Raw genomic sequence first — 66,824 nt, 5'->3', positions numbered from 1 at the left:
AACTTACTGATAAAGCCCTTGAGTGGGCAAATCCTATTTGGGAAGCTAATGGACCTATGGTACATGATTTTCACAGTTTTCTTACAGCTTTTCGCAGAACTTTTGATACAGTGAAAAGGTCTAAGAATGCCGCAAGAGCATTAATGAGAGTTAAACAGGGTTCTAGGTCTGTGGCTGATTACGCTATTCAGTTTCGTACCCTTGCCTCACAGGTAGATTGGACCAACAATGGGTTAACTACGGCCTTCATGGAAGGTTTATCAGACTCTATATTGGATGAGGTAGCAGCTAAGGAACTTCCTATTGCCTTAGAGGACCTTATTGACTACCTCATCGATATAGATAATAGGATTCGTGACAGGCTCTATACTAAGAACAGGAATAGACGTTTTGTTACACCTATTCACCCCAGAGTTAATATACCGGAGAGTGTTAAAGTATCTGAGGAGGAACCTATGCAATTAGGGGTTGCCAAACTCTCAGATACTGAAAAATTACATAGGAGAAGGGAGGGACTCTGCCTATATTGTGGTAAGAGAGACCATATGGTAAAGGAATGTCCTTTGCTCCCAGAAAACTCTCGCACCTAAGACCTTATAGGGGACTGGCCTTGGGTGTGATTTCTAAGTCTCCTACATTGCCTCCTAACCAACTGCTTCTCCCTGTTTCTTTACATATGGGAGAGAGTTGTATAGTTGAAAACATATACGCTCTGGTTGACTCCGGGGCAGCTGAAAATTTTATAGACTCTGGTTTTGTAAAGAAAAACAACATTCCCATCAGAGAGAAGGAGATACCCTTGGCCGTTGAGGCCATAGATGGTAGACCATTAATTACTCCAGTTGTTACTCATGAGACTGCACCGTTACACATGTACACAGGGGTTTTACACTATGAAACCATTCGGTTCCAGGTCCTCACCTCTCCCTCTTCACAATTAGTGTTAGGGTATCCATGGTTACGTGCCCACAATCCCATTTTTGACTGGGAGACAGGGCAGATAAAATCATGGAGTGAAGCCTGCCACGAGTCTGGTACTATTGAAGTCACGCCTGTGAATACTATTAATGTTCCTACCATTCCTCCTTTGTCTACGGCTATACCCTCTCAGTATTTATCTCTAAAGACTGTCTTTGATAAAAGAGAGGCTGACAAATTACCGCCTCACAGACCCTACGATTGTGCTATTGACTTGTTGCCTGGCACTATACCTCCAAAGGGCAGGGTGTACCCTCTATCGGTTCAAGAAAACCGTGTCATGGAGGAATACATTAAAGAATCATTAGACAAGGGATTTATTAGGAGATCCTCTTCTCCAGCTGGAGCGGGGTTCTTCTTTGTATCAAAAAAGAAGGTGATTTAAGACCGTGTATCGATTATAGAGGTCTAAATAAAATCACCATCAAAAATGCATACCCTATACCGTTAATCACAGAATTATTTGACAGGCTCAAAAATGCCACGGTATTCACCAAACTGGATCTTGGAGGAGCATACAATTTAATACGTATAAAGAAGGACCACGAATGGAAGACAGCATTCAACACTAGATCAGGCCATTATGAGTATACTGTTATGCCATTTGGGCTTTGCAATGCCCCAGCAGTATTTCAAGAATGTATTAATGATGTCTTAAGAGACTTTATTCACACGTTTGTTATTGTATACTTGGATGACATTTTAATATATTCTACAGATTTACACACTCATCACAGACATGTTATGACAGTTCTGAAGACCCTTCTTGCTAATGGTCTTTATTGTAAACTAGAAAAATGTCTATTCGACCAATCCGAAGTCCAGTTTTTGGGGTATTTGATTTCCGCTAAGGGTTTTCGTATGGATCCCCGGAAGCTCGCTGCTGTCATAGAATGGCCTCTACCGCAAGGTCTGAAAGCCATCCAGCGTTTTCTTGGTTTCTCCAATTATTATAGACGTTTTATCAAAGGTTTTTCGTCTATTGTAGCACCTATTACCCGAATGACAAAAAAGGATGGCAATACTCGTGTCTGGTCTACCGAGGCACTTCAGGCTTTTGAATTTCTTAAGACTACGTTCGCCTCTGCACCTATTTTACAGCATCCTGTCCCCTCATTGCCCTATATACTTGAAGTTGATGCTTCCGATATCGGGGTAGGTGCTGTCTTATCTCAAAGAGAGTCGCCTGAAAAGCCATTGCATCCTTGTGGCTTCTTTTCTAAACAAATGTCCAAAGCAGAAAAAAATTATGATGTGGGTAATCGCGAACTCCTTGCTATCATTTTAGCACTCAAAGAATGGAGACATTTGTTAGAAGGCACTAAGGATCCCATCCTCATATTTACAGATCATAAGAACCTATCCTACCTTAGCGAAGCTAAAAGATTGTCTTCCAGGCAGGCTAGGTCGTCACTGTTCTTGTCTCATTTCAATTATATAATCACCTATAGGCCAGGTGATCGGAACACTAAAGCAGTTTGAAACTATTGACAAACAGGAGATTGATGTTACTCCTGTCATTCCCCCAGACAGGATAATAGCAACTACTATATTGTCTATTTCCTCGTCCCTCTTGCAGGCCATACAAGCGAAACAAAGTATGGCACCTAGCGAGAGGCCTAATGATAAATTGTTCATTGACGTTCCCGAGAGGCGGGATATTCTGTCACTATATCATGATACTAAGACTGCTGGACATCCTGGTATTTCCAAAACGGTGTCAGCTGTTTCTCGGTATTTTTGGTGGGATTCCTTACGAAAGGATGTCACTGACTATATAAGTGCTTGTACTACTTGTGCCTGTATGAAGTCCTCTCGTAGAGTTCCTTATGGGTTGTTGCATCCGTTCCCCGTTCCCGAGAGACCTTGGTCTAATCTATCAATGGATTTTATTGTTGAATTACCCCCTTCGAATGGTAACACAGTCATCCTGATGATAGTAGATCGGTTTTCCAAAATGGCTCACTTTGTGACTCTTCGCAAGTTGCCCACTTCCAAGGAACTGGCTCTTATCTTCGCTAGAGAAGTGTTTTGGTTACATGGTATTCCCTTATCTATTGTATCCGATAGGGGTAGCCAATTTATTTCCAGGTTCTGGAAAGCCTTTTGTTCGGAAATGGGTATTTCTCTCTCATTTTCTTCCGCTTACCATCCCCAGTCTAATGGAGCTGCTGAACGTGCCAACCAGTCTCTGGAGCAGTACCTCCGTTGTTTTGTGTCTCACCATCAGGACAATTCGCCTCCGGGTGCCTTCTATGAAATTGGCTCCTCGCTTCATTGGTCCTTATCGTATTATACATAAGGTTAATCCCGTTTCTTATGCCTTGGGTCTGCCTAAGAATCTGCGTATTCCTAATGTCTTTCACACCTCGTTGTTGAAGCCTTACGTACGCAACCGCTATACCCGGCATGCGCCTCCTCCCCCTCCTGTCTCTGTGGAGGAGTTTGAAGTGTCTGCTGTTCTTGACTCTTGTTTCCTTAGGGGTCGGCTTCAGTACTTGGTACATTGGAAGGGTTATGGGCCTGTGGAGCGCAGTTGGATTTCTGCTGATGCTGTTCATGCTCCACGCCTTGTACGTTCTTTCCATTCACGTTTTCCTGCCAGGCCTGGTCCTGCCCGCCCGGAGGGCGTGTCCTCGGGGGGGGGGGGGGGTACTGTAGCATTACTTACCTTATCCGGGGGCCGGCCGCGGTCCTCTCTTCAAGTTGCGCGCGGTCCTGCGGCTGCACGAAACGCGCACGGCTCATCCGACTCTCCTAACAGGAAGGCGGGCAGTGACCGCGAGATGCGGTCACGTGTCCCGCCTGAATCTAAGAGCGCGCCGCGAGTCTTCTGTTTAGCTGGATCCTGCGTGTAGGGGTATATTCTCGTTACACTAACAAGCACATCTGTCTGAACAGGCCTCGAACGCTTCACTCCGTGGGTATCCCGCAGTGGCTAACCCACTACATCTCCCACGACAGACTTTTGCCTGTGGAGACAGACACTATCCCTGACTCTCTCCCTTTTTTTATATGACATATCTCAAAATATAATTCTTACATACATCACAAATATACATTATCACAATTTTATGTCTGGCAAAAGGGATAAAACTTATTTTACTCTTCACTGATAATGTATTAAAACATACAAAATAGACAAATAACATTGTTTTCTGCGAGATAAATGAAAAAGATAATGGAGATTTTTGTTAAGCTTTATAAATAGCTATACATTAATTTACCTTTTTTGGTTTCCAGTTTCTGGCTGCTAATGTATTTGCTGCTAATAACACATGTGGAATCAATACATTATAATGCCCAAAGTCTCGACTTATATGTATATGCAATAATAAAATATCTGGGCTTACGTCAAAATTTATGTTAATCAGTTCAACAGTTCAAAGAGTCCGACCACTGGGTGCCTCACCACCCGGAATGGTTCCTTCCGCTGAAGATCCGTGAAGGCAGACTGACGGCGCTGCGCACTTCGTCATCACGCTGCGCACGTCGTCATCACGCTGCGCGATGCCGCGGTCCGCAACGCTCCTCCCCCTCCTCCTCATAGAAGAAGGAAGTCCCGCCGGGCCGCAAAGGTAAAATGCCTAGGTCTTATTTTCGGGGTAGGGCTTATATTGCAGCCCACCCCGAAAATTCAGCTAGGGCTTATTTTCGGGGTAGGTCTTATTTTCGGGGAAACACGGTAGTTAGATAATTAGAGAGTTAGAAATTCCCCAATCATAGACTTTACAGTGAATTAAAATAGTTTCAAGTCCATAATAGCTGAATGGAAAATTCTCCAGATCAACTGTGTTTCCGACACTTCCAACACTTTGCATTAGCCTTTAACCCCTTAAGGACCAAACTTCTGGAATAAAAGGGAATCGTGACATGTCACACATGTCATGTGTCCTTAAGGGGTTAAGGGGACATCCATCACTTGAAATTTTTTTTTTTTTTTAAACAAGCAAGCAAAATCTTTTAAACAAATAAAGCAATAATTTAATAAACTTCAGATTGCATTATTGGGAGGCCTGATGGCTCTGGGAATTTCCTTAGCCTCCTACCTCCCTTACCCAACCTTGTCAATTTCAAATCAGTGCACAAATGACCGGGTATTATTGGTCAGCAGCAGGAGAGAGAAACCCAACACTGGAGACCCAACACTGGTGACTGGAGACTGCTTTGCATGAATCACACTGATCAGACTCCTTCTCTTCTCCCCATCAGGATGTTGCAAGGTGAAGAGTTCTTCCAATTGCCCATTTATCAATCTGTCAGTTATGTCAATGCATGCCAGCATTCCTAGGGATAGGGCACTGATTGGTTAGATCAATGTCCCCACTGGAGAGACTGTGAAAAGCATAACAAAGAAGAAGCAGAGAAACATGAAAACAAATCATATTTACCTGATTTTGGAGACAGTTTTCTCGAAGTGATGCATGCCTTTTCAAGTGGATACAAAAGTAATTGCAAATATTCAGACAAGTTGCAGGTTTTTCCTAGCTCAGCATTGTGGTTATCATTTTTAACCCCTTAAGGACCAATGCTCTTTTGCAGGGGAGGGCTGGCACCCTCAGGCCTGGGGGGGCAAATCCAGTCAAGTGGCCCATTGCACCCCCGAATCAGCTCACCATCCAAGCCCACCTTTTCCTGGTTTTATACCGGATATTGATTTTATGCTAATCAGTAGCTCTTTGCCATACCCACTCCTTTGCGGCTCCGACTTTCAATGTTGTTAGAGCGCAGGCTGAGAATCTCTGAGCCTGTGCTCTGACTCACTAACTGAGCACCGGAACCACGAGGGAGAGGATATGATCTGACTGCACCTACTGCTGGTGCACACCAATGGACCACCAGGGAATCGTTTAAATTAAATATGCTGGTGTCCCAAACTTGTTAGCTGTGTTGGCCGCCGGGCGCCTCTGTTGTCATGGCGCCCTACGTGACCCCACAGCTTGCACACCTCAAAGGCTGGCCCTTCTGACAGACACACTGGCACTCACTCTCAATAACACACACACACACAAACCTTGACAGACAAACACACACTGACAGGCAGACACACACAATCACTGACAGACACATACTTGACAGACACAGGCGCTGACACACACACTTACTGACAGACACCAGTGCCATCTTAACAACATTATGGGTCCCCAGGCAAAGCAGTGCACTGGGGCCCTGCCTACACAACCTACAGGAATAAAAACGTAAATTATAGATACAACGAAGATTATATTTATAAGTACCTCCAACAAATGCAATGCATACATACAATACATACACACAGACTGCTAAATACAGATACCGGCTGCTGAATACATACACACGACAAATGCTGAATACACGCATACAGACTGATGAATAGACACACACACAGACTGCTGACTACACACACTGACAGACTGCTGAGTACACACACTGACAGACTGCTGAGTACAGACAGACTGCTAAGTACACATAGAGAGTGCTGAAAACATACACACAGTCCGCTGAATACAAAAACACACACACACACACAGACTGCAGAACACACACACTGCAGTGAGGGGTGCAGTGTATGTGTTTGTGTGTTTGTGTGTACGGGTGCGGTGTGTGTGTGGGGTGCTGTTGTGGACATGAAATATTACTCTAATTTGTCTAGTTAGTAAAATGTCTTTTCACTTTATATAGTTCTTAAATCAGCATTTATAATTCCATAATATGGTTTTCTTAGTTTACTTAAAATGGCAGCTAGGGCCAGGGAGTTTCCCTTAGTCATCGAATAACATCCTCACTAACAAGATGGCGCTGGAATCTGGGGGAGACCCGCAAGATGCCAGTGACATCACACCCGGTAGGACGAGCAATGAATCAAACACTTAACCCCTAACCAATTATTGATGTATAAATCAATGTTATCTCTGACAATGCTTATGATGTCATTTTGCTTTATAAGGGGTAGGCCACCCCCTCTAATAAACATTCCTCAAGTTCTTCATTAACCTGAAACTTGTGTCTGGTGTGAATTACTTCAGGGAGCGTGCACGCACCGTTTCTTTAATTTGGCCAGGGGCAGATACACAAAATAATCAATTTATTGATTGATTTCCACTTCAGGTGCTGTGTGTGTGTGGAGTGCTATGTGAGTGTGAGGTGCTGTGTGTGTGGGTGTGTGTGTGTGTGTGTGTGTGTGTGGAGTGCAATGTGAGTGGGGTGCTGTGTGTGTGTGGAGTGCTATATGTGAGTTGGGTGCTGTGTGTGTGTTTGAGGGGTGCAGGTAGCAAATGTTTTTTGATTTTTAATACTACTATACATTAAATAAAATCTATATGTCCCCCCACCCTTCTTCTTACCTTTGGTGAAAGAGGCTGGGACACAGCCAGCCCTGGTGGTCCAGTTGTGAATTCTGTACAGCCTGCAGTTTGTCTGGCTGCAGGCTGTCTTCTGTCCTTCTGCGCGCAGAATGCTGTGTGGAGAATCAAAGGATCTCCCCTGTTGGCCGGGCATGCTGGGCAGCGCTAGGGCCCCCATGCCTGTGGGGCCTGCGTCCAACTGCCCAGCATGCCCATGCGGAAGGACGGCCCAAACAGACACACACACTCACATCCAGACACAGACACACACACTCACTGACAGACACACACTTATTGACAGACCCACTTACTTTCATACACACACACTCACTTCCAGACACACACGCACACACTTCCAGACACACACACTTACTGACGGACAGACACACACACACACATACACTTACTGACAGACACACACTCACTTCCAGACACACAAACACTCATTGACAGATACACACACACACTTACTGACAGATACACACACACTTACTGACAGACACACACTCACACTTCCAGACACACACACACACACACTCACTGACAGATACACACACACTTACTGACAGACACACACTCACACTTCCAGACACACACACACTCACTGACAGATACACACACTTACTGACAGACACACACTCACTGACAGATACACACTCACACACTTACTGACAGACATACACACACTCACTGACAGATACACACACACACTTGCTCCTCTCTCCTCCCTCGCGCAGTTTAGTGATGCGGGGCCAGAATGACTTCATATTCCGGCTGCCGGCATCACCAGAGAGGGCGCGCGAGGGAGCAGGAAGATGATCAGCTCAGGCAGTGCCCCCTCGCCGCCGCCTGCCTCAGCGAACACTGGCAGTATTCGGCGGTATATTCCTGCAGAGTAGGCACCTGCCATCTGGGACAAGCAGGTTCCTACTCTGCCTTGCTACCGGGGTGCCCTAGGTGGCCAGCTGGCCGCCTGCTGGGCTCCCTGTGACAGGCCATCGGCCTGCTCTGCACGACACCCCCCTCCTCCTGGCGCCGAGGACCGGCCCTGCAGCGTCCGTTTTCAAATTATTTAGGGCGGTCTGGGGGGGCAATTGCCTCCCTTCCCCCCACCCCAGCCCGCCCCTGCTCTTTTGAGATGTGACGCATTTGTGACCAATGCCTTTTTAGAGTTTTTGCCATGCATTCATTCTACCACAATTTCTCCTCTTTCTATTTAAGAGCACCCATACCTATTATTTATCATAATTTTTTAATAAAAAAATAATATGACTTTCTTTTGATACCCTATGTCAGGGGTAGGCAACCTTCGGCTCTACAGATGTTTTGGACTACATCTCCCATAATGCTTTTACAGCCATATTGCTGGCAAAGCATCAAGGGAGATGTAGTCCACAACATCTGTAGAGCCGAAGGTTGCCTACCCCTGCCCTATGTGTATACATAACATATATTAAATATAAATATAATATAAAAAAAGGAAAAAAACTTTTTTTTTCGGTTTTAGATTTAATAATCTCTAAAGAAAATTAACTTAAAATAAATTAACTAATTAGTGCACATTGTTAAAGCGTCTATGCATGCCTTACTGACTCTATAATGCCCTGACGGTGCCCCCAAACATAGAATAGTGAACTAGCAATGATCTCCACTAGGGCTTATTTTCGGGGTAGGGCTTATATTACGAACATCCCCTAAAAATAAGCTAGGGCTTATTTTCGGGGGAAAACGTAATAGAATGCTGAATTCACAGGCTGCAGTAGAGAAATAGGTTAAAGAAAGTTATGATGCTTTTAAGTAAATTAAGTTGTTATGGTGTCTTAGGGTGACTGAGCTGTCCCTTTAACAGATTAATCACAAATTTAAATAATTCCTCTCCTGTTCCATATGAATGTACTGTCCTTTTCCCAATTGTACATCGCTGTGGAATATGTTGGTGCTTTATAAGTGCCAGTAATAAACAGGGCTGTACAATTGGGAAAAGTACAATACTTCTATATGGAACAGGAGAGGAATTATTTAACTCTGTGATTAATCAGTTAAAGGGACAGCTTAGTCACCCTAAGACACCATGCTTCAGACCTGAGGAACAGAGGAAAACTCCTGAAAGCTTGTCTTTGAAATATTATGTTGGCCCAATAAAAAAAAGGTAACATTGCATACTGCAATACTCTGGTATTTTGGCATCTTGTTTACTGGACTAATATGGCTAATCCAATCTACAATAAAAAAATAAAAAAAATTGCTGTAGGCCTGTCCTGCAGGATGCATATTTACTAAAACATCTCAAATGAAAGGGGCGGTATAATTACCAGGGAAGTGACAATGTAATCCTGGAGAGAAGGAGCACATGACTCTGACTCAGCTCCTGGGAGGACAGAGCCCATTCTTACAGATCTGACATAATATACACAGTCATTCTCCTTTCTTCACATCCCCAACCCCACCCTCCATGCTGCCACATGACCCATAGCTCATCCTGCTCATCACCAACAAACACACAATACACACTAATAAATAAATAATAAGGACCATGTATATAGTTAATTGCAAGTATCCATCAGGAATAATTGTAGTGTAGAGACCAGGAATGGTCATTCTGTGTCACTCTGGGTAAACTAATAATAGCTGATCCTGCTACAATGTTACTGCTTGTTCATTTAACAATGTTTACATGGGAATGTGTGAGGAGGGCTTTCCTCCTGCTATAGCCCTGCCTTCCTTACTGGGCATGTGCAAAGCCAGGGAGTGCCACACAACTTCCATTCTCTGCCTGGGCTTAGGGATGTAGGGACAAGCTCTCTCCTCAGTCATTTTATTTACTCTGCTTGGTGTTACATTGTTTTTAAGAGGCCGGCGAGGATTCCGAGTGGAACGTTAGGAGAGAGCCTGACTCCCAATCCCCGCCTGTAATAGTATTCAGTGAGCTTTTTAATGGGAAGTTTGCCTGACAGGCATCGGTGAAGACAGCTATATTACCCATCATGCTCAGCAGCCCAAACTGCTCTCTGGACCCTTTGGAGATCTGATGCTGCTGTTTCTTTGGCAAGAGGAGAGAGAAGCTGGGATAGGGTGAGATCCAGGGATTGCTTTATACAGGATACTGTATCAGACCTTCCCATAAATCCATCATCTCAGGCAGTGCTGCTACTGGAAGCCTTACATAGCAGCAACACCAGGAAAAATGCCTCTCTTTACCACCAACCCTTTTGATCCTGATGTAGGTAAGTTACCCCCACCCAATCAGCACCTCCCACACACCAGCCTTTTGTCTGAAACATCCAGGGTAGAAACTCTCTATGCCCCCCTTTCTTCTATTGGCATGTGCCAGGCTTATCATAGCACACACACACAGTATTTATTGCATGCTTGCTGTGACTGTGTAACACAATGAACATATGGTAATTGCTGATGAGGATTTGCAATGGTCCTGACCAAGGTTTTGACACACTTCAAAAACTGTGGTCTACTTTTCCCTTGATGGTCATACAGATTATTAATGGAAGAGAAGCGCGGAACAGCTGTAGAGTGAAAAGTCACTATCCAGGTTTGTCATGCACCTTCAGCACTCCAGATGTTGTGGACTACATTTCCCATCATGCTCTTACAGCTGTCATGCTGGCAAAGCATCAGGGAAGATGTAGTAAACAGCATCTCGAGTGGTGGTCTGTCCCTCCACTAACATGTGAATTGCCTGTAATTCAAAAGTGCACTCTAAACTGTCGGACAAAATAGTGGGACTGAAAACACAGCTGTCTTGGAGACTGTTGTTAATGTTACTATTTTCACCTAAAATTTTAAATTCACTTTGAATTCCTTACATTTTACACGGTACAAGGTTATTCAACTCTGAATTTCAGTAACTTAAAGGGATACTATAGGAACCAAAACAACTTTAGCTTAATGGAGCAGTTGTGGTGTATAAACAGGCAGCCCCTGTTTACTCACGTCGTTCCAGCGCCGGGAGCCTTGTGAAGCCGCGCCCCCTATTTCGTCAAAATGACGAAATAGGCGGGCGCGAGCAGGGAGCAATCAGACGCTTCCATTTGGAATTCGCCGCACATGCGCACAGACTTCAGAGGGCGGCATTCATGCCGCCCTCTGAAGTCCTCAGCGCACTACCGTGCATGCGCGTGGGGTGAGCGGCCGCGAGCTGAGCTGACTGACAGCGCAGCTCGCGGTCTTTGCCCGCCCCCCTCCTCTGCTGACAGGCTGGAGAGAGAAGTCGCGCACACAGTGCCTTCTCTCTCCTGCACACGTCAGACGTATTTTCAAACGGCTGACGTGTACAGGGCCTTTTTAGGGCCCTACATGATAGGAAGTGCCTCTAGTGGCCGTCTGAGTGACGGCCACTGGAGGTATTCCTATCAATCAATGTAAACACTGTATTTTCTCTGAAAATACAGTGTTTACATTAGATTGCCTACAGGGCGCTATAGATCTCACCTGAACAAATACATTAAGCTGTAGTTGTTCAGGTGACTATAGTGTCCCTTTAAAGGGACTCTCCAGTGCCAGGAAAACAAACCGTTTTCCTGGCACTGCAGGTCCCCTCTCCCTCCCACCCCCATCCCATGTTGCTGAAGGGGTTAAAACCCCTTCAGTGACTTACCTGTATCCGGCGCTGGGTCAGGGTCCGCCCACGGTCCTTCCCCGGCATCATCATCCGGCGGGGGAGACCTATTGAGCATGCACGGCCGGCGGCTAGGGAGACCTAATGCGCATGTGCGGCAATGCCGCGTACGCGCATTAGACCTCCCCATAGGAAAGTATTGAATAATGCTTTCCTATGGGGATTTCAGCGACGCTGGAGGTCCTCACATAGCGTGAGGACGTCCAGCGACGCTATAACACGGAAGTGTCTTCTAGTGGACAACCACTAGAGGAGGACTTAATCCTTCAAGGTAAATAATTGCAGTTTATGAAAACTGCAATAATTACACTTGCAGTGTTAAGGGTAGTGAGAGTTGGCACCCAGACCACTCCAATGGGCAGAAGTGTTCTGGGTGCCTTGAGTGTTCCTTTAATTCTCTGCCATTTAAGAGGTAAATAACTTTGTTTATACAGCACTAGTCACATCTCTCTGCATGTGAGTCTCAGAACCTCCCTACACATTTCCTGTTTAAAAGAGACCTAATGCTTAAACTTACTTTTTTGCAGAGTCTGTTTAATTCATAATATCTTATTCTGCTCTGTTAATAGCCTGCAGGAGCCTCCTGTATGTGATTAAAGTTCAATTTATAGAGCAGAAGATAAAAACTTCTACAGTAAGTTATGCTCTGATGGAAAAAAAATATTTTTTTTTCCCATGCAGGCTGTGTCAGCACAACCAAGGAGTGTGTGACTATTGTTGCAAGGACAGAAACCAAAGTGATTTAGTTCCTAAATGACTGAGAATTGAGCAGTGAGACCGCAGAGACATGATCTATACTCCAAAACTGCTTCATTAAAGGGACACTAGAGTCACCAGAACAACTACAACCTAATGTAATTGTTCTGATGTGTATACTATGTCCCTGCATGCATTTTACTGTAAACACTGAATTTTCAGAGAAAAGGCAGTGTTCAGGTTAGTGCCTAGAGAAGGGGTGCCCAAAAGGTAGATCCCCAGATGTTGTAGAACTACAACTCCCATGATGCTTTGCATGCCTTTTAGAATTGCAAAACATCATGGAAGCTATAGTTGCGGACACCTCCAGTGGCAGTCACTCATACGGCCCCTAGAAGTGCTTCCTGGGTCAGTGTTGCACAGTGTGTGGCACTGAACTTTCCCCTTAGAGATGCATTGTCAATGTATCTCTATGAGGAGATGCTGATTGGCGCAGCGTGGCATTTTGCCACGCATGCACGATAGCCTCCCAATGCTTTCCAATGGGAAAGCATTGGTTTGGCTGAGATCGTCAAGTGTGATGATCTTTTCCTAGGGGGCAGAGCATGGGTGGGGCCTGCCGTGCCCAGAACCCCATGGCACTGAAAAAAGGTGAGTAACTCATCTTTTTAACCAGAGGTAAGGCGGGGCCAGGGTCTAAATTGGGATTTAGACTTTTAGAGGCAGAAATACACATTAGTGTTCCATTATGCTAACATTGTTTTGATGCCTATAGCATCCCTTTAAATCTGGCAAAACTAAGGCTAAAATAGCCTGAATTTTTCCGTCCTGATTTAATTTGCTAAAATCTGATATATTGTGAATGAATTTGTGGGGTTAGATTGTAATTTTCAAAGTAGGTAAGGTCCTGAAGATGGCTTTATTTTCATTGCCTGCACTGAGAAGAGGGTTGAAGGACATGCTGCCAGGCTTGTTCACTAAAATGAGAATTGTCAGGATTTCTAAGTTAATTTCAAATTTAAGGCCGAAGTACATGCTCTGTAAGAAATATTCTCCAGGTCAGCTATGCTGTGACCTTAGATTTGAAATTCACTTTGAGTCCCTGAAAAAAATAACTTCAGTGAATAACCCAGACAGTTTTTTCCCAAGCTCCTTATCACTTCTTCATGCTAAAAAACAAAACATGAAATGTACTCCCCATGTTAGTAGGATATTTTGGACGTAGACCCCGTGCTCACTGTGCCTAGAGGGGTATTGGTATTGGCAATGGCTACACCTCACTGATGATGCCCAAAGAAGGCAGAAACGATAGTCTGCGGTATTAGTATCTCTCTTGCAGAGGGAACTTGCTGGCATTTTGGTTCTGAACTGCCCTTCCAGGGGGAACCAGTCTGGAATGCTTCAGATATGTTCTCTCTGTGATGGCACCAGTGAGCAAAAATTCTTTTGAAACCTGAGCTGGGTTTTTACCAAAGGGGAAGCTACTGAGTTTGTCTAAGCTTTTGTCTGTTCTCATATTCTTTGTTTTTACTATCACACAGTATGTAGCATTTTATGCCACAGAAGGGAAATTTGGGTAAATATCCGCATGAAGATATTTGTCCAGGAAATAATGCTGGATATAGAACAATGAATAAGGGGATTCTCGTCTCCATGTTTAACCCTATCATTGTCCATGAAGGGTATAGCTCACTGCTGTGTTCACAATCCTTCCAATTTATCTGTAGCACCCTGGTAAAAGTGGGGTGTCCAATTTAGAAGGTGAGCGATAGATAGATATCTATGGATAGGAAATTTATATGATGGGCTATTTAATGAATTATATTCAGAAATTCATTGTAGACAACGTCATTAGTACGAATCAGCACAGCTTTATAAAAAAAGCCAATCATGTAAAATGAACTTAATTCCGTTCTGTGAAGAGATCAATAGAAGTTTTTTTTTTTTTTTTTTTGTTTGTTTGTTTTTTGCAGTTGTCGATTTAATGCAAAAATCCATGTAGATTTTTGCAGTTGAAGTGATCTATTTGGATTTTGTGAAGGCATTTGGTACAATTCCTCATAAAATTTTACTGTTTACTGTTTAAATTAAAAGTAAATAAGTGCAGGTCACCTCCTCATTGGGAGCTGGAGCTCTCTGCACTGAGCTAGCTCAGCAGTGCAGGGCTTAGCTAATTGGCTGAGAATGGTCAGCTGATTCTCTCCGGCACTGAGCTGGCCCTGCACGGCATGGAAGCTCTATGCTTGAGATTGTGGTGCTCAGTGGAAGAAGTGACTTGCGCCTGGCAGATGCTAGGGAAGTTGTCAGATCATTAGCAAACGGTTTAACTACTTCCAATAGGGTAGAGGAGTCAGGACACTCCAGACACTATAACCACTGCCCCAATACATTTAACAAAAACCAAAGAAAAGCATTACCTGCGCACTAGCCCAAATCCCTATGCCATGTTTATCATGGCCATGTGTAGCTCAGCCAATAGAAGTACTTTTCATTTAGGAAAAAAAAACTAAGATCCTTGTAGAGTAAAATAATTACAAATTGAGAAAGCCATATACACTAAATGTTTTATTTTTACACAGCGTGTTTTTTTTTTTTTTTTTACACGGAATTTCAATGACTATAACCTTATTTCGTCATTGGGTGTCTGCGGCACTCCTTGGACTTTAATAGCCTATGCAATAACAATAAAGTCCAGTGTTTGCAGCTAATACTGCTAATCCTTTTACAAGTTGTCACTCTTGGGAAATATTTCTTGCAGTGACTAATCCATTGTTTGAATCAGGTACATACTGTGTGGAGCTTAAACCCTCCTCCAGAAAAAATTAGCCATTTATTATTGGGTTTGGCTAAATTGTTGTATTCTTTTACATTGATATGACACTCTTATCTAATCTTTTTAAATTGATTTTCAATAATATTGCCTGCAAGGAAATCTATGTAATTAGATTTAGGCCGTTCCATCACACATACAGACATATTTTTGTTTTGTTTTGGTTCAGAAGTTGAACAATCACCTCCACCCTTAACTGAACTGGTAAACTAATATATTATAGTAGATCTAATAAGATAGTCCGTAGAAAGGTCCTGGGTGTAGTGATATAAATCAGTTTAGCTCTTTCTCACTAGTCATTGATAGGTGCCCACGAAGGCACAGATTAGTGTCGTTGTTACCTTTACCATAACAAGTATATCTCAGTGCTGACCGTCTATCCAGTTAACTCTATCTATTACTTAGAGACAGGTGACCTTGAAGGCACAGATCAGGAAACCTACGGAGATTGTGCGTTATCCATGGCTATGTTCCTAGATGTGGCAGACAATTTTTATTCTATACTCCTAGATTGAGATATTGCTACAGACTTGTATGCATTTCAGTCTTTATTCGCGTTTTCAGAGCATGGTATTGCGTCTGGTCTTTGCTTTGGGGCATTAACCCTGTTAGCTGTTCCTACTTATCAGCAATGAGCATATTATGCTATCTTGCTAATATAGCACGTAGCACTAGTTTTGTATACCCTCATTTAGGATCTTCTTTGTTTTGCCAACATTGTGTTTATTATAATTTATTTGAGGATCTTAATAGATTTCGCTACTCTTATTTATATATATATTACGATCTAGTAATCTAGCTAGTCAATTGCAACTGTGTTACTTGCACTGTGCAGCTACTGCTTCGGGGGAGTATCTGCTTAACCTCCTACTGGGTTTCTGCCCTTATTTTGTCCATTAATTTATTTGTTAAATTTCACTCCCCTCCTTTTTGTATATATTCCTCACTTAGCGTATTTAGATCTGGTCACATATTTTGCCCAAATTAACTATAATGGTGGCGGAAGTGACTAGTGATTAAGCATTTGTGCGTGTGTGTTTTTTAGTTTAATTAATAAAGGATTTTATTGACCCTTTCTAGGATCGCACTGGGACAGTTTACTCTTCTTCATTTATTTAAAAATGGTTAATACCCCTTTATTTACTCGATTGATTTCAGCAACGATCTTCCTTGGTACTGGGTCAGTGCTCCACCTCCTCCTCCGACATCATTTGACGGAGGGACCTAATGCACATGTGCGGTGAGCGCCCTCAAGCACATTAGGCCTTCCCCATAGGAAAGCATTGCATTTAAATTAAAGGGACACTATATTCATCAAAACAACTTTGGCTTAATGTTGTAAAGCCGTTTTGGTGTATAGAACATGCCCCTCCAATCTCACTGCTCAATTATCTGCTATGTAGGAGTTAAATCACTTTGTTTATGAACCATAGTCACACCTCGCTGCATGTGACTTGCACAGCCTTCCTAAACACTTCCTGTAAAAAGTCATCTAAAGTTTATCCTTTCTTTATTGCAAGTTCTGTTTAATGTAGATTTTTTTTTTTATCCCCTGCTCTGTTAATAGTTTGCTAGAGCCTGCAAGAGCCTCCTGTATGTGATTAAAGTTCAATTTACAGAGCAAGAGATAACATTGTTTAAGGTAAATTACATCTGATTGAAAGTGAAACCAGTTTTTTTTTTTTTCAATCATGTGCCAATCATAGCCAGGGGAGGTGTGGCAAGATCTGCATAAACAGAAACAAAGGGATTTAACTCCTAAATGGCAGTGAATTGAGCAGTAAAACTTGAGAGGCATGATCTATACACTAAAACTGTTCCTTTAAACACAATGTGCAATAAGAGAGGTTTCATAATTGCATAATTCTTCAGGAAGTGTGTAGGGAGGCTGTGTTGATTCACAACCGGGGGAGGTGGGTCTAGGGCTGCAGAGATAGAAACAAAAGGGATTTCAACTCTTGATGACTGAGAGTTAAACAGTGAAACTGCAGAGACATGATTTATACACCAAAATCTCTCTTAAACTAAAGTTGTTTTGGTGCTTCATGTATCTTTTTTTTTTTTTTGTATAATTCTTTATTTTTGTTGTACATAAGATAATTTATAAGCTTGCATGTCCACGACAGCTCAAACATTATAGTAGCAAGCATCATATTACATTGACATATCGTTTAGAGTAACTGCACATTTGTATGAATATAAGATCAGGCTAATCAGTCATGTCTAACTCCGAGAAAAGAGCAGGTCGCAATACAAGCTAGCACAGTGTATTTAACTAGATATACTTATAATAGTTTGATAGCCTGTGTAACTAGTCAGACATGGAGATGTGACAAAGTGTTATGTTAGGTAAACGTGCTAGTAAACGGGGTTAAGAAACTTTCAGATAGCCGTAATACACCTCCAAGGCCCCCCGCCACTTAATTGGATTACAAGACCCGCATTGGGATCATGTCCTCTTGTTCTCAGTAGTATTGCAATCACAGAAATGGCATTCTGCTGCTCCACCACCAATAAAGATTACACGGTTACACAATTCCTAGTTGTGAGACAGCCGGAGCAAAGCGCATGCATGTGCTTTATATTTAAATACTTTTACCCATAGGCTGAAGACCATCGTAAAAACTAAATGTAGCTAGTAATAAATGCTTTTATTAATCTTTAGATCTTCTCTGATACACTAGTTGAATATACATATATGGTATATCAATCAAATGATAGCAAGGTAGATGTGTCATGATTAGTACACTTTTTAGAGTTCCAAAAAGTAGCTACATAGGACTGGAAGCAATAGACATATGTAGCATATTGAAGCTGTAAGCAACCCGCTGCTTCAAGCATAGATATATTTCTTCCTTTGTGTCATAATTCTTTTGCTTTGAATAGTGATTACAGGCAGTTAGACCGTAAATTCTCTGTATTTATAGATTTGATGGAAAAGCTGGCTAGGGACGACTCTCGAAAGAGCATAATTTGTTCTTTCCCCTTTGAAATATATTATTCTCTTCATGGCGCTAGATGCAATTAACTCCCAATTAACTTTGTGAAGAACCATCTTTACTGTATTAAGAAATTGGAAAATTGCCTAATTAAATTTAAGGAATATTTACTGAAAGTTCAACAGCATCTGCAAAATGAAAAGGGGTGTAATTGGGGAAGGAGATCCAATATTGAATATTGTTAGTAATAAACATTGTTTCATGTTTTAATAAAACTGGCTGCGATGATTTCTGCGTAGTAACTTGTACATCCTATATTTGGTTATTACTAGACTTGTGCAAAAATCCTGTTTAGTTGGCTGAACGAATCAAGTGCTTGTTAATTGCTGGATGAACACATTTTATTTTCTGGACGAATCAATCGTCTGGCAATTTAACGGGCATTAAATTAATTCATCACAGCTGACCAGAATGTGTGCAAAAGTCTAGTTCATACCTGTCAAGTGTCCTTTTCTTAGGACAGTGCTATTATAAAACCGCTGTTTAACTTGGGAAAGCATGGGGAGGTTAAAAACACCCTCTGCTCCAATCAGCATCTCCTCATAGAGATGCAATTAATCAGTGCATCTCTATGAGGAAAGTTCAGCACCTCCATGTAGAGCGGGGAGACGTTGAATGTCAGGGCTGCACACTCTGCAACACTAACCCAGGAAGCACATCTAGTGGCCTTCTGTGTGACTGCCATTAGAGGTGTTCCTAGGCAGTAATGTAAACACTGCCATTTCTCTGTAGTTCTGGTGAGTATAATGTCCCCTTAACCGCAGCTCCCAACATTTCAAACAGAAATTTTTGTTGACTTACTAATAGCAATAATGCAACTAATATGTAATCTAGAACAAGAACAATGTATCTTCTTTACACAGACTGATTTCTAAAGACCTCTATTGTAGTATAAACACACATTACAGGGAGTATTATTATGGTGGAGTTCTGTTATATTCTCGGACACACCAACAATATGGAGTTCTTGGAAAATAGAGACATTAGGACAGAAAAACGGGACAGAGGGATTTGGGCCCAAAATAGGGACTGTCCTTCCTAAATGGGGACAGTTGGGAGGTATGCCTTAATTAGCAGAAATACAGACAGGCCTGCCCTTGGCCCTTTTTAAATAATTGTGTCAGGGAGAGTGGCACTGGTAGATAATATAACCCAGTGAGGGTGAAATGGGGAAAGTGGAAGAGTTACCAATGCCCGTTAGTCACACCGGTTTCCATGGTGATTGCCCATATTTTAGTTTTACTTCAAAACACTTTTTAGATAACTCCCAGGGATTCTTAGGCAAGTTCCCTTTCTGACACATTGCACTCTCTCCTGCTCTGTATTCCTGTTTCTTTACGTTGACGTTCTGGAGATGAATTGTTTAGTATCAAACTATTTTTTAAAAGAGATTTGCTAAATAAAAGTAAGAGCCAAAACATCAAAGTACGTCATATTACAAGACACAGAAAGAGGTAGGATAACATAGTCAATCCTTTATCCCCTTAAGGACCAAACTTCTGGAATAAAAGGGAATCATGACATGTCACATGTCGTGTCCTTAAGGGGTTAAAGGATATCAATTAAAACGATTCATTACCAAACAATACTTCATTCAAAATTTGGGAACAATGGCTTTGATTTAATATTTTTGGATACGTGTTTTTTTTTTGGGGGGGGGGGGGGGTTTAATTATTGTACTCTGCTAGAAAAACATCTCAAGTCATTTATCTGCAGAAGCCACCATTAAAGTCGGAGGGAATTTCTGTGGATCTTTCTAACAGATTGGGTAAACTTTGCAAATATTGACAAAGTATTAAATTGTAAACTAAGCTTTGGGGCATGTGAGGCACATATTGCATGTCTAATTCTGTTCCTTTTCCAAATTCCTTTCCCTCTACTACCTACTTTCACCAGAATCACAATCAGATGACACTTTGATGAGAAAATAATTGCAATGCATATTCTGCTTTCTGTGATATACATATCAAAGTTAACTAGTACAAATGTATTTGTAAACCCTTCACTATTAACAGTTCACTGAAATTTAAAGTGTGTAACTAAATTTTCCTCATAGACATGCATTGATTCAATGCATCTCTATGAGGAGGCCCTGATTGACCAAAATGGCATTTGGCCCCGCCCCGTGCCGATTTTAGCCAATCCAATGCTTTCCCTAGTGTGGCCCTATGGGAAAGCATTGGATTTGCTAAAAATCAGCCATTTTGATGATGTCACAAAGGGGGTGGAGCCAGCACGGCTGACCTGCGCGGTGCTGGAAATAACGCGAGTTTTAAACTTTTATAGGGAGACTAGGAGGGGGTGGGGGGTGGAGGGGGGCAAGCCACCTAAATGGTGGGTTTAACATTATAGGGTCAGGAATACATGTTTGTGTTCCTGACCCTATAGTGATCCTTTAATTAACACTGGCTTCTGTTTTAATTTCAGTCCATATGACATCTATGTGACTGTGAAAACATGTGATGATCCTCAATAGGTTGAGGAAGAATTCGGGCACTAACATATAGAACATTTTCAACAAAGTCTTGCGTACGACAAAACCAATTGTTTGTCAGTTTTCTTTATATGAGGTTCCATTTTTAACTCCTATGCCATTTTTATTATAGAGAAGGCAACAAGTGAACTGAACACGGCTGAGGACTGGGGGCTTATATTGGATCTTTGTGATAAAGTTGGACACTCACGCTCAGGGTAAGCTGAAATAATCTGGTACTTTTCTTTAAATATTTTTTAATGGTTACTACTATTCCATTGATAGAGGGGGGAAAAACCTGAAAACTTGGACACCGAAACAAATGCTCCTTTTAAGGAGTCTGCTGTTGTGGCTATATTGCCAGGAGACCCTTGGCACCATCCTCTCGGTTAGAGATGTTGTGTGAACAGTATGACTTGTCACCTGGACACCCGCACAGATTCAGATTTTCTAATGTGGCTAAAGAGGAAGTTCTCATTTCATATTCGCTTTGTCAATTTTGTGCAGTTTTTTCAAATCATTCCTTGGCTGGGAGTTCTACTTGTAAAAAATCAACTTCTCTAAAGCAGAACTACCTTTAGCCACATCATAAAGGCCAAAAACAGGTTCAAGTACCCAAGTAAGTGTGAAACGGTTCACAAATGCTTTGTCACCAAGTTACTGCTGCCACCATAACTACTACAGCAAGCAGCAGTGGTTATGGTGGTTAGAGTGCTTATTTTACGCCTTTACGTTCTTCATCTCAATTCCTGGGGTGTGAAAGCCTCATCTATGTGGTTGTGCTATGTGTCTATATAGGGCATTGTGCAGCAGGATAGACACCGATGGGTCAAATATAGGGGGTTGTGGGCAACAAAATTAGTGCAAAACCAGAATATTTGGTCTTGCTCTGGTTCTAAAACATGGGTTTGGGTCTTAAGTGCAAAAATGGAAATATTGACAGGCACCAAGATCTTCTTGGAACTTGTCAGGCTGGAAGTGGGTTGAGTTGGTTACAGATTAGAAAGATCTATGGCGGCAATCAAAGACAAGGCACCACTCACATTCGAGAACTCAAGCCTCTCGTTTTACCAGGATCTTACAAGAGCCACCCTCCAGATTCGTAAAAGCTATGGGCCGGTATAAACCCAGCTGAGAAACGCAGGACTGGCATACCGCTGGGGAGCGAATGGCTCCATAGTAGTGACTCAAAACTGGACTGCACATACGCTACTAAATATGGGAGAAGCACAGACTTTCCTGGGCACACTAGGCTTGATACACCCAGCCACACCTTCAACCTCCAAGCAGCCGGCGACCACATGGGATCCCGCCAACATCACACCATTCACCCCGAGAGAGATGAACCCACATCCAGAAACACCGTGACTGCAGGGTGCAAACCCCCTGAAGACCTACCTTTCAAACCAATTCTAACCCAGTTTGTGATGATAGTAGAGTTAATTCTGTAGATTGTATTATAACCTTTTGCTCACATATGGCTACACCACACAATGCCCACACAGGCCTGAACCCGGCTCAAGCAAGGGCAGAGTAGGCTGACGAGCACAACAGCGCATACCAATGGTGTAACACCCTCCCCCCCCCCCCCGCCGCCCCCAAGGTAAGGGGCATACAGCACGGTAGCACATCCCTTTACTTCACCCCCACATTATTTGGGGTGCGCAGACATAAGTTCCCCACGATCCTCTACCACCTCTACAACCTGAAACCAGCATGTCACCTCACACTTGACATATGACAAGACACCTGTACCCAGCAACCCCAAGCATAAGCACGCACCATCACAGGTCATAGGTCATAGGCAACACACACAGGGACCACAATCAGAACCAAACACAAGCAGAAGCTCCCCAAAAAGTGGAAGCACGTAACATAGAAAATTGATGCTGTCAAAAATGTTTAACCCACAAGTTCTCAGAGTAATGTTATGCTCACTTTATATAGAAAAGACAGGGAAGGCAAGAAAGGGGGAGGGGTGGCCCTGTATGTGAAGGATAGTATAAAATCTAGCCTAATAAAGGTTAGTGAGACGAACATAGAGTCCATTTGGGTTACGTTAGAATTTGGTAATCACACAGTAGTTCGTGTAGGTGTGATTTATAGGCCCCCAGGACAAATTGAAGAGTTAGATAATGTACTAGTTGAAGAAATAGCTAAAATGACAATGAAGGGGGAAGTTATCATCATGGGTGACTTTAATCTTCCTGATGTGAATTGGAAAACAAAAATAGTTACTTGTGCCAGAAGCACACACATTCTAAACTCCCTACTGGGATTGTCTCTAAAACAAGTCGTTGAGGAGCCAACTCGTAAAGAGGCCATACTAGATTTAGTGTTAACAAATGGAGATTTGGTATCAGATATTACTGTAGGTGAAAGTTTAGGATCCAGTGATCATCAGTCAGTGTGGTTTAATATAAGAACAGTGACTGAGTCACACCACACAAAAACAAAAGTTTTAGACTTTAGAAAAACAGACTTTTCTAAAATTAGAATATGTGTAAAGGAGTCATTATCAGACTGGAGCAACTTAAATGGAGTCCAAAATAAATGGGATTATTTAAAAGCTGCACTACTGAAGGCAACAGAAAATTGCATTAGGCTTGTCAGTAAAAGCAAAAAATTCAAGAAACCACTGTGGTACTCCGCAGATGTGGCCAAAATAGTAAAAAAACAAAAAGTTAGCATTTAGTAATTATAAAAAAACCCAGAGTGAGGAAGACAGAATGACCTATAAGATTAGGCAGAAAGAGGCTAAGCAAGTTATAAGAGCTTCCAAATCACACACAGAAGAGAAAATAGCACAGTCAGTAAAAAAGGGGGACAAAGGGGCGGAGCCTAGCATCCGGACAGAGCGGTCGTGCTGCACCTCAGCTCCCGCTACAATCGACGACTTTCGGGGATAATCCCCCCCAAACATCAACACAATCGCAACTGGACGGCTCCTAACATGATGGGGACACCCGGGGGTATCACCCGATACCAAACTCCAACTCGTCATCCCTCGGAGTCCAAGCAGAACACGCAGAGGCCTACCGGAGATCGGGCAGCAGGGAGACGGCCGCTCCCCAGTCTGACTGACCCGGATAAAGACCCCTCAAAAGAGTCACCTCCTACCCCCCCCCCCTCTGGACCGATGGGGGACATCTCGGTCCAAATCAAACGACAGGATTAACGAACACGAGCAAAACATGCAAACTTACACACTGCAGCATCAGGACAGTCCAACGCATGGTGAACCCAAGATGGCGGCGGTGGGAAATCCTCACAGATCGAACCGCTTACCTGAAACTGGGGATCTCGGCGACATTCACCAGCGCATAGACGCAGCTTTTTCAAGATTTTGGCACAAACTGGAGCAAAGGCTTCAAGCAGCAATGGCAAGCAAGCCACCCCAGCCGGCAGCGAACAGACTGAACCAGTCTCACGGTGTACAGAGGAAGGCGGCACCACAAGCAGGGCCAGGCCGCAAGTTTGAAGCGAGAGACGCGGGGAAGGGGCGTCCCACTCTGGATACAGCAACCACGCACAGGATAACCGCGCAAACACGCAGCCTACCCAGGCCGGGTGCCAGGAGGGAACTACCTCCAAAGCATCGACCACCCAGCAGGAGGAATGCCCGCCGCTGGCGGCGACAGAGATCCGGCGCCAACTGCACCCATACTGGGAATGCCTCGACCTCACAGAGCCATCGAGCCAGTGGTCAGAAGATGCCACCCTCAAAATGGGCCTGGGGCCGGAGGGAGCCCGCGCCCAGTGCTGACCGCTCCAACACTTGGGACAATTCGATATGTGCCTTACCAATGCCGACTGCAGGCATAGGATGACTCTTACTAACCATCACCGCCGCACAGCGGCCTAGTCTGCTGCCATGCCACCACAGCTACGCAGTCACAGTGGACTATGTCCTTAAAAATTTCCAGCCTGACCTCCCTGAGACAGACAACCGATGTTGATGTAATGTAATGACATGTTTATTACTGATATGCTTATTACTTAGTGTTTCAACCTACACAATGCTCGCATGCTATATACCTTATTGCTGAACTAGGTTTTAACTATGCCATACATACATATACAACGGCTAGGCAACACATACTGTCATACACATTCGCATGCATAGATGGGATTAGAAGCTTGCAATATACCTGCTTGTCTTACTACACTAGGTATAACTGTACGCCCCAACAAGACGATCAACCACCTATATACACGGTACATATACCTTTAATATGTTGCTACCTACTGTTTATCGAACCTTTCACATGCCGAGCGATCTAGACACAGCGATCGACACATGCATGCAAGCAGATTTACCTGTGCATACGTATCAATGCTCAAAGCTATTGCAAACATACGATTTCCTGCTGATTGTGACTTTACCAGCATCTAGTTTAACTCATGTGCTGCTTTACACAGCTATTTGGTCAAAGCGACTTACTTCAACATACATTAAAGCAGTCCAGTATTGGAGAAAACGTAATATTACTGTCGATATAGCTGATCTAGCACTATTAAGCATTAGTTACCTTTATTACTATTCACATTTTTATTTTATCAACCAAGCTTGTATAAACCTGTTTCCATGACGTTCCAAAAACAAAAAATATGGCAGTCTTTCTTAGAGGTGTATTGTTCACCACCTGTTATCATCAACTTGTGTTACCCCACAATGCCTCCTCTTTCTATTCTGTACCCCATGACGCATATGCCATAATAAAAGAAAGATTTACAAAAAAAAAAAGGGACAAAACTTTTTTTAGATCCATAAATGAGAAAAGAAAAGTAAAACAAGGATTAGTTAGATTAAAAACAAAAGAAGGAAGGTATGTAGATGAGGATAAAGGTCTAGCTGACTGTCTCAATGAATATTTTTGTTCGGTATTTACAGCTGAAAATGAAGGAAAGGGACCTCTGTTAAAAAAAAAAAAAACTGACATTTAATGTGGATAAGTGCAAGATAATGCATCTTGGACGTAAAAACCCAAGGGCAGAGTACAGAATATTTGATAGAGTCCTAACCTCAACATCTGAGGAAAGGGATTTAGGGGTGCTTATTTCTGAGGACTTAAAGGTAGGCAGACAATGTAATAGAGCAGCAGGAAATGCTAGCAGAATGCTTGGTTGTATAGGGAGAGGTATTAGCAATAGAAAGAGGGAAGTGCTCATGCCATTGTACAGAACACTGGTGAGACCTCACTTGGAGTACTGTACACAGTACTGGAGACCATATCTTCAGAAGGATATTGATACCTTAGAGAGAGTTCAAAGAAGGGCTACTAAACTGGTTCATGGATTGCAGGATAAAACTTACCAGGAAAGGTTAAAGGATCTTAACATGTATAGCTTGGAGGAAAGACGAGACAGGGGGGATATGATAGAAACATTTAAATACATAAAGGGAATCAACACAGTAAAGGAGGAAAACTCCTATATTTAAAAGAAGAAAAACTACCACAACCAGAGGACATAGTCTTAAATTAGAGGGACAAAGATTTAAAAATAATATCAGGAAGTAGTAGGGTAGTGGATGCATGGAATAGCCTTCCAGCTGAAGTGGTAGAGGTTAACACAGTAAAGGAGTTTAAGCATGCGTGGGATAGGCATAAGGCTATCCTAACTATAAGATAATGCCAGGGACTAATGAAAGTATTTAGAAAACTGGGCAGACTAGATGGGCCGAATGGTTCTTATCTGCCGTCACATTCTATGTTTCTATGTTTCTATGTCTATGTTTCTATATATGTAACTGTACCGACTTGTTTTTCTATGCTGATTACTTGTTGAAACAAAGCATCATGAAAAATAAAGAATAAAAAAAAAAAAGAAAGATCTAAACCCATCATTCATCCCAACTCTATACAAGAATACACCAGAGTCTCTACAATCAACTTTTTTTATTTATTTTTTTGGATACTTCTTTTAAGATTGGATGCCATTGTATACCTCCCAGCACTGCCATGTACAAAACCAGAATATAGAGAGTTGAGCTTTGAGCAACTCAGTGACTGCTTATGACAGATTGTTATGTATGGATTAATGGAATCTTTTTGATAGGACTTCTTCAGGGTCGTTTTTTGATCTTTGTAGTACATCAAACTTTACATTTATAAAATAAAAAGCTGTTTTTTTTTTCGTCTTTACCAGACCTAAAGATTGTCTCCGCTCTATAATGAAAAGAGTGAACCATAAAGACCCCCATGTGGCCATGCAAGCTCTCACGGTAAGTCTTTCCCCTGGCTTTCTGTGCTCCTTTTCTGTTGTGGTGCTATATTAAGTTTAATAATTTATTTAGAACCTATCTCTCTGGTTTCCATAAATACATTAAAGGATCACTATAGTGTCAGGAAAACAAAGTGGTTTTCCTGACACTATCGTGCCCTGAGGGTGCCCCTACCCTCAGGGTCCCCCTCCCGTGGCACCTTCAGCCACTTACTTTAATCCAGCGCCCGGCTCCCTCGGCGCTGGTGACCTCTCCTCCCCGTCCAACTTCAGCTCCCCCGTCCAACGTCACTGGAGCCGAATGCGCATGCGCGGCAAGTGCCGCGCGGGTATTCAAAATGTCCATAGGAAAGCATTTCTCAATGCTTTCCAATGGACGCTCTGCGTGATGGAGGTGAAATTTGCCTCCAGCGTCGCAGATGCGCCTCTAGTGGCTGTCTGGATATTACTATCCTCATCTTCATACACAATCTGTACGGTTCTGTTTAGCTACTTTTTCGTGTCTTCGTCCAACTGGATATAAGTGTACTATATGAGTTTTTTTTGCTAACTCTCCAGCCCAATCCTCTCTTTACTATATGAGTTTGACATTTTCTCTGGATCGTCCATTGAAATTTCAAATAACATTCTGTTCAAAGTATAAGGGAGTTAGACTTTTTCTGGTAATAAGTTCATTTGTAGGGAAAAATTAACTTGTCACTTAAATAACAAGAAGAGAAAAAAATGATTGCTTATTGGACTATACAGACGTGTGTGTGTTTTTTAGTTAACTGAAGTGACATTAATATCCAAAACCACCTCAAATATATACCATCATGTGGTCCCCTCCTAAGGGGCCTCTGAAGTGTATTTTGGTGTCTGTGAGAGTGTATATGTCTCTGACATTGTATACCTGAGTGTGTTTGAGTGTCAAAAATGAATATCTGTGCGTGTTTTTCTTTCTGGCAGTTGTATTAGTATTTGAATATCTGTATACGTGTGTATGTACATTTATTTATTTATACAATATTTTACCAGGAAAGATACGTTGAGATTTCTCTCGTTTTCAAGTATGTCCTGCATATGTATGTGCATGCATGTATCAATGTATATATGGCTTCAGTGAGGGTGATATGGTATGGGCAACATCATGGCAATGTAACAACATAAAATTATCCAATACATACATATTTATTTACAACACTGTTTCCTTGCTTGTTACTTCATTACTGTTACTTAGGATACTTGTTCTTGAATTGCAAGGATGGCACTCAGAGTTCCCTCTCTGTAATTTCTTTTAAAAAGAAAAACGTGGACTGCTGCTCTGTGCCCCACAATCTCCTATTTTGCTTACAGCCCATGGATGTGAGCATAGATGGGGTGGCCCTGGCCAAATGCCCCCTCTCCTAATAATAGGAGTGAGAGAGCAGCATGCCCCCTTACACCTACCGTATCCCCTAGCTTAGCTGGAATGGGGCATTTTAATTTTAAAAGCCAAAGAGCATCGTTCCTTACATTTGTGAGCTTTGGGTTCCCTGCCACTTCTCTTATTAAACCCTTAACTGCCTGCGGCTTTTTGGGATTTAATATTTAAATGCCTCATCGCGTAGCTAGGGTACGCTGCCACATCACTCATAATGTTTAGGGTTAGGGCATTTTGCCAGGTCTCCCCATATTTTGCCCAAGCAGCAGGAAGCTATGTTTACTGACACTTCATTTTTAACTCTTCACTTGCCACGAACGGGTTAAGGGCTAAAAATAAATTATGCTTATCCGAATTGCGCTACTGGAAGAAACTTTTAAACAGATTTGTTTCATCCGCATTTCGTTAAAGATTGAAATTTTGGTTCTTCCTAACAGTTTTAACATTTCAGACAAAACACATTTTTTTTCACTGTGCACAATTCTAGGAAGAACTTTCTTTTGTGTTCAACAACTATATATATATATATATTTTCTTTTTCATGAGTAGTAAAGGTTTAGGAATTTACTATTCCAGTTACATTAAAATTCTACTTTATATTTATTACTGTTGGTCTTTTTTTCCAGTTACTTGGTGCATGTGTATCAAACTCTGGCAAAATATTTCATTTAGAAGTATGCTCCAGAGATTTTGCAAGTGAAGTTAGCAATGTTTTAAATAAGGTAAGATTTGCCGTTTTAAAGGTATGTGGAAGTTTTATAATTTCGTGTTTGTGTTGTTTTCCTCTGACATTTCCATACCCTGTCATTTTGTTAAACACATAAGCTATGTAGAGCCATTTATGGATGGAATGTATAGGTACCCATGGTTTGACCATAATATTATGGGCTACAAATTTTCTGCACACACAACATAACTGAAAAATAAATGGCAACAACTGTCTAGTAAATTGAACCATGAAATTGTGTGTGTGTGTTTTGTGTGTGCACTTGTGCACAAATAGTTTTAATTTGGGTTCAGAACAGGATTACCATATTTTTAGAAAAAGGGCCTAAAGAGGAATTCATATATACAGACATAGGCGTATGTGTTTATTAAGGAGTAATAGTAAATTTAAAGGGACACTATAGTCACCAAAACATCTTTAGCCTAATGAAGCAGTTTTGGTGTATAGATCATGTCCAGTAAGTCTTATTTCTCAATTATCTGCTATTTAGGAGTTAAATCACTTTGTTTATACAGCTCTGGGCAAACCTCCCTGCGCGTGACTTACACAGCCTTCCTAAACACTTCCTGAAAGAGTCCTCTAATGTTTACACTTCCTTTATTGAAAATTCTGTTTTATTTCCAATTTCTTATCTATGTAACATCCACCCCTTGGCTTCCTCCTAGCTCCCGTTCCCCTCTTCCTTGCTTGGCCCGGTTTGGGAACACTTTCCCCAAGTGGTGCACGGCTCCTTCATAACTCCAACACGCTGGCTTCATTTCCAGGGAGTCAGCAACTAAACAGACAGTACAAACAGTAGGCTGTCAGCATTGAGCCGCCTACTGAGAATTGATTGTCAGATGAAAGGATGGATGAGGTTTTAGTTTGTACACTTGACAGCAATTCTGTTGGCACAATGCTGAGATAAGATGTTGTGCTTTCTAATATTAAAGAATACTCATCATGGTACATACAAGATATGTTAATATATTTCACACACAAGGAAATCAATCTCAGATCTGACCTTAATTCTCAGTCTAGCATAAAAATATATAATTGCATTTTTGTAGAAAAACAATCAAACTGTGCAATTAAGGGCATTCAAGCAATAACCGTTATATGTGAGTCATGAGAATGTATACTTATTCAATGTTTACCTGTTTTTTTTAACGGGCGCACAGTTTATATATTCTCATTGTGATAAATATGATCAGAAAGATGTGATGCCTGGCTGATAGACAAGTGGAATTCAGTTGTGTTGTTTAAATGTTTACTCCAAGGACCACGGCCACATTTTTGCGATTTGAAGTGGTCATGTGCCTTGAGTCTGTATGTGCAGCGATCACATACCGAGATTAACCCCTTTTTATTGTTAACACCTTAGGGAGGGCAGGGACGCAAATCAGCACCGAAGAGGTCACTACAACCAAAACCAGTGTTTTAAGAGCAAATGTTTGTTTGTTTTTTGGTTGGAGTAACTCTTAAATTAAAACAAATGTGTGTGGGTTTTTATTTGTTTTTTGTTTATTTGTTTACACTTTGTTATATTATATTATATTTACACTTACCTCTATTGCATTTTATTTTTTTACTGTTCCTTACAGGGACACCCTAAAGTCTGTGAAAAGTTAAAAGCACTAATGGTTGAATGGGCTGACGAATTCAAGAATGACCCACAACTCAGTTTAATATCCGCAATGATAAAAAATCTGAAAGAGCAAGGTGTGACCTTCCCAGCGATTGGTTCACAGGTATAAAAAAAATAAAAACCTTGTTATAAGCAGAACGAACCACCCTGTTATGAAACAGCCATCCGTTTACATCAACAGTAGCTAACTGGCTTTTAGAAATGCCTTCCTCTTGATAAAGTGATGGCTTTTGAGTTTTTCTTTACTCCCTTCATAGCAATTCTTCAGTACTATATTGTGTGACTGTAATATGTACAAAAAAACATTAATCCCTTAAGAACCAAATGTTTAGCATTATGTCATGGTAATCTGGTTCCTAAAGACCTCATCCCAGTTTGGAATATTCTGTTTAGTTTTAAAAGCGCAAACGAGCCATTAATTCGTTAAATGAATGGGACATTCCATTTTGGAATAAAATATTGAAAAGAACAGGTTATCGCTGCATAGACCATTGTTGATCCTTAAGTGGTTAAAAGGTTCAAATAAAATTGCCGTCTTGTTGTGACGCACTTTATTCAGAATGTTCTATCTCCCACTGATTCTATCTATAGAAGAAAGGCAAGGCCTAAAGGAATTATTCGCACTGCTCTATTGTATCCTCGCCACAGGCTGGAAGGCTTTTGTTGTTCACCTGATTCTATCACGCCATCCCTATGACACGCATGGCGATCTCTCCCTCTGTGTGCATGGGTATTACAATCTGTTAAATCATATAGTTTATGTATAATTAATGTTCAAAATGAGGTACCAGTTGTGTAGCTGATGCTCTCTAATCTCTAGATTTCACTTACACTAATGAAAGCCAGGAACACGGAGAGGTAGCTGTAAAGGATTCATATTGGGATTGTAACTTTCTGACGAGCCTTGTTACGTTTCACCCTTTATTTTGTTTTGTGACAAGGTATCTGAATGATCTGTACACCTGTTTAATATTCATGTGTACATTCCAACAGTGCCAATTTTTATATCCCATTTTGCTTTTGGGAACACTGGGGAAATGTCTCCAAAAAGCCAATGAGCACTCATCATTAAACATGCATGGGCTGCACAAAGTAAATTCAGGGTATTGAGCCCACGAGAGATTGCTTCAGAAGGTCTCTGCGCATGTGCAGCCTTGAGTGGGACTGGCAAGTGCCAGTCAACCAGGGACTGGCAAGTGCCAGTCAACCAGGCAGACATGCCCACTTTTCAGGTTAACTCCTCTTTCGTCACTGCCACCTTGTCACTGGCCTATCCCATGTCCTGGATTTTTTTCTGCATACTTAATTTAATAAATAGGTCTTCAATCTAATGTTTCAGTCCCATTATAATTTGAATCAACCTATTCCTTGAAAAAAAAATAAAAAAATGAGTCACATTTTTATTAACTGCAATAAAAGAATCCCTTTCTTTTTAGATTGTAAATTTACAAGCACTGCACCTAAAACCAAAACTATCAGTCAAATTATACTGTCATTCCACTCACTCAATGTATCCATCTGTACGGAATACGGAATCTGTCTATCTATATAGATATACCCACCAAAGGAAGCATGCATGTATATGTGGGGGGAATAAAAACTTGCAAAAGCTGTAGCCTTTGCAAGCCATCCCCTCTTTCCTAGGTCATATAATATGCCGATCAGCTCATTGAGAGGCCTCTGTGTTGGACCCACGAGCACATACACGTTTGCAGCTTTCCTATGCTTTTTAATTAAGCTCTAATGTAGCTCATTGAGAATGAGGGCAGGTCGACGAGTGCTAGACTAGCATCCCTGCTAATAACGTTGGCTCCACAGACCTGTCTGAGTGACCACCAGAGAGCTGTTTCTGCCCTCAATTATAAAAAAATGCAATTTCCATTGAAATTTAGAGTCTGTATTGACATATTACAGAGCATACAGGAACATAGTTTGAAAAGAAGCTCTGAATGTCATGATTTATTCTGCCAGGTTGTGATTTCAAACAGATTTGCTCATTTGTGGCTTGTTTTTTTTTCCTTGCCTTCTAGGCAGCCGAGCAAGCTAAAGCAAGTCCGGCATTAGTAACAAAAGATCCAGGAACTGTCACAACTAAAAAGGAAGAGGAAGACCTTGCAAAAGGTAAGGGTTTCATTCATTCCCACCAGGAGTAGCACAATCCAGTAAAAAAATTACTTTCTACAGGGAAGTGCGAAATGCAATGGAAATGAAGTGTAATTTTTCTAGCGTTTCCTCCTTTTATTATTATTATTATATTTTAGTAATTTATTTTTCATTGTAGGTTATGCTATATTTGTCATTTTGGTCACCTCTCCAAGGCAGGTTATGATTTAGTCTGCATGCGATTTATGTTATTTAAACAACAATAAAGAGTCCACTGCTAAAAGAAAGGAATGTTGCTATTATTCTGAATTATTTCTTTATATTTCCACAATTGTAAAGAATTCTATAAATACACAGACGGACCATGGCATATGGACTCACACAGCCTTGAATTCATGTTGGACAGGAATCAACACATTCATTGTCACACTGCATGTACATTTCTTCTAAATCTTGACCTGTCGATTTAGTTTCTCCTGATTCATGAACATGTCTGTCTTTTCATTCCGCAGCTATTGAATTGTCACTAAAAGAACAAAAGCAACCAGGGACAACATCCACTCTGTATCCCAGCACGAGTTTCCTGACCAGTCACAAGCCCGAGGGCAGAAAAGTGCAGGCTATATACGACTTTGAAGCTGCTGAGGACAACGAACTGACGTTTAAAGCAGGGGAAATAGTCACCGTGCTGGATGACAGGTATGGGCCCATGCCGTTGGTAATGGAATAAAAATAACATGCTATCGATGTATATATGCAATACTCTGCAATCTATACATTGTACTGGTAATCTTCAGCCAGCCGTATGATGCCCACATACTGGGCTAACGATAGATGTGATCTATGTAGCCTGTTCTTAGAGGAAATGTAATGTATAACTTGTCATTATTTCAGTGACCCAAACTGGTGGAAAGGTGAAACCCAGGATGGAATTGGATTATTTCCTTCTAATTTTGTCACTGCTGACCTGACTGCCGAATTGGATATGAGTAAGTATAAGAAAAGAAGAAAGGGGAAAAAAAAAAAAAAAAAATTCTGGATTTTTCTGAAATCCAAAGCTGTTAGAATCCATTTATTTAGGAACGTTAAAACCTTGTTGTGACTCTTAAATTGTGTGATGTTCATGGTCTGACTTTTATGAATAACTCACCACTTGCAGTGTGTGTGTGCCGAGCTAGCACGACACCAGCAAACCTTTAAAGTAATTAAAACTACAGTCATTAAATTACAACTACAGAGCATAAAAAATAATAATAAAATATATATACAGGATGTTAACCCAAGTGACTTATAGCTTACAAACCAGGTATTAAACATACGGGTTGGTGCCCAGTTAATGTCCCATGTGCAATTAGATGACAGGGAATCCAATAATCAGACTACTGGACATTGGATATTTATATTAGGTGAGCACAAATGAGATGGACAATCTCTAGTCTTGTATCAATAATGTAAGCCAAGAATTGTTTATTAACCCCAATATCCTAAGACATCAAGGGATGGTGGTTGATTGAAGCAATAGTGTGTATGTATACATATGTTTTATTATAAATTTTGTTTACTGGCTGACACTTGATAACATTCACGCTTATCTGAATTTGAGTGCTTTTTTTATTTTTTATGTAATCAAATATTTTGCTTAACGTTCTAGGAAGAGGTCAATACTTCCTTTTCATATGTAGTGTTTAAGTTCCTATCTGAATATATTTTAAAAGCTATGTCTTTGCTGAGCTGGCTGTTCTAGATCAGAACACATAAGAGGACCTGAGGCTGTTTGCAATGATCAATTCTTAACCTTCATGATAAACTGTATAAAGTCTCCGAGTCCTTGGTTACGTGGTTCTGCAGTCTCATGGTAATTGCTGTTTATATAAAGGAAGGACAGATTTTTGGTATTCTTAACGTGAGCTGCTTCTCACTGGGAACTGAAGGCGGATTTCAATTACCTGCAGTAATCTCTGCTAATTGAATACAAATTCTCCCTTGAGACCACATTCAATTACATTTCTTGTCCAAAGATGATATTTAAACATTGGTTGGTGATCCAACTGCTTGCAATTATCTGCTTTAGTGAGCAGTCTGTTTACACTTGGACTGCCATAAAGACTCGTTCAAATCAATGGACGTACTGTGCCGCTGTTCAGTTACATGTAATGACCAATTGACTGTTTTACCACGATCTATATTGACACTGTCTCATTTTTACTCCCGGTCTGTCTGTGATGATTCCTTTCTCTTGTTCAAAGTGCTGTAGCTTGCATTGGCTGTTAAAACAGCAACCCATAGTATGGGGCTGGATGTTAGCGTTACAGTTATGCTAAATATGACTTGGTGCCGCTTTTTATGGAGTAAAGTGTTTATATTGTGCCATTCAAAATGCTATCTAGCGTATAGATGACAAATGATTTGCTTGTGCATTTTATTGATGTAATAGAATGTTGGAGAGAGAATACAAGAATTATGGAGAACTAAAAAGGCAAATTATAGGCCAAAAGGAGCAGAATTGTAAAAATACTGTTTTTTTTTTTTGTTTTGGTTTTTTTATTCGTTGCTTTGCTACCGTGGGCTAAAATGTGCAAATGTCTTGTCAATGATACTGGCAGCGTTAAATAGATTGAAAAAGAGCTAGATATACAGACCTATAGATATATAGATAGATGGACGTCTAGTTCCCTTCCGTTCTAGACCTGTACCTATACCGCTATGGGTGAGATTAAATACCTCTAGCTGCTAGCTATAAATATGAGGAAAGCTTGTCCCATTTACTGATCTAGTGGATCTGTCTACCGATGTTAAAGGGAAACTCCAGTGCCAGGAAAACAATCTGATTTCCTGGCACTGCAGGTCCCCTCTCCCTCCCAATCCCCGGTTGCTGAAGGGGTGAAAACCCCTTCAGTAACTTACCTGAGGCAGCGACGATGTCCTACGTCGCTGCTTCCTCCTCCGCCGCCGCGCCTCCTCTGCATTGCGTCGGTCGGTGGGCAAGACTGAATCCGCTCACCGGCCGGGGAGACGTAATGCGCCTGCCGCGCATGCGCATTAGCGCTCCCCATAGAAAAGCATTGAAAATGCATTTCAATGCTTTTCTATGGGGAAATGAGCGACGCTGGAGGTCCTCACACAGCGTGAGGACGTCCCGCGACGCTCTAGCACAGGTTTCCTGTGCTATGGACCAGGAAGTGCCCTCTAGTGGCTGTCTACTAGACAGCCACTAGAGGTGGAGTTAACCCTGCAATGTAATTATTGCAGTTTATAAAAAAACTGCAATAATTACACTTGCAGGGTTAAGAGTAGTGGGAGTTGGCACCCAGACCACTCCAATGGGCAGAAGTGGTCTGGGTTCCTGGAGTGTCCCTTTAAGATAGGGTAACACGGTTCTGCATTCCTACTGCATGTGGAGGACATTGGAGCTGCAGGCCCTAGAGGTCTGAAAATAGACCAGCTTATTTTTTTTTTATTTTTTTTTAATAAAACATTTAAATAATAAAACAAACTACTTTTCCGTGGGTTAAATGTAATAATTTCTGAAACGTAGGCAAAAAAAAACAAAAAAACGTACAGGTAAATGGTGAAGATGGGTAAACATTCCAATATTTCATTGTGGTGGTTCACATTGTATTGTTTGTGACTCCTATGCAGAAATTGTTGGGGTTCATTCAGTCATATGCTGGTACTTAGATGCAATATGTTTGTCGGTGTTCCTAATTACCTCTGTATCTATTGGCACTTATAATTATTTCAATATTTAGCTATTGTTTTTTACCAATTGCCTGTTGTGGTTTTTATTTTTATTTATTTTTTCCTTTTAAAAGCAACATGCCTTTGTCTTGTTTCCATTTACAAGTTCTTTGCCTTTCCTCACATGATGCCTATTAAATGGTTTTCGAGTATGTTTTATCTCTAGAAAACAATGAAAGCCACAGTGTAGTTCATGTTTGAGTTGTTTTTTTGTTTGTTTTTTTTTCATTCGAAAAACATTTTTTTAGCTTCTCATGTTTACCAAGAGGCAATGATTTTGAAGGTTACTGCACTTCATTCGTCTGTTTCTGACTGTCTGTCTCTCTCCCTGTCAGTATCTGTCTGTCTCACACTGTGTTGCAATCGATCTCTACCTGTTTGTCGTATGTAACTCATGTGAAATGTGTGTCTGTCTGAGATTTGCCAGGGGCTGTAAATAGAAAAGCAGGTCCAATTTCTAAACTCTGAGTAATGAACTTTGGTGTAAACACTGATGTAAATGTCAACGTGGTTTTTATTTCTTTCAGTGAAAGTTGAGAAGAAGACAGTCCAGTTTAGTGATGAAGTGCAGGTGGAAACCATAGAACCAGAACCTGAGCCGGTTTATATTGATGAGGTTAGTGCAATATATCTGTGCCGTGTACAGACAGTCTCTCTGAGTCCAGCTATTGTGGACTACAATCATACGCCAGTCTTTTATAATCACGGGACTGGTTCACACTAACGTAGGAAATTCCCCTTTACATATTGGAAATTGAGGTCACCCAGCTGTAGATCATGCAAATATATACATCAGCTGGACCTGCTTGTATCCGATAAATGTGATAATTTCCTAAATAAATCTACAGTTAATGACAGCTGGATTAAATTGAATGAATACACATTTGAGACACTAGATTTGCTAGGGCATACTGATATTTGTTTTAATACTCCATAAAATATATTGTGATATGGTCTCTACATTTTACAAAAGCTCTGATAATATGAGAGACGACCTTCCCTGAGACAGTCTTAGGATATTACTGTTGTAGGATTTTTGTTCGGTCCATATCGCTATTATTAATATATGTTACATTGAAGTGTCAGTTTTATGTAGTTTCAACATTCCAGTACTCTTTTTTTTTTTTTTTTCCAGGTAAGTTTCTAAACTGATGGTAAACGGTTTGTCTACTTATACAGGGGATCAGGGGGTGCTAGGGCACTCTTGGCATTCTAACCAAGCAGTGGTTATGGTGCTTGGAGAGTTCGTTCAATAGAGCTCATTTTATCGGTATGGATTAATTGGATAATTGAGATTTTTCATGTACTTATGTCCACGGCCAATCCAGTTCTATGTGAAGGCTTAAAGAGGATCCTTCACCAATGCTGACAACAGTGAGTTGCTTGCAAACTGCATTGAGATCAGTCCGGGGTTAGTGAACTATGCAGAATCTTAGGGGATTTTTCACTAAACAGAGAATGGTAGTGATGGGAATACTAAATTACAAAGTTCAGGCTCAAAAAGCCAAGCTATGACTGTAGCGGAGTTCGAGTTTTTTTTTTCTCTCTAATTGGCTATTTAGGCCTACATTCTGCAGTTTTTTTCTCCACCCTTCACTGTTTAGTGAATATACCCCATCGTCTGTGATTATTAAAGTTTTCAACATTCCGGGCTGGTGCTTAGAGATCAGAGTGTTGTGAAAACACTTGCATATTCACAAATAAGTTCTGTTGCACACACATTTCATCAATTTCTCTTAAATATTGACTCACGCCTGTTTTGCCCCAGAAGACAGAATTACAAAAGACTGGTTCTTGCAACTCTTTATACTGTGGATGTAATACCTTTTACTGGTATTATCCAGTGTATTTCCATAGATCAGAGAAGACCAGGTGATAATGGATATATTCTTTAATATTTCAAAGGAAAAAATGGATGAGTTGCTGCGATTGCTTCAAAGTGCTGATCCTACAGACGGTTTGCCAGACCCAGCTGATTTACTTCATCTAGAAGGTGAGTTTATTTTTTTCATTTTTTTGCCTAAAGGAATTCCTAACAAAGATGGGGTAATTAATGTCTCTAATTCAGTCATATGAACTTTTGTTTTAGTGAAGTCTGAAATGTTTGGCTACATACTGTGAGATGGCACATGACTCTGGTGATTACTGTGCTTAAACCACAATGTGCAATGTGACTACTTGTATCTCATTTGTATAAGATGCATCATCATCATGATGTCTCAAGGGGATAAATGACTCTATTGATTTTTCACGTACTGAAATATCTCCACCCCCGGCACACGTGACTCTGCTATAGGCTGCCTAATGTCAATTCTGTGAATATAAAACATCTGTCATCCGTGCACACTGCAAGCTGCTGACAGACCTACAGACAGACAGACAGCACCTGCAAGGGGAAGATAGCTCTCCCCTCCCACCCCTCATGTGGAAGTACGGTCAAAATCCTCCTCCCTGCCTCCTCTCCACTCCCTCTTGCCAGCCCAGAGTGTGCGCCTTTGCTGGGAGCCAACGAAAGAGTCCAATAACAGGCTTCTGTATGAGATGCTTTTGATTAGACCTTGAGCCCATGAAAGCGAGAACTTCGCCTGGAGCTGGATTCAAAATACGTCAAATTTCTTTTAAAACTATTTTCATGCGTTTTGTGCAATAGGGCACTATTCACAGTTGGGAGTAGGTGGGGGGGGGGAGGGGTTAAAGAAACCCTTTAACCCCTTAAGGACCAAACTTCTGGAATAAAATGGAATAATGACGTGTCACACACGTCATGTGTCCTTAAGGGGTTAAAGTTGAAATTCACTTTGAATTCCTGACAATTCTCTCTTTAGTGAATAACTCTGTAAATGCTGTGCAAGCTCTTGCCCTTGGCACCCTAGACATTTGGAAAAGACCCAACATCATGGGAGCAGTAGTTTCCAAATCTCTGGAACATCAAGATTAGCTACTACTAATAGGCAAATGAGAGTTCTACTTACCTGTACTTGTCACTTGCGGCTACCTCCATCCTCGTCCGGCCGATCCTCTTCTCTGCCTAGCTGCCAGGAGCTGATCTCACTGATGTACGCTCGAAGAAAAGTGAAAGTACAGCATTGAGTTCCATGAAGATCCCGTGAGACCTGCAGCTGTCTGCACCTCCGCCCAGTGTCTAAAAGTGTCAGGTGTAGGGAAAATAGTCCCTATTATGTCTTAGTATATCTTTTGACTGGGTTAGAATTTCAGTGAAAGTCCAGCACAGTCAATGAGTATTTCACAAAGATTTTATCGTTCTGAAACCGAAAAAAACAAGATAATGTGGTATCATCTAAAACGTATATTGTATTTCTATAAAATCCTAAAAGCTAATTGAATGAATGAATGAATGAACATATATATATATATATATATATATATATATATATATATATATATATATAGATATATATATATGTTACGAAAAACTAATTTAAAAAAACATATTTCCTATGTTTCTAATGAGGTCTAAAAACCGCCGGTGTGGTGGCAGACCGAATTAACGTGAGGCTAATGTCTCTATCTTTATTAAATACTCTTTTGCTGGGGGTGGGTGACATGCCACTTTAAATGTATTTTATTTTATTTATTTATTTATTTGAGTTTATGATATTTTTGCTTTCATTCCAGCTGCTTGTCACCAGATGGGACCATTAATAGATGAGAAGCTGGAAGATATTGACAGGTGTGTAACGTATTGCTTTCCTGTGCATACATTCATACAGTGTACCTTTCATTAGCGGCAGAGATATCGATCTGTTTGTGCTTATTTAATTCTCACAACATCAATCCAGTGATTTAGCTCATCGAGACTATTGAATCATCCGGTGCTTTTCCACTGACTCCTGTTATACAAACAGTCATATGATGTACTTTACTTTCAACAGTCATTGTGTGCTGATAGATTATTCTGTGCTGCGTTTAGCTGAATAATTTCTGTATTTCAAGGTAATCTATAATGACTGTTCCTTAAAACACATTCGGTCATTTAACAGTCAAATTGTAGCTCTTCAGGGTTTAATCATCGGTGGGTTGGGTATCGTTTACACTTAAAGCTTTTTGTAAGTCTCAGTAGAATTTTTATATTTGTTTTAATTTATTTTTTTCTTCGTAAATGGCAATTATATTCTACGTGCGATTTGAGATGTAATCTCTTCGTATCTGTAAATTGCTCTAAAACAATAATACAACATTTTTAAATGTCTGTCTTTGTTTATTTATGTTTGTTATCCATTGTTGAAAATACATAATTGTAGTAATTTTGCAGCTTTCAGTCAGTGCTGAAGCATACAAGACTGTTTTGAGCTCCCACCTGTTATTCTTTTAAAACACTTTATGAGCATATTATACGAAGAAAATGAAAAGAATTAACCTAGGGCCAAAATTTAGATATCACAAGGTAGAGGGCACAAAAAAGGGGGGTAACCCCTAAATAGTGAATATCATAGAGAATAAACGAAAAAAGAAAAAAATGCCATTCTACCTGTGTATGATTTACTGAGAAGATTATAGGCTTAAAAAGTAACTTTTAATAAATCTAAAATAAAAATATATTATATATCACTAATAGCTGTAACAAGAGGGGGGGAGATAAGACGACTGCTAAACCAGTGCTGTCAATAGTTAAAAGATTTATGGATAAGTAAATCCCTACATGATAGTACAACTAACGACATGGGTTTGCTCCACATACAATAATTGATAATGTTCTATGGTGCTTAACCTCAGAAAGATCCAAGATAATGGTTCAGCTAAGACAGATTTCTGACAGACGGCGATTAGCCAGTTAAATATCACAAAAGCTGCCTAGATCATTATCAATTATTGTACACTTCTATTACTTGGGAATACACTGATGTTATATTGTAGCAAAACAGTATTGCTTCAGCATTAGTGTTAGGTATACACTTTTACTGCTTGTATACGTAGTCAGAGTTTTACTCACTGTATAGTCTCCACCCACTCCTGTTGTTCATATGATTTTTCTTTAATATATTTTTATTTTAGATTTATTTATTAAAAGTTACTTTTTAAGACTATAATCTTCTCAGTAAATCATACACAGGTAGAATGGCATTTTTTTCTTTTTTTTGTTTATTCTCTACTTTATGAGCATAAGATCAGTGAAATAGTTAATAATTGAATCTTTATATCAGGGTGACTAAAAGGTAGACCCCCAACTGTAAAGAACAGCTAGGTAGCTGCCCCCCATTAGAGATTTGTATAAAAGATCAATTCTTTAAATGCTTCTTAACTGGTCCACTGAAAAATGTTAAAGCGGCACTGTCATGCCGAACTTACCTTTCCTCAATCTCTTCCTCTTCTCCCCCTCTCTCGGGATCTGTTATTCTTTTCTTCCTGTCTTCTTTAGTTTTCTTTAAAATCATAAGACAAAGTAGGGACTCTGTCTTATGGAGGATTCCTCCGCTTGACCAGCTCTGACCAGCGGAGGAGCAAAGTGTGCTTCATTTCCGCTGGTCAGAGCAATTTTCCCATGATCCCTAGCTTTCCTCCCAGTTCCCACAATGCTTCCTGTCAGTATTGCCGAACGTCCTGTCACTTAGACAGAACGCCGGCAAAACTGCCGAATTGCATCCTAACAGAATGAGCACTGTTTCTCCATTGGTGTTAGGATGCAATTCGTTACTTTGTTCGGATCGGAATTTCATTCAAATGAATGAAACTCCGATTCTATTCATTGCTGTGGCTGCATCTTGCAGCCGCTTAGTAGATAACTCCCTAATTCCCACGGTATCAGGGAGCTATCTACTAAAAGGCTGAAAGACCTAAATTGGTCTTTCAGCCAAATTTACTAACACTAAGTAAAAATGACTTGGTATTAGTAAATAATATGCCCCTACTCGCTATACCGCGAGTAGGGGCATGTCTAGTAAGCAGTGAGCAGCCTGTGGCTGCTCACTGTAAAAAAAAATAAAAAAAATATTACCCCCCACCCCTAAACGACGGGTGGGGGCTGTAAAGTAAAATAAGGGAGGGAGACCTATTGTCCCCCCCCCCCGGCCCCCACCCCTGAGCGGTGGGTGGGGGCCATAAAGATAATGTGGGGGGGGGACCTACTGTCCTCCCCCCCGGCCCCCTCCCCTGGGCGGCGGGTGGGGGCCATAATGGTAATAAAGGGGGGGGGGGGAACCTACTGTCCTCCCCCCCCGGCCCCCACCCCTGGGCGGTGGGTGGGGGCCATAAAGATAATGTGGGGGGGGGACCTACTGTCCTCCCCCCCGGCCCCCTCCCCTGGGCGGCGGGTGAGGGCCATAATGGTAATAAGAGGGGGGGGGGGAACTACTGTCCTCCCCCCCGGCCCCCACCCCTGGGCGGCGGGTGGGGGCCATAATAGTAGTAGGGGGGGGACCTACTGTCCTCCCCCCGGCCCCCACCCCTAGCCGGCGGGTGGGGGCCATAATAGTAGTAGGGGGGGGGGGGACCTACTGTCCTCCCCCCCCGGCCCCCACCCCTGGGCGGCGGGTGGGGGCCATAATAGTAGTAGGGGGGGGGACCTACTGCCCCCCCCGACCCCCACCCCTGGGCGGCGGGTGAGGGCACTAAGTAAATTCCCCCCCCCCCCCCATCAAGGTGACTAGGGGTGCCCAAGCCCCTAGTCACCCACCCCCACCCAAATAAAAAATGCCCCTACCTACCCCCCTCACCCTAAAAAATAGTGAGGGGGGAATAAAATTGCTAACCTGTAAAGTAAAATTAAACTTGCCATTCGACGTCTTCTTTTTTCTAAAATCTTCATTTTTCAGCCCCAAAAAAGGCCAAATAAAAAACCATCATAGCCGTCGAACTAAAAATAAAATAAAAAAACCCGAGCGCAAAAAAAAAAAAACCTGACGAAAAAGAAAAAACCCGAGCGCACATAAAAATAATCCATCTTCACCCATGGAGGGCTCCGCGCAGACTGAGCTCCGCAGGGCGGGGCAAGGCTTATAAAGCCTTGCCCCGCCCTGCAATTAGCCTAAGAACACTCTGATTGGTGGGTTTAAGCCAATCACAGTGCTCTGTGTCATTTTACAAGCGTGGGAAAGTTCTTTGGAATTTTCCCACGCTTGTAAAATGACACAGAGCACTGTGATTGGATGGATTTCAAGCCATCCAATCACAGTGCTCTGTGTCATTTTACAAGCGTGGGAAAGTTCTTTGGAATTTTCCCACGCTTGTAAAATGACACAGAGCACTGTGATTGGATGGATTTGCCACAGGCTGCTCACTGTTTAGTGGACATGCCCCTACTCGCGGTATAGCGAGTAGGGGCATTGGGGAGATTTTAATCTCCCTTGTGCTATTATGGGGGTCATATTGACCCCCATAGAGTGAGGAGGGGACCTGGGGGGCTTATGAAGTGGTGGGGAGCACTGCTCCCTGCCGCTTCTGTCTTTACATATTGCAAGGAGGGAGCTGCACGCCGGTAGCTCCCTCCTTGTAATAAACCGAACAAACAAACGAACACTGATACACAGTGTTAGTTTGTTCGTCTGATTTTTTCTATTCATTCATTCGTCTGTCTGATGAATGAATGAATAGGTGAAATTCCCGTTCGCATGTCCAGATGTTTCACTGGGCATGTGCGGGAATCTCAGGGCTATCTAGTGTGGGTAGATGACGTGTCCCACAGGGACTTCACCTACCCACACAAAGATGGCGGCGCCCTGAATATAGATCGGGGCAGAAAATAAAGAATAAAAAATGGGTAATGTGGGGGGCATAGGGGCATTTGGGGGTGACTAGGGGGTCGATTGGATGTAGTTGAGGCGGGAGGGGGGGTTAAAAAAAAAATGGAATTCGGCATGACAGTGCCGCTTTAAGAAGGAATACCAACCCCTTTTTTGTCCATGCTCCCTAATGCAACCAATGGACTGTGAACCATAAAACACTGTGATGTCTCTTTAAGTGTTCAGTCACATGTTCTGTCTGACAGGCCTATATACAAGTCTAGATACTGTTTTTGAGAATATAGTACGGGTCATCTATTGATTTTAAATGGTATTTAAAATAGTACTTTAATATTACATTATTTTAATGTATCCATTAAATAATAAAACCAGAAACGTTGATGCTGTGAAATGTTTTATTTTCTTAATTTCACCTAATATTGCTAGGGACAGGGACATTAAAGCGTTCGGAATATAGGTTTGTAGTTCTAACACTTCAAAATTCCTTTTAAGATTGTGTAAACGCAACAAGAGTATGTTAGAGATGGTTCTCCATGCAGGGGCGGGCTGGGCCGGGGGGCAGGGAGGCAATTGCCCCCCAGGCCGCCCGAAATTCTTTTAGGACCGGCCGCGGCGGGCCGGCCCTTTAAATGCTGCAGCCGCCGAGCGCTCTGTAAAGAGCGCTCAGACGGCTGCAGCTGCTTCTCACCTCCCCTCCCCTGTAGGTGGCCGAGCTGAACTCCGGTCCGCGGTCCCGGCCGGAGTGATGGGAAGGTGCACACTGAGTGTGCACTTCCTGTCAGTCCGGCCGGGTACAGGAAACAGAAACTCCTGTTCCGCGCGGAACAGGAGTTTCTGTTTCCTGTACCCGGCCGGACTGACAGGAAGGTGCACACTGAGCACCTTCCTATCACTCCGGCTGGGACCGCGGACTGGAGTTCAGCTCGGCCACCTACAGGGGAGGGGGAAAGAAGAAGGGGAGAGGGGGGGGTGGGAGAGAGTAAAAAGAGAGGTGGGGGGTGGGAGAGAGTAAAAAGAGGGGAGGGGGGGTGGGAGAGAGTAAAAAGAGGGGAGGGGGGGTGGGAGAGAGTAAAAAGAGGGGAGGGGGGTGGGAGAGAGTAAAAAGAGGGGAGGGGGGTGGGAGAGAGTAAAAAGAGGGGAGGGGGGTGGGAGAGAGTAAAAAGAGGGGAGGGGGGGTGGGAGAGAGTAAAAAGAGGGGAGGGGGGGTGGGAGAGAGTAAAAAGAGGGGAGGGGGGTGGGAGAGAGTAAAAAGAGGGGAGGGGGAGGGGGGGAGAGAGAGTAAAAAGAGGGGAGGGGGGGGAGAGAGAGTAAAAAGAGGGGAGGGGGGAGAGTAAAAAGAGGGGAGGGGGGGAGAGTAAAAAGAGGGGAGGGGGGAGAGAGAGTAAGAGGGGGGGGAGAGAGTAAAAAGAGGGGGGAGAGAGTAAAAAGAGGGGAGGGGGGGAGTAAAAAGAGGGGAGGGGGGGAGTAAGAAGAGGGGAGGGGGTGGGAGAGAGTAAAAAGAGGGGAGGGGGGTGGGAGAGAGTAAAAAGAGGGGAGGGGAGGGGGAGGGGGGGGAGAGAGAGTAAAAAGAGGGGAGGGGGGAGAGAGTAAAAAGAGGGGGGGAGAGAGTAAAAAGAGGGGAGGGGGGAGAGTAAAAAGAGGGGGGGAGAGTAAAAAGAGGGGAGGGGGGAGAGTAAAAAGAGGGGAGGGGGGGAGAGTAAAAAGAGGGGAGGGGGGGAGAGTAAAAAGAGGGGAGGGGGGGATAGAGTAAAAAGAGGGGAGGGGGGGAGAAAGTAAAAAGGGGGGGGGGAGAAAGTAAAAAGAGGGGGGGAGAGAGTAAAAAGGGGGGGGAGAGAGTAAAAAGGGGGGGAGAGAGTAAAAAGAGGGGAGGGGGGGAGAGAGTAAAAAGAGGGGAGGGGGGAGAGAGTAAAAAGAGGGGAGGGGGGGAGAGAGTAAAAAGAGGGGAGGGGGGGGGAGAGTAAAAAGAGGGGAGGGGGGAGAGTAAGAAGAGGGGAGGGGGGGAGTAAGAAGAGGGGAGGGGGGATAATAAGAGGGGGGACTAAGAAGAAGGGGGAAGTAAGAAGGAGGGGAGATAAGAAAAAGAGTGGGGAGTAATTAGAAGAGGGGGGAGTAAGAAGAAGGAAGGGGGAAGAAGAAGAAGGAAGGGGGAAGAAGAAGAAGGGGGGTAAGCAGAAGGGGGGAGTAATAAGAAGAAGGGGGGTAAGCAGAAGGGGGGAGTAATAAGAAGGGGGTAAGCAGAACAAGGGGGGGGAGTAAGAAGAACACAGGGGGGGTGAGAACACACAGAGGGATGAGTGAGAAGAACACAGGGAGGGTGGAGGGGGGATGAGAAGAGCACAGGGAGGGTGGGTAAGGGTGAGAAGAGACCGCTAGGGGAGGATGGGGGAGAGGAGAGCTCTAAGGGACAGAAGGGACAGCTCTATAGGACAGGGGGCAAGACAGGGAGCTCTTTAACACTACGCGCACACACACACAATGCACCCCTATACATACACAGAAACACACAATGCACCCCTATACATACACAGAAACACACAATGCATCCCTATACATACACAGAAACAGAACATGCTTCCCTTACACACAGAGAAACACACAATGCATCCATTACACACACACACACAATGCAACCCTTACACACAAAGACAATGCATCATTTGCACACATACACAGAAACATACAATGCAAACCCTTACACACACATGCAAACACACACACTGTTTTTCTTACATACACACAGAAACACAATGCATCTCTTACACTCAATGCACACACATACAGACACACACCTTGCATCCCTTATGCATACAAACACAGATTCACACAATGCATCCCTCACACACAACCAGAAACACATAATACATCCCTCATACACAAATACACACTGCTTCCACTACACACAAACACACTGCATCACCTGCACAAACTGGTATCCCTATACACTACATACCATAAGCACACATATTAGATAACACATAACACATCCCCTACACACTCCACTCCCTGTGAGCGAGCTCATGGGTGGGTGGAACATATAAGTGGACTTATGAGTGGGCCTTATGGGCATACTCACCGTCAGGCACTGGGGCCCAGACCTTGAGCTGTGTAAGAGGCCCCAAAAAATGGAGCTGCTTCAAATTCTCCCAGAACGTTGAATTTTGTGACCACAGTTGCAAACAGCCTCCAGAGGTCCTGTTCTACACCAGACCAGTGGAGCCAAACTCCAGCCCATCATCATCCTCATCTAATTGTAAGTAGGCAATCTAGTATATTATTAGTGACACTAATCTATAATTTACATCACATTAAAGGGACACTATAGCTTAATGAAGTGGTTCTGGTGTCTATAGCTGGTCCCTGTAGGCTTTTTAATGTAAACACACACTGTGTGCAGCACTGGCGTTAGTTCATATGGCAGATCATATGGGGGGGGCAAATTTATATTTTGTCTAGGGCGGCAAAAATCCTTGCACCGGCTCTGATCCTGGGCAGGCGCACCAGTCTACTGGTGACCCACAGGAGGGGAGTGCACTGATTGCACTGCACTCTCCTCCTGCCCAGACCCGTCTTGACCGCAGTGCAAGTGCCCTCCGCCCCTAATTTACAGTGGCTCACACTCACAACAAGCAGTGCCTAGAGCCCTTTGCAGAGACGGAAACAAAGAGGTTCTGCGGCAGCTGGCCGTCCTGCAAGCATTACATTAAACAGCTGTTCCCCATGCAGCCACAGGTGGCGTTGTGCTGGGAGACTGTGATTACTCTTCACTTCCTCCCAGCCTACAGAGCAGCGCATGGGGGAGAGAGGAGGAGGCATGATTTAATCTTGAATAAATCCTCTAAGCAAACCTTTATAAATTTGGGGGATCAGCTCTGTTTCCACAGTTTATTGGTGTTTACTCTCATCTCTGTATTAATATTGAGGGATGTCTAAGTAGTAACATCAGTGTGTGTCAGCAGGGCCAGCCGTTGGGGTAGGCAAGCTGTGTGGTCACGCAGGGTGCCATGACAATAGAGGCGCCCGGCGGCCAACACAGCTCACAAGTTGGGTACACCAGCATATTTAATTTAAACGATTCGCTGGTGGTCCACTGGTGCGCACCAGCAGTAGGTGCAGTCAGATCATATCCTCTCCCTCGTGGTTCCGGCGCTCAGTTAGTGAGTCAAAGCACAGGCTCAGAGATTCTCAGCCTGTGCTCTGACAACATTGAAAGTCAGAGCCGTGAAGGAGCGGGTATGGCAAAGAGCTACTGATTAGCATAACATCAATATCCGTTATAAAACCAGGAAAAGGTGGGCATGGATGGTGAACTGATTTGGTGGCGCAATGGGCCACTTGACTGGTTTTGCCCCCCAGGCTTAAGGCTGCCAGCCCTCCCCTGTCTCCATGAAATACACCCCTTCAAATTGGAGTCCCTTGGAGGAATATAGAGTGTATACTTTGAAGAAGTAATATACACAAATCCATTTCCAAATATTTTAATACAAAGAGAAGTGTGATAATTATTAATTTGTCTTCTCTGCACTTTTAAGGGGTGAACACTATTGTTTGTGTGCATTATACAGAAATACAGCAACTGCATGTTCCTTGTTAAATGTCACAAACACACAGAGGTAATATTTGAATGGAAAAGTGCATATTTCTATTGATATAAAAAATGTTTTGTAGTGATTTTAGGTGATTACACTGTTTTAATTACAATAACCACCTCTATTGGACGTGGGTTTCACACTAATCCCCTATTTTTTTCCTGTCTTAAAAAAAAATAAAAATTAATCTTTGTTAATATTTATTGTGTATTAATTACTCTTTTTCAGGAAACATTCAGAATTATCAGAATTAAACGTTAAATTAATGGAATCTCTCTCATTGTATACAAAGTTGATAAATGAAGACCCAATGTATTCGATGTATGCAAAGATGCACCCACAGTATTACGTGCAGCCTGCCACTGGACCTCCCCAGCAGGTACGTTAAGTTGCAAGTCCGTTTCCAGTGTTTTACAAATCTGGATCTGTTTTATCAGGAGCTCCTACTCACTTCTCAGAGTAGTGAACAAAGGTTTTAATATAGCATTCTAAATGGGACACACATTCTGTTAAAGGGACACCGTAAATATACCTTCTCCACCCAGGTTAATCAGCTGTGATGTGGGCTAGAAAAGGTTACCAGTATTGCTGGTCTGACTATGTATTGGCTTCCAGTTGCAGCTGCACTCCTGATGTCCTCACCATCACTCCACCATGTAGATTGGCTCATTCTGAGCTGCTATTGGCATTCTAACACTGCCCTCTTTTTGGTAATATAGCAACATAACATTAGATATTTATGAAGCATATGTTTGCTGCAATAACCGTACACTAAAGGAGCTAATACACACCAGCTATAGCTATTGACAAGGGTCTGGAATTTTATAAATATTGAAAGTGCCCAGTCCTGAAAGGGTAACTTTAAGCACCCATGACCAGTTCAGTGATGTGATTCGTGGAGTCTGTATGTGCTGTGTTTTTCTATGAAATGCATTACATAAAAAGTTTAACCCCTCTGCTCCTGGACGTGCAACTCCAACTCAGGCAGCGTCATTAGCTTGTTATCAGCCAGGCTAGGACTTGAGTTCCAGGCTGGCTAGTGTCAATTCTGTGCAACTTTCATTAATTTGCTGTGAGGGGACAGCTAAGGCTCTCAGGCAATGAATGGCTTATGCAGATCTGCAGCTGCTGGAAGAGCATCACACGACTATCAGGGAACTTTTGCCCGATTACCAGCAACCAAGCCGGGGGTACTCCTCATATCATACAGCAGGCTGTAGTTGTTATGATGACTGGAGTAACTCTTTACAGAATAGAATGACCAGTGATAGATTGCTCACCTCTTTGGTATCCTGAGAGTTAAGAGGTCTTCACTGATAGCATGCAACAGGAAACTTTTATTCAGTCACCAAAACAGGATGACCCAGGCTTGTCAAAGTCTGAATAAAGGCATATATATATATATACACACACACGTTGATAACTACGGCTAGCTCCATTTTTGTGGGCTGGGGTCCGTTAAATGTGATTTACTGAGCGAACCTATCTGCAAACCTTGTAGGCAACAGTACGTGATCTTAATTGAAATGCAAACCTTTGGCGGTCCAACAGATAATTTGTTGGTATCCATTGATACTGTATACAATTCACTGGCTGAGAATGCTCAGTAATGTAATGGAAAAACAACAGTAAAATGTAAACTATGCACTGCATTCACCGATTTTTATTTTTTTTATTTTTTTTCTTCTTCTTTTAGCCATATCCTCCAGTTCAACATCCAAACACAGCCTACCTTGTTACAGGGAACACACAAATGGGACCTATACATACCTACCCAATCCCTTCAGATCAACTGCCGTCTATAAGTCAAGGGTCTGTCCCACATCCTGCTCCGACAGAAATGCCAAGCCAGTTACCTCAAGCTTCCTATAAGTAATGTGAATATTTTTTCTACTCAAGCGGTACGGTACCTAGATTTTTATCACTCCCCTAAACTTCTAAAATGCCCATAAATAATGATGAAAAAACTATATATTTTGAAAAGAGAAAATAAACCGTGGATACCTCCACAGCAAAAAAAGTGTTTATATAAACTGTTACTTATTGCATTTTAAAGTCGCCTAAAGCTTCTGTTGATGCACCCACAAGCCATGATATCTGTCTATATTCCTTTTAACATTTGTGGTGGTGGAGGGATGTATATGTGTGGAATAAAAATGCATACAAAATAACTACATCAGAAATAAATATCATTGTGCCCACTTTTGTTTATTTTGTATCTTCTTGTATGCTATATAATCACATGACTTATTATTACTAGTAGTATTTAGATTGCGCCAGCTTATTCCGCAGCGCTTTACAATAAAAGGGGAATTTACCAAGGGAGACAATAACGAAGTGTAACAGGAACAATAGGTAGTTGAGGACTCTGCTCAAACAAGCTTACCGTCTAGGGTATTGAGAGAGACAGCAAATAGACATGGTGGGAAAGTAGCAGAACTGGAGGCGAGAGTGGAGTGCGGCCCTTTAGGAGAGAGCGAGAGGAAGGTTTAAGAGATAGAAGTTACTCTTGGAGGCCATAAGCAATCCTGAAACGATGGGTTTTGAGGGACTTCTTAAAGGATGGAAGACTAGGAAAAAGTCTGACCGAGGGTAGGCAGGCTGTTCCAAAGGAACAAAGCATACATCTGTATGCATCTCCGTGCTAAAAACGGTTTCAGGAGGCAACTGATATACACAGAGTGATCTTAAATCTTTTATGAATAGGGAGAGTTTACTCATTTAAAATTCTATTTGAGTGATGACACGATAGAAAAGAACCTTTTGTTCTCTCTTCTGCATCAGTGTGGCTTAGCTGTTTTTTTCAAAAAAGTCATTTGTATGCAGCCATATAGCCGTACTTGTATTTTGCACAGCATTCCCAAGTGTGTATGTATCTGCCATTCATTGAATTTGATAATCTGTCAGTACTGGAAAGTTTAATCATAGTAACGGGTGATTTAAAAAAAAAAAAAAAAAAAAATTCTATATACTTTTTGGATTTTTGTTTTGTTTTCTTAATTATTATTTTATTCATGTTTTTCAGTTCTACAGTAATTCATTCAACTCCAGGAAACAAATATGTCCACCAGTCTGCAGGATACAGCCCACATCCTGCTACCTCCGCTGCGGCCAATCATACAAGTGCTTATCCGGCTGGTAACATTATGTCTGGTGATCCAAACTACACAACGACTTCTTCAGCTTCTTCTCTTCATCTAAACGGTCAACCACCAAATTACCCTCAGAAGGCTCTACTATAGGTCTCAGATTCCAAGCTGTATATTTTAATAACGAAGTACTTGATGGGTACATCATTCCCTACTTGCACTCTACCAGTCTAAACACAGCCCATCAAGTATTGTCTTCTTTTAATTAACCTTGGCCTTTCACTTGTCTCAACACAAATCATTTTTTATGACACATCATGTGAAAAAAATGATTATCTGAAATTGCCAAAACAAGGAATCTTGGGTTTGGCTCATTGCAGAAACAAACATTTTGGTTAGACTGTTGTTACCCATATATTGGGTCGGTTGTAACACGGTGTCTATGTGGTTACAGTAGCTCGTCTACGTGACAATGTCATTATAACTGGAAGTACGTTCACATCTCTCACGAAAACCCCGCTTAACGGCTCTTGATGATAACCTAAAACATCAAACGATTTATTCTTTCAATTTTTAATTTCTGCCGATACACATGCTGATTCATAAGAGCTATAGTAGGTGCTGTTAATTTGTTTTATTAACGGTTTAAAATGAATACAATTAAAGAAAAGACGAGAAATTGTAAAGGAGCTAACATATCCTGGAAAAATTAGTTTTAAGTCTCAAATAAAGTGCATTCTGTGAACCGGTTGAAAATAACTTAAGGTACACAGATGGTTTTATTGATTAGATAATGCATTGCTTTATGACAACCGAAGTGCAAATGAAGGCTAAAGTTGCCTAAAGTCCAAATTGGCCTTTTTGGCCTGCATTTTGTAACTTACCTGTTGGCAAGTAAACTTTTAAATTGGTAATTAGAAAAGTCCATTTGTTTTACAGGAAGTTTTCATTTGTATATGATAAAAAAAAAAAAAAAACATTGGCATTTAACCATTTTTATGTGAGATAGGGAAAGGTGAGCATCTATAATATTTGGGTTTCGGGCCGTGAGATGTACATTTTGACCTTGCCTTTAATTAGTCCTGTGTGATTGGATGGTAGATGTGATGCCAAAGATGGAGCATGAACGACCATAAACTCAGTTAAAGTTAGGAAGGAATATACATAACATCCAGTGTAGCATAATATGGTATATATATATATTTTTAAGAACAAATTAAAGGGACAATTTCAAGTTTAACACTTCTTTTTTTTTCTCAGAAGCACATTTTATGACTGCTACTATTGGTTTTATTTTCTCTGTGACTTATTATCTTTTTTTAAATAATGACAGCATTTGTACATAATTATAATACACTGTTGTATAGAAATGTTAATTTAGTAAATAAGTTATTTCTTTACTTGGGGTAAGTTTGCCAAATATGTTCATTACTTCATTTATCACACTAGTTCCAATTATTTCACTACAAAACTTGGCGATTGCAAGGGCAAATTCTATAAAGCACCCTGGAATACAACAGGTTAACTTTGAGTCACATCTCGATTCTGACACTGAAGGAAATGGAGGGAATCGATTTTCTAGAACTATACCATGTATGTATTTGTAGATACTAAATTTAAACTCCTGCATTTCAGTGTATCTCTCATCGTGCAAGTGCCTGTTCACAAAATATTAGATGTATCCAACCAGTGTCCTTTAAATTTATATCTACTTGTGATTGTGCATTTCTTATTTATCTTCCCATCATAAAACATGTCTAATCAATTCTCTTCTGCCAATCTCGTAGTCCGAATTTGATTTGTTTACTTGATTGGAAAGTGAATCTAGTCAGGCTAGGTTCATGTTGGACAACTTGTCCATAAATTGCACTTTATACATACGGACCAAAGTGCTAAATGATAAACCTTCGGGGGAAAGATTCCATTGGATTGGTTTGGTTTTCATGGTGATCGTTCAACATTTAGCAATTTGCAAAAAAAAAAAGATAATTATCTTTTATACAAAACACTCAACGACTCCATAAATGTACGGATTCTAAATGGCTAAAGCATTAAAACCTGACCTAATAATTGTCAACATAACACTGCAATATATACAGCACAAGCTTATTTTTATGATGGATTCCCTCTACTAAATGGTTTTACTAAATTGGGTATTTCTGATGTTTTGATATTTTTCATAGGGAGATACATGTTAATGCACGCAGCAATATATTTATTTCCAATTACCTTGTATATGAAATTCAGAATGTCTTGCAGCGGCTGAAGAGACACTTTTAATTCTTATCCAGGAAAGTAAATATTTCCGTGCTACATATATGCAAATATTTATTTTGCATTTTATAATTATTCTTTTTTTAAATTATTTTTATTAAAAGATTGACATAAGAATAATGCTGAAACTTGGTAGAGCATTTGTGCTTTGGGAATGGTTTCTTGAGGAAATCTAACCAAGTTCACATTCTTACCATATTCTCTAGGCCCACACTTAGCCTCGAGCAGGGATGCGCCCAAAAGGTAGATCCCCAGATATTGTAGAACTACAACTTCCATGATGCTTTGCATGCCTTTAGAATGGCAAAGCCTCGTGAAAAGCTGCAGTTTTAAAACATCTGGGGATCATTGGACTCTCCACTAATCATAACTAGGATGGGAAATGTCTCAACAAAAATATATACACATATATAACTATTTCCCTATTCAGACCATGCAAAGACTGTTAAAGGGACAGTCCAATGCTGCACCCCCCCACCCTAAAAAAAAAAAAACTGTCTTGTAGATATACCCTCAATGAAAATATGCGTGCATTTAATTATGCATTTTTTCATTGGTGGTATGTCTAACTAAAACAGCTGGCAAACGCTTTAGACCTTGACTCCAGCCTTCCCCAGTCCAGACTTTCTGTGGCTGTCCAATCAGAGACTTCACAATTTAACGCCATGAGAAGACTTTTTTAAGGCAGTTGCTCTGGGCAATTTCTCCCTCTTTTGTTTAGCTCCACTGAGAGAAATAACAGGACGGGTTGTTTGACAGCCAAGAGGATGCAACGAGGTGAATTTAGAAAAGTGCCAATTTCCTTTAAAATCTGCATGGTTTGCAAAATGGAAAAAGAGGACATGCGTAAAGCACTTAAGCAAGCTGAAGTGCATGAGGAGTCTGGAGTGTCCCTTTAACTTTTGATGTATCAATGAAGTGGACATGAATTTATCTCCTACAGAAATATCAGTGACACCTGATCAGTTTTTTTTTTTGTTTTTTTTCATAATGCGAACTTACATTGTGTTTCAGGTAATTACTTTCTATTTCATTATGGTCATAACCTGACCGGATCAGAAAAATTAGACTAATGCATATATTTTATAAGTACTGTGCACAATAAATTATTAGACACAAAGCTACGGATTAATTAGGTCTTCCATATTAATTACTGATTGTGCATTAACAGCTTCTCGCTATGATAAATGGGATCTATATGTTACTGCACTGCCTTGTGTGTGTTTCATTTTATTTATACAGCCGCACACACAAGGTGGCAAGTGCAGTAACACACCATTTCACATGTAAAATGCAAACCAACAATGTTTTAGATATTATGTCCCTTATTTAATTTTGCAAGTTCCTCCATACTTTTGAAATACATTTCATTACCATGTATGTATTATAAACTGGAAACTGATGTCCCAAGATAATGTAATTTTTTTATGTCCTCAAATAAATCCAATTACCTAGTGTCAGAGTCTGCATCTCATTTGTGTCTGGCTTAAATCGCCCGTTAGAATAATGTTACTTTTATGGGTTTAAGTTTGGCGTATAAATGTCAATCGGATCCTAGATTAAGTGTCATGAAAGGAAGAGACTGCTTTTAATGTCGATTTCCCATTTCTATTTATTTACTGTTTTCAATAACTTAAACACTTAAATCCATAAATATGTGCTTTCCTATTTAATTATTAAGAGAGAAGTGTAATAAAGCAGATCTATTGGTGGTTGTAGAAGTGCTTAGATTATAAATGTATTTTTTTGTTCATATATATTGTTCTACTTTCTCTGCCTTAGTCTCCACTGCCAAGTCCTCGTTCCCTAGCCTATATTGACTTTATTACCCCTATTAGATTCCTTCAGCTGGTGAATATGTTTTACTGTAGGAACACGGCTAATGAGCAGAAATTCTACAATAGAAATCAACTCAGAACTCTGAAACAAAGCAGTAAATAAACAACAGTCACCATAGTAACCAATAGAATGTCTCTTACATTTTAGCAGGTTGCACTCAAAATAGCTTGTTTGCTAAATCTCCCTTAATGAGTCTAGAACATATGTTCTGAAACTATGAAGGTTTCAATATGAGATCAAAGCATAAAATAATAGGCATAACAATGTATCTCGATATAGATTGAATTATATGGGCTGACATTAATATGCATATTAAAGCCATTGTAAATGCAGTGGGGTGCCACAACCAAATTAGATTATACAAAACTAAACTGCTAAATAGTGCAATAAAACAGCAGGGGTAACTGTGGGTGTAAAATCTTCAAAGTGCCTTTTATTATACCAATCCCTTAATATCATTATTGCCTAGAATGTCATTGATCCTTGTGTGTGTGTATATATATATGGGTTCAGGGAAAACAGAACATAAATTTGTTACATTACTCAGTGTAAAATATTAACACACAGAGACTAACTAAAGTTATTTATTGCAATCTCAAATATCATCTTCCTTCCCCAATCTATTGGCTATGTAACCCACTGATGGTTCTTGGGCATTGAATATTGTCTGTACTTGGTATGAGTTGGCATGATAATGCCAAAGGATTGACTTCCTTTTTACCATATCAGCTCAGCTAGAGCAGCATGGGTGCTCCATCTTTAAATGGTTTGACCAGTTACTCTCTGGCTACACTCAGGGACTTCTGGCACCATAACCACTGCAGCATGTTTTAATGCTTATGCTGCTTAGAGTATTCATTTAAAAAAAAAAAAAATGAGATACATGGAAGTTTAAAATAAAGCTGGAATCAGGCTGTTAGCCCTCACCAGAAGTCGTGTGATCAGCAGGGGTTAATTCAGACCGACACCTAATAACCGCAAAGTAATACATATATTAAGGCACAGAAATATATAATAATAATAAAAACACAGACTCAGATGTGTGCTGAAAAAGCCGTGGTCTTTTTAGTTTACAAAATTTGTAACCAAACATCTACAGTCTCTAAACCCCCTGAGATTTAACACACAACTCACCAGAGTTCCGCCCTATTAGTCAGAACTTAAACAAAATGATAACGAAACTCCGCTAGTCCACCCCCCCCCCCCCCCCCGTAGGCAGGTGACCTGAACCCCAATAAACGATCATGACAATTGAACTATAGGGAGGGAGGGTGGGGAAAAACAGCTCTACAGTTAACTTATTTGACGCCAGAAGAAAGTAGATATCATCTCAGAGTGCCTTATATATTGCGTTTTTTCGCGCTCCAGAGCACCCTCGCGGACAAGCGTTCCAATCAGAGTACTGTCCGCGCAGAACCCTGCAGGGAAGTTCATGATGCCCTCGCGACTGATAGCGATGCCCTCGCCACACCTTGACCCCTGAATAACCCTGCAACGCACATGTATACCTAGTCAATTGACTTGGTACATTCTGTAAAGTAAAACTTGCCATTTGTTCATTCCTGACAATTTTTGCTTTAGCAAATCAGCCTGCTAAGGGATCCTGCGTTTTGTCTTTATTTCTAAATCTGCTTTTGAGTAAAAATTAATGACTATGATACTATAAGCCAGCCTCACAATTTTCACTCGCCACTAACCATGAGCGAGTGAAAATTAAGCTGTAGCGAGTAGAAGTTCACCCCTAGTAAAGATGACGTGGACTCTTCAGATTTGCAGTGGTGAGCAACTTCTAAGTCGGACTATATATTGTTGATATAAGGTCAAAAAGGTCTAGTTTCCCGGAAATCGTCTCGAGTTGCACATGTTAATGAAATACATTGCACATACGTACGTGAATTACAGAATGTTCACTCTCCCATCACACTGATATCCCTGGATAAATCCCAAAGTTTTGTTCTAGTGGTTACCTGCCAAATTCATAGATACACCGGTATGCCCAACCCAACAAGGATCTCATTCTGTCTTATTTCCAAATAGATTAGGACTTCAGAACAACATCGTTTCCAGTGAGCATCTTCTAAACTCTTCAGAATTCTAAGCGGTACTAAGTTATATTTTAGTTATCCCTGGGTGACATCTGACTGATTTCCATTTTGAAATGTTTCACATCTGCAGAGATTTTAAAAAAAATACAACCATAGTGTTTGGCGTCTGTTAAATAATGTTATAGTTGAAAAAAATGTGACCCTAGTAACAGAGGAATTCACTTTTCACAAATATAATTTATATCCCACGTCTGATGTGTGATAGATTAAGAAAGGCATCTCGAGCTTCCTTTGTTTTTCAAAGCCAAGGATTTCCTTCCTAAGAAGTATTTTGCAGTCTTCCTGTCCTCATACCAAGTTACGTATATCTTTCAGGGATGACAAACTGGATTCATTAACTCACCACACTTATTTCATAATTAAAGGATGCCTGTAGGTCTTGTAAAACTATTTAATACAATTGTCATCTGAACTTTTCATTCAATACAAATAATCAGCACCGCTGGCACAAGATAATAAAATTAGCAATGTTACAACATTTTAAGGCACACCACAACCACTACAGCTTAGTCAATATTGTAAACATTCAAAGCATCACTGTGAGGACACATTTTTTTTATTAATTGAGTTTATTGTTTTTCAATCATAAAATAGAAAGGGTGGGGATACAGAAAAAAAGGGTAGGGTGGGGAGTTCAGGGTTACAGTACATAGGATCTGATACAACACAGTGACATTCATATGTCATATTAATCACCCCTATCTATATACACAGTGGTATGGGCATAATGTAGTCTCTGCTCATCCCAATTTAGAACGGGCGTTACTTATACCCCTCTTTACCACCTCCAAGTGTAACTCGTCATTGAGGCAGTGTAGCTATCAGCCTCTTATATGCATGCTGGGCCGATGCTCCGGTTATCTCTTGTCTGTTTGTCATGTGATACGCGTACCTGCTACAGACCCTAACCTTGTTGGGCATTCAGGGGGTCAAGTAGGCTCAAGTGTAGCTATCTTGTGTTTAGGGTCCTCAGTCTATCTACCCGAAGAGGCTCTCAACCTATTCTGTTAATGCCTCCTATATATCCCCCTAAGCGTGATACCCTGTGAAGTATTACTCAAGTGTCAAGGCGTTGTTCCGCCTGAACATCCCATATTTGAACATAAAAACGGAAAAAGAAATAGAATACATTTAAAAAACGATCCAACATGGATCTAACATGAGGGAGAACCATATCTGTTTGCTATCCAGTATCTATTCTGACTTCTATGGCTGTCATTTTAGGCGATGATATCGACCAGGGTGAGGGGGGAGGAATAAGAAGCTCCTTGCTCTAAAGTTCACTTTTTTTTTTTCGATTATCAGTAACAGGTGTGTGCGTGATCTGGATCTGAGGCCTATTGATGGTTTTATGGAGGCTGGAATTGAAAGCGGCTACACCAAGATTCCCAGTTTTTTGATATTTTATGTTTTTGGTCGGCAGTTATCGCCGATGAGATGTCATATACATAATTTAATCGGATTTTGTCCATGAGGTTTTTTTCAGATGGGCAGTTGGTTGATTTCCAATTGAGCGCTATGAGAGCTCTAGCTGCTAGTATCACCTGTGCGGCCAATGCTTTCTCCTGCTTCGTCCAGCTGGCGGGAAGGTCCAACCATAGGCAGGCCCCAAACTCCAGCGGGAGAATGATATCTACTTTGCTAAGCAGCCCAGAAACCTCCAACCACAATGGCTGAATAAGGTCGCATCCCCACCATATGTGGAGTGTCGTGCCTTTTTGTGCTCGACACCGCCAGCATCGGTCAGAAGTGTTCGGGTATATTTTGCTAAGTTTGTCTGGTGTCAGATACCATCGGTACATTAGCTTTCTGTGAGCTTCAATATGTGAGTAGCACGTGGTATGCCCAGTCAGTGCATTGACCAATGCTAGCCATTTGTGTGGAAGAAGAGTAGTCCCACTTTCTTTTTCCCATTGGGACATAAATGATAGGTTTGGGGACAGTGGGAAGTTCGATATTGCTTTGTAGCACCTGGAGAGCAATTTAGGCCTTAGGGGGTATTTCCAACATGTCCTAAGGAGATCGCAGTTCTGAGTAGGTTCCCCAGCCTTGCCCTCTGTGGACCTATCTACATGCTCCAACAGTGCACTTTTAATTTGGAGGTAAGGGAACACATATCTAGGAGCTAGTCTGTACTTCTGTTGGAGCTCAGCAAAAGGAGTGATTTCCGTACCTGTAAGCAATTGAGAGACACTAGTAATGCCCGCTTCTGCCCATGTGGATAGTGAGAGCCATGGTAACACTGTGGACATGGCGTTTAATGGCGCCAGTCTATGAAATCTGGAAGTTTTAGTGTGAATTGCTCTAAACTTATCCCATATGTGTACAGTCAGTTTTGTTGTGGAAAGGAGCGTGTGCGCTTTCCCCCTTTTAGCTGGTGGGGACCACATGTATTCTAGGAGTGTCTCCTTAGGCCATTGTTTGCGCTCCATGACGACCCAAAGTAGTTGCCCCTTGTCTGCATGGAGATTTACTGCCTGGGATAGTATGGCTGCCAAGTTGTACATAGCCACCTGCGGCACCCCCATCCCTCCCATCTGGAACGGTCTATACAGGGTGTGACTCGCGACTCTGGCCCGTTTGTTTCCCCATATAAAGCTGTTAATGATGGACTGGGCTTTTTTACAAAAACTTTGTGGAATGGTAACAGGTAACATACGAAATAAGTACAGTAGTTTAGGTAGGGCCATCATTTTTACTGCATTAACTCTCCCTGCCCATGATAGCATCGTGTCTTTCCAGGAGGTCAGGTCTTTGCGAATGCTTTCTAATAGAGGAATATGATTTAGCTTGTATATAGTATGTATCGATTTGGCAACTCGCACTCCCAAATAGGTTACCGACTCCGTCCTCCAATCGAAATCGAAGGCCTTTTTTAGTACTTCAGCGTTCTTCAAAGGGAGGTTAATTGGCAAGGCTTGTGTCTTAGCCGTATTAAGTTTGTAATAGGAGATAGAGCCGAAAGATTGTAGGATGGGCATGAGGTTTGGGAGTGATACTTCTGGCCTTGTCAGTGTCAGCAGAATATCATCGGCAAACAATGAGAGTTTGTATTGATGTTCGTTGATAGTGACTCCGTGAATGTTCGGGTTCTGCCTTATGATCTGAGCTAAAGGTTCTAGACATATTATGAAAAGCAGGGGTGACAAAGGACACCCCTGTCTTGTTCCATTCGAAATTGGGAAGGGTGGGGAGATGAATCCTGCGTTAGTGACACTAGCTTCTGGGGAGGTGTATAAGGCCATAATCACTTTTATGAATGCAGAAGGAAAGCCAAATTTGTCTAGTGCTGATTTCATGTATAGCCAATTGAGCCTGTCAAAGGCTTTTTCCGCATCTAAAGCAAGCAGCAGTCCTCCTAGTTTGTTAGTGTTGAGACCCTCCAGGACGTTAAGAAGAAGCCTAGAATTGTCTGAGCCTTGTCTGCCTTTGACAAAGCCAGATTGGTTATAGTGGATTAGAGTGGGGAGTAAGTGTTTGAGTCTAGTTGCCAAGATTTTTGCATATAGTTTGGTATCAATATTCAATAAGGATATTGGCCGGAAGTTAGCGCATGCTGTGGGTTTTTTACCCGGTTTAGGTAGTGTAACTATATGAGCTCGCAGCATTTCGCCAGGTAATTTACCTTGTGTGAAGCCTTGGTTAAACAGAGATACTAAATGTGGGATAAGAGCAGTTTGAAAGGTTTTATAGTATATGGAGGAGAGTCCATCTGGCCCTGGTGATTTCACGTTGGGTAAGTCTGTGATCATTTGTGTAACTTCCTCCACTGAGATTGGTTTAATCAGGTCAGGGATCTTATCAGTGGGCAGCGAAGGTAAATGGATTGTTTCTAGAAATTTATTTATCTGTTCTTGTGTTGGTTGGGATGTCAGGGTATCATCTTTAAGATTATAGAGTGAGCGGTAAAACTGAGCAAATTCCTGTACTATTTTGTCAGGGTTTATAACTTTCTGACCCATGGGATTGTGAACGTAAGCTATTTTGGTTGCTAGGCTCCGTTTTTTAAGTCTAGATGCAAGTACTTTCCCTGCTCTGTTTCCCTGCTCATAGAATTTTGCTTTAAGTCTTCGTAGGAAGAAATTTGTTTTAGCCACTTCCAGTTCTTGTAGTTGCTCTCGTACTTCTGTAATCTCTCTAAGGTGCGACTTTGAGGGTGTCTGTTTATTAAGTGTATTCAGTTTTGTGAGGCGGCTAGTGAGTGTTATATACTTGGCGATGCGCACAGCTTTGGCCCTACTCGCGTGCTTGATTAGTACTCCCCTGATATATGCCTTATGGGCTAACCACAAACTTTCTGTGGATGTGTCAGATTGAGAGTTGGTCAAAAAATAAGCTTCCAGCTCTCTATGGATATCTTCTAATACTTGGGGGTCACTGAGCAGGCTTTCATTAAGCCGCCAAGTTCCTCTCCCTTTAGCAGGGAATTGTTCGTTCAGGTGGAGAATAATCGGCGCATGGTCCGACCACGTTATAAGGCCTATATTAGTATTGACAACGTTGCCAATCATGGAGGTCGGTATCAAAAAGCGGTCTATTCGGGAGTACGAGTTATGAACCACTGAGTGAAACGTGAAATCCTTTTCTTGCGGGTGTGTCACCCTCCATGGGTCTATAAAATTCTGCTCTAATAGAAGTTGATTGAGGTGCCCCGAGGTTGTTTTCCTGCCTATCTCAGTAGCTGCTTTCACTGTGTGTGAGGAGGAAGTATCTAGTTGAGTGTCTAAGATGAAATTCGTATCCCCTCCTATTACTGCATCCCCTAGTCTGCCTTCGTCCAGTGCATTAAAAATATTAAGGAGAAATGTGGCTTGTGCTGTATGAGGGCCATACACGTTAATTAAGGTGTACGGGGCGTTATTCAGCAAACATTGTATAATTAAGTATCTTCCCTGTTTGTCTGTGCGTTTTTTTACTAGTTCAAACGCCACATCTTTCCCGATAAGGATCGACACCCCCCGCTTCTTTTTAGAGAAACAGGAGTGAAAGTCTAGGGGATACAGAGGGGAATAAATTTGGGTCTTTTACCCCATTGGAAATGGGTTTCTTGGAAGAATATAATTTGGGCTTTAGCCCTTTTCGCTTCCAATAGTGCCAGTCTCCTTTTATTCGGGGAGTTGAGTCCTTTAGTGTTCAATGATAGAAACGTCAGTACCATTACATTACATACCACCTAATATGCTGTCCAGTTCTGCTGAATTGCAGTTCATACTCCTTTAACTTAGTCCCCCTATCGATTATCATCTCCCCGGGGCTCTGAGTGTAAGCCTCTTTATGTGTTCGTACTATGATTCCCTCGAACCAGACAAAGAAAAAAACAATAAGATTTAAGAACTTAAGAACAGAATAACAGAAAAAACATATATACAGTTGCCTGAAAACCACGTGACAAGCACACGGTAGGCAATTAGAATTGGCGACGTATACCGCATACGCCTGAGTGGCCTGGCTTGGGCCACTGGGGGGTGAAGTATTGGGTAGTACCATCTATTGGTTACAACATGTCATAGGGGACCTTCCCTATCCATAGATTTAATCGTAGACCAAGACAGAGATGATAAGTCTCTAAGTCGGGATAATGAAAGGACATGACTTTAGTTTAACGTCTCATCCCATTATGTTATTATGTGGTTCCTAACTGCATCCCACCTTACACCGTACAATTACAGCACCCGGCATCCAAAACTCTTCCCTTTAAAAGAGTTGAAAGGATTAATGACAATAAAAGTGTCTATGGTGTGCCTTTCACTTAGCTGCATCAATCCTGTGCCAGTCTCCAGCTACTCGAGATGGGTGGGCTTGGGTGTTCTTTTCCGCCGACTCTGGTTGCGGCAGTGGAATACTCCACTGTGTCAGCCCGTTCCTCCCGTCTTCTGGGTTGAGAAATACCCTCTCCACTCCATTTCTCCGTGCGATGAGGCGTGTCGGAAAACCCCATTTATACTGTATGGCTGCTTCTCTGAGTGCCTTGGTGATAGGGCCAAAGGCTCTTCGTTTAGCCATTGTTGCCGGCGACAAGTCGGTGTATAGCTGTATTTCCTTGAAGCGTTCTCCCAGATTCCTTGCGTCTCGCGCCGCCATCATTAGCCTCTCTTTTGTCGTATAGAAATGCACCCTTACAATGATGTCTCTGGGCACTGCCGCTGGCAGGCCCCTGGGCTTCATCAGCCTGTGTGCTCTATCTATCTGTAACTCCTGCTCAGAAGCCTCTGGTAGCAGTGCCTGAAAGAGTTGAGTGACATAACCTCTTAAATCCGGTTGTTTAACCTCCTCAGAGATGCCGCGCAGGCGGATGTTGTTTCTGCGGGCTCTATCTTCTAAATCCACCACCTTTGTCTCCAGCTGTTGGATTTGAGACTGAAATGTGGTGTAGGCGTAAGCCAGGGTATTATGTGCTTCTATGACCTCCTCCATCTTGTTTTCCAGATGGGCCGTGCGGTCCCCAATAGCCTGCACATCCCTTTTAATATCAGCAGCTAATTTTTGGAAGTCAGCTCTCATTGTGTGTTTGAGGTCTGACAATAGGATCCTAATGTCCCCTTCAGCTTGGGGAATGTGTTGGAGGCGAGATACTGAAGTTACATCACTTGCCTCTGATTCAGATGCTGGTGAGTGTGTCACGTCGGCGCCATCTTGGAGCAGCTTGCTCGAGGTTGAGAGGGCCGAGATCTGCAGATTTGCGGTTTTCTGCCTCTGCTTTCTGGCTGGTTTGGACGACATCGCGGTCCTCCGGTGTTTAGCCGTGGAGGCAGACGTTTTTGTCCGGTCTAATGCTGTGGATTCAAGCTGTTACGGTACCCGGTCTGACGGAGCTAGTCTCTCACACGTCCAGCTCCGTCCGTGCCTTAGCCACGCCCCCCACTGTGAGGACACATTAACCTCCTATTGTTCTTCAAAGTGGCTCAGAGACCGTGATGCATGCAGAAAAGTAACACACATTATCCAATGCTGTAGAAGACCATTTTGGCAATATGCATGGAAATTGTTCAAAAGGTCATCTTGAAATACCCCGGGGGTTCTACTTTTAAACAATATATACTTTTGTGTGTCCTTTCAAATGGCATGTTAGTGAATTGCTCCAAATTAGAAATGGGAAAACTGTTATGAGCACTTTCTAAATTTGGCCTGTAACTTGTTTTCTCCTAAAAATCTAAAAAATCCTATCTATCTATCTATCTATCTATCCATCTATCCACGTTCTATGACATCCTAAAACCTGTACATGGGGGGTACTGTTTTACTCGGGAGACTTTGCTGAACACAAATATTAGTGATTCAAAACAGTAAAACATATCACAGCGATGATATTGTCAGCGAAAGTGACTTTTTTTTGCATTTTTCACACACAAACAGCACTTTTACTGATGATATAATTGTTGTGATACATTTTCCAGTTTTAAAACCCTAATATTTGTGTTCAGCAAAGTCTCCTGAGTATAACAGTACCCCCCATGTACAGGTTTTATAGCGTTTTTGAAAGTTACAGGGTCAAATATATGGGTCAAATATTTTTACATTGAAAATGGCCAGGTTGGTTACGTTGCCTTTGAGAGCGTATGGTAGCCCAGGAATGAGAATTACCCCCATGATGGCATACCATTTGCAAAAGAAGACAACCCAAGGTATTGCAAATGGGGAATGTCCAGTCTTTTTTAGTAACCACTTAGTCACAAACACTGGCCAAAAGTAGCGTTCAATTTAGTTTTTTACTTTTTTCACACACAAACAAATATGAACGCTAACTTTGGCCAGTGTTTGCGACTAAGTGGCTACTAAAAAAGTCTGGACATACCCCATATTGAATACCCTGGGTTGTCTACTTTAAAAAAAATATGTACATGTGGAGTGTTATTCAGCGATTTATGACAGATAATAGTGTTACAATGTCACTATTGATACATTTTACAAATGTATGTTTTGAAACCGCAATATCCTACTTGTACTTATAGCCCTATATTAACATGCAAAAAAATATGGGTATTTTTAAACTCAGGACAAAATTTTTAATCTATTTAGCAGTTTTTTTTCATTCGCTTTTCTAGATGAGTAAAAGATTTTTCACATAAAAGTCAAAAACATGTATTTTTTTTCAATTTTTCATCATATTTTTTCATTTTTTAAAAATTTTATTACATGAGATTATATAAATAATGGTATGTAAAGAAAGCCCCTTTTGTCCTGAAAAAAACAATATATAATTTGTATGGGAACAGTAAATGAGAGAGCGGAAAATTACAGATAAACACAAACACCACAAAAGTGTCAAAAAGATGCCTGGTCGAAAATGTACAACATCGCAAAAACAGTCCGGTCCTTAAGGGGTTAAGTAGAGGTAATGTGGATGAGGGCAAAAAACAAACAAAGGGTAGAGGTTCCCAGGCAACATGGTAGGAGTTTGCTACACGTCCAACCCATTCCTTATAGGCCACCAACGGTCCAGGATTTATGTATTTCCCTGTTTTATTCCAATGGAGGTACTG

The 66,824-nt window shown here is 41.6% G+C and overlaps 1 protein-coding gene across 3 annotated transcripts; it reads left to right on the top strand.

The window, feature by feature from the left end:
- The first annotated feature begins 10,082 nt into the window (after positions 1–10,082).
- On the top strand, positions 10,083–55,855 carry STAM (signal transducing adaptor molecule). 3 transcript variants are annotated; one of them, XM_063452520.1, is made up of 14 exons: positions 10,083–10,525; positions 21,066–21,150; positions 27,083–27,158; positions 29,186–29,281; positions 30,870–31,016; positions 32,944–33,034; positions 33,529–33,715; positions 33,911–34,005; positions 37,282–37,370; positions 38,660–38,747; positions 40,391–40,445; positions 49,266–49,416; positions 50,734–50,914; positions 52,063–52,151. In XM_063452520.1, exons 1-13 carry the CDS (start codon positions 10,486–10,488, stop codon positions 50,911–50,913), a joined length of 1,380 nt encoding a protein of 459 aa, XP_063308590.1. In that variant the 5' UTR covers positions 10,083–10,485; the 3' UTR covers position 50,914; positions 52,063–52,151. The 3 variants fall into 3 exon arrangements, with proteins under 3 accessions (XP_063308590.1, XP_063308589.1, XP_063308588.1); XM_063452519.1 differs by having other exon boundaries at positions 50,734–50,938; positions 52,063–52,140; XM_063452518.1 differs by having other exon boundaries at positions 10,084–10,525; positions 50,734–50,909; positions 52,063–55,855.
- The last annotated feature ends 10,969 nt before the right edge of the window (positions 55,856–66,824 follow it).

Source organism: Pelobates fuscus, chromosome 4 (assembly GCF_036172605.1).
Source record: "Pelobates fuscus isolate aPelFus1 chromosome 4, aPelFus1.pri, whole genome shotgun sequence".
NCBI classification, from domain to species: domain Eukaryota; kingdom Metazoa; phylum Chordata; class Amphibia; order Anura; family Pelobatidae; genus Pelobates; species Pelobates fuscus.
This window is presented reverse-complemented; position numbering and strand designations above follow the sequence as displayed.

Excerpts from the sequence above, each read along its gene's own strand:
- STAM (XM_063452518.1), top strand. The coding sequence starts at position 10,486 with ATGCCTCTCTTTACCACCAACCCTTTTGATCCTGATGTAG. Across the intron at positions 21,151-27,082 it reads GTTGGACACTCACGCTCAGG|ACCTAAAGATTGTCTCCGCT; the intron begins GTAAGCTGAAAT and ends CGTCTTTACCAG. Across the intron at positions 40,446-49,265 it reads AAGCTGGAAGATATTGACAG|GAAACATTCAGAATTATCAG; the intron begins GTGTGTAACGTA and ends ACTCTTTTTCAG.